The sequence below is a fragment of the Amblyomma maculatum genome, chromosome 10 (assembly GCF_055883805.1).
Source record: "Amblyomma maculatum isolate TAMU_Amacu chromosome 10, ASM5588380v1, whole genome shotgun sequence".
Lineage (NCBI taxonomy): Eukaryota > Metazoa > Arthropoda > Arachnida > Ixodida > Ixodidae > Amblyomma > Amblyomma maculatum.
Genome location: NC_139353.1, coordinates 103,772,865 through 103,844,749, shown reverse-complemented (window position 1 = coordinate 103,844,749; position 71,885 = coordinate 103,772,865). Strand labels below are relative to the sequence as shown.

The 71,885-nt window shown below is 52.2% G+C and overlaps 1 protein-coding gene and 1 long non-coding RNA gene across 2 annotated transcripts; one reads left to right on the top strand and one right to left on the bottom strand.

Annotated features, from left to right (window-relative positions):
- Window positions 1-36,680: 36,680 nt before the first annotated feature.
- LOC146177164 (uncharacterized) lies at window positions 36,681-42,382 on the bottom strand. Its single transcript, XR_014701268.1, has 4 exons — window positions 42,009-42,382; window positions 41,022-41,106; window positions 39,797-39,905; window positions 36,681-37,007 (listed from the first exon to the last, which is right to left on the bottom strand). It is a non-coding gene; the product is annotated as an uncharacterized LOC146177164 (long non-coding RNA).
- Window positions 42,383-45,059: 2,677 nt separating this feature from the next.
- Window positions 45,060-58,392, top strand: LOC146177163 (uncharacterized). Its single transcript, XM_084581475.1, has 7 exons — window positions 45,060-46,283; window positions 47,502-47,752; window positions 48,905-49,018; window positions 51,983-52,711; window positions 53,302-53,598; window positions 57,464-57,892; window positions 58,078-58,392. The coding sequence occupies exons 1-7, from the start codon at window positions 45,245-45,247 to the stop codon at window positions 58,390-58,392; spliced, it is 3,174 nt and encodes a 1,057-aa protein (XP_084437601.1). The 5' UTR covers window positions 45,060-45,244.
- The last annotated feature ends 13,493 nt before the right edge of the window (window positions 58,393-71,885 follow it).

Sequence of the window (71,885 nt, the reverse complement as noted above, 5' to 3'; positions counted from 1 at the left end):
GGCATCATCAACACGCGGGAGCGGGTAAACATCCTTCTTGGTGACAGTATTGAGGCGGAGATAGTCGACACAAAATCGCCAGGTGCCATCTTTCTTTTTCACGAGAATCACAGGGGCGGCCCATGGGCTAGATGATTAATGAATGATTCCTCTTTGCATCATATCACGGACCTGTTCGTCAATTATCTTACGTTCTGAAGGCGAAACACGGTATGGTGTGTGTCTAATCGGATGTGCAGATCCAGTGTCGATCATGTGATGGGTGCGGGAAGGCGGAATCGGCGGTGGCTGATCTCGAGCAAAGTCGAACAAGTCCGCATGTTTCATAAGAACCTCCATCAATATTCGGCGGTCGTTGGTGGGTAGCGATTCATTTATCATGGACTGAAACTGGGAATCAGCATGATCGGGACGTCTAGTTGAACGAGCAACGCCGTCACTGAGCGCAGCGATGTGCATAGAAAGGCTTTCTTCAAAGTCGGCGAGTTTCAAACCACGCGGCAATGCGGCAGGTTCATTGGTATGGTTGACAGTCCAAAGCGTGGCACGGCCCTCGTTCACTCGAACAACGCTGCGGGGCACCAACACACTGTTTTTGGCACCGGAAAGGGAAGCGGGTTCCACCAGAGCGTCGAAGGCATTGGGAACCGCGCCCGAAGACACAACTGGGACGAAAATGGCGGACATAGCCGCAACGACGGTATCCTCGAAGACAGAAAACAGTTGGACAGCCCGCGGTGATTCTTTTATAAGGGCCGATCGAAGGCTGGGGCTTATTGAAATCTCGCCACTGTTGAAGTCGAGAGTTGTGCTACGCTGCTGCAAAAAGTCAATTCCTAGAATAACGTCGTGCGTAGAGCGAGGGAGCACCGTAAATTCAGTTCTAAACTCGTGTCGAGCCATCGCTACATTTACATAACAAATACCAAGCGGAACCAACGATTCTCCGCCTACACCTCGAAATATGACAGTTCTATCCCAACCAAACATAATTTTGCTGCCGAGACGGTTCTTAAAATTTAAGCTCATCACGGAAACTGTAGCACCCGTATCCACTAAGGCCATAACACAAACACCATCCACTAACACTTCCAAGCGGTTCTTCAGCATAACGACGGGTAGAGGAATTGGCAATATCGATGGCCTGGCGAGCGCACCTCCATCGGCCGCACACGCTAGTTTCCCGGTGGCGGAGAAGAACGGCGGGGAGAAGGCGATTGTCGGGAGCGGCGGGCAGGAGGAGTCAGGCTGCGATCAGAAACTGGTGAGTCGTTGCGTGGTGGTACGTAGCGGTAGGAGCCCGAAGGAGGGGGATAGGTCAGGTCACGGACTTCTGGATTCACGGTAGAACGGCGATTCCACCATTGGCGCTGGCAGCGTGGTGCCGGGTTCCGGCGGCGGCAGAATCTCTATATGTGGCCAAGCATACCACAGCGGTAACAGACGGGTGGTTCACGAGCACGGTCCGAAAAATAGTCCTCGGTAACAGGATCGCAGCGATCAGCAAAGTCCAGCCGTTGGAGTTGTTGCGGAGGAGGTGGCGCCCTGTAGTGGGTACGAGCAAAGGGAGCAGGGCCATATGAGTCGTTACGGTGGTCACGGACGGAAGGAGGAGCGGTAGAACCCCAAGAAGAGCGCTGGATGGGAGCTGCCTGCAGGGAGCAGCTATCCCAGGGGGTTGGACTGCGGCTCACATCTTGATGGCGGGAGAGCTCTTCACGGACAATTTGGCGAATCATGTCGGCCAAATGCGGAGGCCCATGTGAATGCTCGTGAGAATCCACGCTTGCAACAGTGGTCACGTTTAGGTAGACGGCCGAATTTCGGGGTTATGCGACGCAGCTTAAAAGTTTCGAACGTACGACTGTGCTTGATAACGGTCGTGGGAGAATCTAAGTTTTCTTTTGTAATTAAAAAGTTATATACGTCCACCGCGATGCCCTTTAAGAGGTGGCACCTCTGTATTCGTCAGACATGCTCGGATTCACCGCTTTGAAGAGTTTTAGAACCTCTTCTATGTACATTGCGCATGTATCACCAGGCCCTTGGGCTCGCTGGAATAAAGTTTGCTCAGCGCATTTCTTTTTGCCGTGGTATCCACGAAACAATTTCAAATCTCCTCTTCAAAACAATCCCAGCTCGTTAGGGACGCTTCATGGTTCTCAAACCATGTCAGGGCTGTGGAGTCCAAGAAAAAAAACATTTGCCAGCATTACAGTGGCATCCAAGCGATTGTACTTGCTCAATCGCTGGTAATTGGTGAGCCATTCGTCCACGTCTTCGCCAGCCTTGCAAGGAAAGGTCCGCGACTCACAGTAATGCTGCCATGCGGGTGCCGTTGGATCTGGCTGCCGTGCATCGCCGTCTTGGATCATTGTAGGTGTCAAAGGGGGGAGCCCAGCGAGTCGTCGGCTCGAACGAGTTAGAGAGGAATCCGTGGTGATCGTTGCACTTCTACCACACTGTCAAGGTTTATTTACAGAGGGTTCTAACCCTTTAGCCTGATGTGCTAACCAACATATGGTGAGCTTCCTCTTCTTCCACTTCTCTTCAGGAGAGCCTCTTTCTGCACTTCCTTGTTCTCTTCTGTTCGCATGCCTGACATTTCCCTCACATACCTCTTGCAGAAAGATATTCCTTTCAAATGGACTCCTGAATGTGATTCTGCGCTTCGCCAGCTCAAGTTTCTTCTTACCTCGCGGCCCATACTGCGTCATTTCAGCCTCACAGCTCCCACTGAACTCCACACTGACACAAGTAGCATCGGCGTGGTTGCTGTGCTCATACAACAGCATGACGGAAACCAACACGTTGTCGCTTACGCAAGTAGCACCCTTAGCAAGTCTGAACGCAACTATACCGTGACGGAGCAAGAGTGCCTTGTCGTCGTTTTTTCCGTGCAGCGGTTTCGCTCGTACCTTTATGGACGTTCCTTTACAGTCATCACCGATCATCATTCGCTTTGCTGGCTGGTGAATCTACGCGACCCCTGCGGTCGGTTGGCCCGCTCGGCATTACGCCTTCAGGAGTTCAACTTTACAGTGTCGTACAAAAGTGGCCGTCAACACGCTAACGCTGACTGCCTCTCGCGACTGCCTCTCGCAACTACCCTCTGCGATGACAACTTTGACGACTATCTTGCCGCCGTTACCATACATTTTTTTCCGGATCTTGCCACTTTCCAGCGAGAACAAGTAAAAGATCAAGACTTGGTATCATTTTTTGAAAAAGCTCGTGATCCGGAATCTGCGAACCCTTTGTGCATTCGCGATGGTTTGCTGTATCGAAACAATTACTCGTCCGGCGGTGCACGCTTTCTGCTAGTCGTTCCGGCTAGCCTCTACTCCTCTGTTCTACACTCTATGCACGATGACGTTACAGCTGGGCACTTGGGGTTTGTCAGGACACTTACACGTATTAAGAAACGTTTCTACTGGGCAAATATGCGTCGAACGACTCAGCGTTACGTGAACGCCTGCGTGCAGTACCAGCGGTTCAAGCTCCCCACGACGTCTCTGCCGGGCCACTTACATCCGGTGACACCACCGACCACACCATATGAGCAAGTGGGTGTTGACCTCATAGGCCCGTTACCCCCTCGTCCAAAGGCAATCGCTGGGTCATCGTGTGCTTTGATCATCTCACGCGTTACTGTGAAACTGCCGTCATCCCTTCCGCCACCGCCCCTGACGTCTCGTTCTTTCTTCTTCACGCTGTCGTCCTCCGTCATGGGCCTCCTCGTGTAATTATCAGCGATCGAGGCCGCTAGTTTACGGCAGATGTTGTGGAACAGCTTCTGCGCTATTTTACTTGAAAGTTGCGTACCTCTACGCCGTACCATCCCCAGACAAATGGCCTCGTTGAAGGTACAAACCGGACACTGACGAACATGCTTGCGATGTATGTTGACTCTCGGCATAAGAACTGGGATGACGTGCTGCCATTCACTACTTACGCCTATAACACTTCGAAGCATGAGACAACTTCTTATAGTCTATTTTTCCTCCTCTACGTCCGTCCGCCTCGACGTTCTCTCGACACCATTTTGCCGTTCTCTCTCGACACCGAGCCTTCTGTTTCGAACACCCTCCGCCGCGCTGAAGAGGCTCGTCGGGTCGCCCGATTACGCACTCTGGCCTCGCAGGACCGCTCTAAGCAGCGCTATACGATCGTCGGCATCAGGATGTCTCCTACCTTCCCGGCGACTTAGTGTGGCTCTGGACACCTCTCCGCAAGCGTGGTTTGTCCCAGAAGCTGTTGTCGCACTACACAGGCCCATTTATTGTGCTGAAACGCATAAATGAGTTGAAGTATGTCGTGTCTCGCCAATGTTGCCAAGGTCGCCCCTCTCAGAAAACACAGGTAGTTCATGTCGCAAGAATGAAGCGCTGCCACTCCTGCTCGGGACTCTGACAGCCCAGGGGCTTCGTCTGCGAAGGGGAAATGTCAGGCATGCGAACAGAAGAGAACAAGGAAGTGCGAAAAGAGGCTCTCCGGAAGAGAAGTAGAAGCAGAGGAAGCTCACCATATGTTGGTTAGCACATCAGGCTAAGGGGCAGAACCACTCTGTAAATAAACCTTAACAATATGAATCACATGACTAGTGATTTCGCCTAAGGGATTAAAAAACTATAGAGGGCACTTTGGACAACCAAAGTGCGACAAGGTGAAAGTTGTTATAACGCGGTGCATTGTAGCCCTCCACTACGGCACCTCTGCCTCCCTCTCTTATTTCACTCCCACTTTCCTCCCTTCCTTTACGGCTTTGTATATGTGTCTGGGGAGAATTATGACAGATAGCCCGCCTTATGTATTCTGTAAATCAATTTCAAACACCGCTGATGCCTTCTGTACTAACGCCTCCTAGACATCTTGGTCTGCTTCTGTTTGCTGTTTGGTGCGGCGTTGAGAAAGAGGGAAATGGCGCCGCACGGACGCTCGGACCGGACGTGGGGCGGGGTCAGCTTCGTTATGCATTAATCACCTGGTGACGTCCTGATCTGTCGTGACTGTACATCGCGTGCCCCTTGTTGAACTCAACCATCAGTTCATTGAAGGCATCAAAGTTCACCGGCTTTCTATAATTCCTCTACAAGAAAGGGAAGCCGCAGTATCTGTCACTAGCGGAATCTCGCTATCATCCTCACGGTAGACAAGAGGAATTATGAAGGGCGTTTGACGGAAGTCCAACACTGGCTGATCATGACAATAATTCCTGTTGATTGCCTTGTGTGTCTTTTTTCATGTTTACATCAGATTATTGTGTTGTGTCGTACGTCAAAGCTAGGCAATAAAAAAATAAATCTGGGGTATGGTGCAGTTACTAAAGCACTGGTCTGGGGATCCAAGGTATGGAGGTTCGATACCCGGTGGAGACAAGGTTTATCAATTTATTCATATCTCACCCTTGAAAGCGTGACACGTTTGCTGACAACTTTCTGCTGGCAACTATCTGTCGACAACGACGAGGCATTAAATTATTTTGTGGCTGTAGGAATAAGGAAAAGAAAATGCACGCGCCTGCTACTAGCTCTGTAGCTGAGCCACCTTGATTGATTGATTGATTTTTAAGAAGGGGAAGACGCGGAAACTGTCCCACTTAGTTTCTGTGGACACCTCAACCGCGCCGTAAGGAAAGGGAGGAAGGTGGGAGTGAGAGTGGAAAGAGAGAAAGAGGAGCCGTAGTGGAGGGCTACGGAGTAATTTCGACCACCTGGGCATCTTTAACGTGCGCTGACATCGCACAGCACACGACGCCTCTTCGTTTCGCCTCCACCGAAACGCAGCCGCCGAGGTCGGGTTCGAATCCGGGTATTCCGGACAGTAGTCGGGCGTCTTACCACTACGCCACCTCTCGTGCGTCGGAACACATTGCGAGCGGCAACGCTTGTAAAAGCACCCCTCCGCCATATATTATATTATTATTATTATTGTTATTATTATTCGCAGCGTGCAGCGACACCTGCAGCTGGCGTCGCGCTTATACAGACAGTACAGAGTAAGAATGATACCCGACGCCTGCATGGGGCCCGATGCCTGCCCCGTCGTTAATTGCATGCGTAGCAACGTCAACGGGATCCTGCAGCCATGGATGAGGATTGTACGAACAGACCTCGGTGGCAGAGAGACCCTGCTTCCGTGCAACCGCTTCTACGTGCCCACGTTAGTGCGCGCAGCCTACGCCGCGGCCGCCGCCGCCTCCGACGACGACGACAAGGAGCCCTCCGACGACGACGACGAGGAGCGCCTACGGACGGCGCTCGATCTAGCCGAGTTCCTGCTCAAGCACCACCGCCACTGCATGCCCCAGGCTGCCGTAATCGTGAACGCGAGGGGATCGCTGTTGCCGGTCACGGACAACGACGAACGAGCGGCACGGCTACCTGCGACCACATGAGACTGCAGCTTACGGGACTGCCGGTCGCCGCCGCCACCGAGCAAGAAGCCCTGAACGCCGCGGTCGGCCACCTGCTCGATTGCGCCGTAGAGTCGGCGATGGTCGACACGGGCGACATGAGTGCATGGTTGGACTTTTTGACGGCTCGTACCAGCACGTACGCCGTCGGGCCCCGGTCGCTGCTCAAGCTATCGCGCTTTGCAACGCAGGTAAGCCCCCCCCCCCCCCTCCCACACCAAAGTATTGACATGTAACACTTTGTCTTGCAGGTTGCACTACCAATGCCTGCGCCGATCCTGGACATGATGTGCGGCTTCTGGCCCAAACTGCACACCCTCGACCTGAGCACTTGGCACAATCTCATCCTCGACGCCGTGTGTAAGCTGGCGGCCGCGGCGCGAGTGTGTTTTCCAAATCTCGAGCGGGTGCTGCTGTCGCTCACCATACCCGAGCCGCCCGACGCCGTCTCTGCGGAAGACGTCGAGTCCCTGTTCAGGCCCAGGCTGTCAGAATGCGTGCTCGAGAGATGGCCGTGTGCCTAGCACGGTGCACTTGGGTGGCGGCAGCGCAATGGACGCGCTGCGATCCGCTGCTGTTTCGCTCCGCTTTGGCAAACAGACTGCACACTCTAGACATGCCAAGTTGCGATCCACAGCGCTGCGTCGCCGACACGCGCCAAGAGGTGGCCCTGCACCTGAGAAATCTTATAGGGGGCGACGACAGTGCGCTGTGCGCATTGCGGCTGGCTCGACAGGTCGTCGACGACGATGCTGCTCCGCCGCCGTTTCCGACAAACAGACTGGTGGCACTGCACTACCAAGAGGAAGATCCCACGGCTTCCCTCGTGCAGGCCTTCATAAAGGTCAAGCGAAACGTTGACGCGTTCAATATTACGGCTCGCGCCGTTGCCAGATACGCCCTGCACGCGACGCGCACAGAGGACGCCGCAGTGGCGGTCATCGACAAGCATTCCAAGCGCGATCGTTATCGACGCAACATGCTGCGCCGTCGACTGCGGCAAGAAAGAAACGTAACGCTAGACGACGATTACGACGACGACGTGTCGCCGAGCCAAGTCTACTCTACTATGAACAATTTCGCCAACTTACCCGTATTTGCATTTGCAATTTCAGTCTACATGGGCTTCGCGTTGCTTGGAACGGCGAGACGGGCCTTGGCCTCCGTATTCGCCGCTCAGCATCGGCAACAGCCACAAAGCGAGAGGTCTCCGTGCTCGCTCCGAAACTAAAGTTTCCGATGTGTGTACATCTTTATTGAACATCCCAATGCAAAGGGGGGGACGGCCCTCGGTCTCGGTGCTCGTGTGAATCCCCACTTAAAGTGTTGCCCACCCAAACTGTCGCTTGAAGCGCCGAAACAACGGGCCTTCGGCCTGCGTGGCTCGCTCAGCATCAATAACCGACAATAAAGAGTGTGAAACAGAACGTAATGTGTGTGTGTACATCTTTATTGAATCCCCACCCCACCCCCGCTAACTGCCTCTTTATGCCGCTGCCTTTTCTTGTCTTCTTCCTTGTGGTCGACAAAGCCCGATGCGACGGCGATGGAGGAGGCACGCTGTATAATAATATAGGCGCTCCCTCGACACAACTTGGGAGGCACCGGTGCGCAAACTATTCGTCCCCCATTTGCTAGATGGAGTGAGAGGGCGGGTGGAGAAGCTCAACACCTGACGCAAGCCGAGTCGGTAAGACCCCCGACCTCGCCAAATGCCAAACTTCCACCAACGTCACACATCAGCTTTGCCTATAGAAGGCGAATACTTTGCTCATAACAACTGTCTCCCTCGACACGCCCTGGGATCAACAGCTGTAGTAGGCATCTCGCCCCAAAGACGAGACGCAAAATGGTTTATGTGGTGTAATGCGTAAACTACTCGTCCCGCATTTGCTAATCCGGGAAAGGCGGGCGGAGAAGCTCAACACCCGGCGGAAGCCGAGCCGGTAAGACCCCCGACCTCGCCAAATGCCAAACTTCCACCAACGGTATCCCATTTCACCTATACGGGGCGAGTACTTTACCACCACGGGGGGTAAATGGACGTTCGCGCGCGGCGCCCAAACGGATCCCTGGCATCTCTCTTCTGAGTGGCACTCCCCATTGTGAGAGCAGAGGCGGGTGGAGAAGCCCAGAGACCGAGTGAAAGCCGAGTCAGCGTGCAAACCCACGCCCCCGACCGCACCAAATCCCAGACTTCCACCAACGTCCAACTCTCTCGTGCACTCTCCGATCGAGCCTCACCGTTCGGGCATCCCAAACCGCAGCGTTCACGTCAATAATAATATAGGCGCTCCCTCGACACGACTTGGGAGGCACCGGTGCGCAAACTATTCGTCCCCCATTTGCTAGACTGAGTGAGAGGGCGGGTGGAGAAGCTCAACACCTGACGCAAGCAGAGTCGGTAAGACCCCCGACCTCGTCAAATGCCAAACTTCCACCAACGTCACACATCAGCTTTGCCTATAGAGGGCGAATACTTTGCTCATAACAACTGTCTCCCTCGACACGCCCTGGGATCAACAGCTGTAGTAGGCATCTCGCCCCAAAGACGAGACGCAAAATGGTTTATGTGGTGTAATGCGTAAACTACTCGTCCCGCATTTGCTAATCCGGGAAAGGCGGGCGGAGAAGCTCAACACCCGGCGGAAGCCGAGCCGGTAAGACCCCCGACCTCGCCAAATGCCAAACTTCCGCCAACGGTATTCCATTTCACCTATACGGGGCGAGTACTTTACCACCACGGGGGGTAAATGGACGCTCGCGCGCGGCGCCCAAACGGATCCCTGGCATCTCTCTTCTGAGTGGCACTCCCCATTGTGAGAGCAGAGGCGGGTGGAGAAGCCCAGAGACCAAGTGAAAGCCGAGTCAGCGTGCAAACCCACGCCCCCGACCGCAACAAATCCCAGACTTCCACCAACGTCCAACTCTCTCGTGCACTCTCCGATCGAGCCTCACCGTTCGGGCATCCCAAACCGCAGCGTTCACGTCAATAATAATATAGGCGCTCCCTCGACACGACTTGGGAGGCACCGGTGCGCAAACTATTCATCCCCCATTTGTTGGCTTGAATCCCTTGAGACACTGTATCCCTTGCAACACTTTATCCCTTGCAGCACTTGAAATGGAGGCAGTCCCTTGTACACTTGGATCCCTTGAGACACTGTATCCCTTGCAGCACTTTATCCCTTGCGGCACTTGAAATGGAGGCAATCCCTTGTACACCTGGATCCCTTGCAACTGTTGGTAAACGCATGCACGTGCCCTCGGAGTAGTGAAACACTTGGAAGGTATAGAGAAAGATGTTCCTGTACTGTGACCGAAGTCGCGTAGCTCGGAACGAAAATGATAAATGTGACAGAAAAGATGTTCCTGTACTGTGACATATGTCGCGTAGCTCGGAACGAAGGAAGGATGGCAAGAGAAGAGACAGACAAGGTAGAACACCAAGGGAGGGCACATGCGCGTGTCTTCTTCTTGCGGCGATGACGAAAGGCCCTATCTTGCGGCCTTTCTGGAAAAGGCAGCGGCAGCAGGTGGGGGATGGGGATGGGGTGCGGGGGGGGGGGGGGGGTGTCGGGCTCTCTCGTACAGCCCGTGCAGTTAAGGGAGGGGGGGGGGAAGATCTCTACGGCACCGACAAGGGGAAGCTGGCAAAGTAACTGTTTACGCAGTAATAGCAGGATGGTACGGAAGGTGTGGGCCAAGCCCTGTTGCATCGCCCGCAATGTGACGACACCCCGTGCCCCGCTTCATTGCGGGATCCTGCCTACCAGCCCCCTTCTTGTCGTGCGTACACACACACACGGTCCGACTTGCGCTCTCTCGTACAGCTCACTGCAGCAGGGGTATGCCATCTCTTACGGCCACCCCTGGCCAATATCTCGTACGGCCCCAACAGCAACTCTCGTTCGACCGGCGATGACACAAAGTATCACAGAAGTGGGATGGTACGGAAGGTGTGGGCCAAGCCCTGTTGTATCTCCCGCAATGTGTGACGACACCCCGTGCCCCGCCTCATTGCGGGATCCCGCCTACCGGTCTCGCGATCGTCACTGGTTGCAGTAGTCGGAGGACGATTGTATTGCAAGGTTCGCTACGGAGGGATACCGAAGCCGGCCGTCTCCGATAACCGTGCCCGCAAACGCCTTGCAATACAATCGTCTTCTTTGCAACATTGCTCAGCACTGCATCTTGACGCAGGTCAACACTTGACTTCTTGACGCATGCCTGTAAACAATGGCGTAACTTGATGGGGTTATTCTCGCCGGTGCGGCTGCGGCACTCTCACTGGCTTTGCAGCCTTTCACTTCACGTGCATCTTCACTGGCTGTGCAGCCTTCACTTGACACGTCGCCCGACCTGCGTTGTCCGCTAACACTGACTTGAATTGCGTTCATCTTGACTGGCCTTTCACCTGGGTTGCCCGCTAAGCACTTCACTTTCATTGCAGACATCTTCACAGGCCTTGCAGCATTTCACTTGACACGTGCAGCTTGACTCCTTTCACTTCACTTGCATTGCAGGCTTTGCAGCCTTTCACTTGACACCTGGCTTGTTCGATAATTCACGTCTATCGCAGACACCTGTGTTGTCCGCTAAGCACTTCACTTGCATTGCATACATTTTCACCGGCTTTGCAGCCTTTCACTTGAGACGTGGTCCACCAGATTTGTCGGCTAACACTTCACTTGCATTGCAGGCTTTGCAGCCTTTCACTTGACACGTGGTCCACCAGATTTGTCCGCTAACACTTCCCGTGCATTGCAGGCTTTGCAGCCTTTCACTTGACACGTGGTCCACCAGATTTGTCCGCTAACACTTCACTTGCATTGCAGGCTTTGCAGACTTTCACTTGAGACGTGGCCCACCAGATTTGTACGCTAACAATTCACTTGAATTGCGTGCATCTTCACTGGCTTTGCAGCCTTCACTTGACACCTGGGTTGTCCGCTGAGCACTTCACTTGTATCGCAGACACCTGGGTTGTCCACTAATTCACTTGCATTGCACGCATCTTTCACTGCCTTTGCAGCCAACACCTTACACATGGCTTGTCCGCTAAGGGCACCTTCCGCGCAAAATTACCGCATGCAAGGGTTGTTAGCTACCAGGCCGGCCTCCCGATAACCGTACAACGCCGCGCAATATGGCAACCTTGCACTGATCCATCACACTGCACGCTTTTTGTATTCTTGCTCCCGGAACGCTGTATGTGCGAAGTCGTTGCCACCGAGGAAAGGAGGAAGCGTGACCGTTGGGATTCCGTTTTCAAATCTCACGCCCGCTGTTGACGTCGGCCGCTTGTGCAGAGGAAATTCCGAGTGATTGCGCCGGTTCTGTAGAAGGGGGCTGTTCACCTGACACCGAAAACATCACTGGTTACACTGGGGCGACGCGAAAGACGTGCACGGAGCGACGAGCGACGTGACCTGACCGCGTGGAAACTACCGGACGACTGACGAGAGGGCGGTGAGCGGCGAGCGTGTAGTTATTGTTACCTTTCACCTGCCCTAAATCTCCTCTCCCGTCCCTTGCGCGCTACAGGTTATCGCGCGCGCTTGCCTCCTCTCTTGTCCCTTACCAGTTATCGTTTTGGCGGGGCGCCTTCTCGCCCCCCGTCCGTCTCGCGGCGGCGCGCATCGGGTATCGGCGCCCATTCTCATTCTAGAACTTTCCATCGCGCCGGGCGGGAAAACAACTTTTGTTTGGGGTTGTTGCTGGCGCGTCGTTTTGCGCAAGCGCCTTCGCACGCTACACTCTTTTATTAATAATCTGGGTAGCGCTTTGGAATACGACAAATGCCGTTGTGCGCCGCGTTGTTGCAAATGGGTAACATGTTTACGCGCCGTAAGCGGAGGGCCTCGGAAATGAGCGACGACGAGGAGAACGGCGGGACGCCGCTCATGGACGATCCCGAGACCCCGGCTAGCAAACGGTGGAGCGATCCTCCGTCGCCTCGCGCCGTCCCCGTAACTGACGACGACTGCACGCCTCCCGAGAGCGAGACGTTGATGCTGTTGGAATCTCCACAGGAGGAGATATTAATTTGCAACTATACCGATGACAGCAATGGGAACAGCAGCAGCAGCGATAGCAGCGGTACCGAGAACGCTGGCCCGAACTATGGGCGCGAGAGCGAAGAGAACGACTTGTCATACTTTTACAAATTATTGGAGAGCGCAGAGGCTGACATTGAATACGAAGCTGTTTCCGGGGAGGCGGAACTCACGCCGGCGACGTTTCGTGTCCGATAGATTTGGCAAAGTCGATGACTCCGGTGGATCCATAGTACGAGGGGGCGGGAACTTTTCGACGAGCTCGAATTCCGGAGGTTGGACAATGCATTGTTGAGGCAAGCGCGCGCTCTTATAAGGTTGCGCAGTGGGCGTGTCGGTGCAGCTGCCACATGCGGAGGAGGGGTCGCCGCTGCGTAGTCTTGCAATGTTGAAGACACAGGTTTCTAGGGGGAGGGTGAAAGACGTTTGCCTATATAAAAAGGAGTTCAAGCCCCGTGTCGCCACTCGCTGCGCCGCGTGCGCCCGGACCACTGCTCCGCTGACGGCCACCCCGCCTCCGGCATCTCCGGGCGGTACCGCCCGGTCTCGTCGTTCGCTGGTTCCTCGGTATCCGTACTCGTTAGCTAGGTTCGTACTCGTTCGCTAGGTTCGTACTCGTTCGCTAGGTTCGTACTCGTTCGCTAGGTTCGTACTCATTCGCTAGGTCCGTACTCGTTAGCTAGGTCCGTACTCGTTAGCTAGGTTCGTACTCGTTCGCTAGGTCCATACTCGTCTCTTTCACCTACCAGCTGGCTTACCGACGGCGTTCCTACGGGTGGTCATCGCATACGGGCATCATATATGGTGAGTGTTATCATTGTTACCTCTACCCCAGCACCCACCCTGCATGCATTTTCACCTCATCCTACCTGCTCACTTCCTTAACCTCTATTCCTTGCACATTGCACTTCTCCTGTGTGTTGTCCTGCGCGCGCTCCCACCTCTCTTCTATCTCTTCTTTCGTTCCGAGCTACGCGACGTATGTCACAGTACAGGAACATCTTTCTCTCTGTCTCCCCTACCCCTACCCCCCTTTCGTTTCGAGCTACGCGACGAATGTCACAGTACAGGAACATCTTTCTCTACTATCTTTTCTCTATCCCCCCTTTGCATGCTGCGCTGCTTTGCATGTTGCTTGCTTGCATGTGTGTGTTTGTCCCTGCGCGCGCTCCCACCTCTCTTCTATCTCTTCTTTCGTTCCGAGCTACGCGACGTATGTCACAGTACAGGAACATCTTTCTCTCTGTCTCCCCTACCCCTACCCCCCTTTCGTTTCGAGCTACGCGACGAATGTCACAGTACAGGAACATCTTTCTCTACTATCTTTTCTCTATCCCCCCTTTGCATGCTGCGCTGCTTTGCATGTTGCTTGCTTGCATGTGTGTGACTGTGTTTGTCCCTGCGCGCGCTCCCACCTCTCTTCTATCTCTTCTTTCGTTCCGAGCTACGCGACGTATGTCACAGTACAGGAACATCTTTCTCTCTGTCTCCCCTACCCCTAACCCCCTTTCGTTCCGAGCTACGCGACGAATGTCACAGTACAGGAACATCTTTCTCTCTGTCTCCCCTACACCTACCCCCCTTTCGTTCCGAGCTACGCGACGAATGTCACAGTACAGGAACATCTTTCTCTACTATCTTTTCTCTATCCCCCTTTGCATGCTGTCCTGCTTTGCATGTTGCTTGCTTGCATGTGTGTGTCTGTGTTTGTCCCTGCGCGCGCTCCCACCTCTCTTCTATCTCTTCTTTCCTTTCGAGCTACGCGACGTATAGGAACATCTTGCTCTACTATCTTTTCTCTATCCCCCTTTGCATGCTGCCCTGCTTTGCATGTTGCTTGCTTGCATGTGTGTGACTGTGTTTGTCCCTGCGCGCGCTCCCACCTCTCATCTATCTCTTCTTTCGTTCCGAGCTACGCGACGTATGTCACAGTACAGGAACATCTTTCTCTCTGTCTCCCCTACACCTACCCCCCTTTCGTTCCGAGCTACGCGACGAATGTCACAGTACAGGAACATCTTTCTCTACTATCTTTTCTCTATCCCCCCTTTGCATGCTGTCCTGCTTTGCATGTTGCTTGCTTGCATGTGTGTGTCTGTGTTTGTCCCTGCGCGCGCTCCCACCTCTCTTCTATCTCTTCTTTCCTTTCGAGCTACGCGACGTATAGGAACATCTTGCTCTACTATCTTTTCTCTATCCCCCTTTGCATGCTGCCCTGCTTTGCATGTTGCTTGCTTGCATGTGTGTGACTGTGTTTGTCCCTGCGCGCGCTCCCACCTCTCATCTATCTCTTCTTTCGTTCCGAGCTACGCGACGTATGTCACAGTACAGGAACATCTTTCTCTCTGTCTCCCCTACCCCTACCCCCCTTTCGTTCCGAGCTACGCGACGAATGTCACAGTACAGGAACATCTTTCTCTACTATCTTTTCTCTATCCCCCCTTTGCATGCTGCCCTGCTTTGCATGTTGCTTGCTTGCATGTGTGTGTCTGTGTTTGTCCCTGCGCGCGCTCCCACCTCTCTTCTATCTCTTCTTTCCTTTCGAGCTACGCGACGTATAGGAACATCTTGCTCTACTATCTTTTCTCTATCCCCCCTTTGCATGCTGCCCTGCTTTGCATGTTGCTAGCTTGCATGTGTGTGACTGTGTTTGTCCCTGCGCGCGCTCCCACCTCTCTTCTATCTCTTCTTTCGTTCCGAGCTACGCGACGTATGTCACAGTACAGGAACATCTTTCTCTCTGTCTCCCCTACCCCTACCCCCCTTTCGTTCCGAGCTACGCGACGAATGTCACAGTACAGGAACATCTTTCTCTACTATCTTTTCTCTATCCCCCCTTTGCATGCTGCCGTGCTTTGCATGTTGCTTGCTTGCATATGTGTGACTGTGTTTGTCCCTGCGCGCGCTCCCACCTCTCTTCTATCTCTTCTTTCGTTCCGAGCTACGCGACGTATGTCACAGTACAGGAACATCTTTCTCTCTGTCTCCCCTACCCCTACCCCCCTTTCGTTCCGAGCTACGCGACGAATGTCACAGTACAGGAACATCTTTCTCTACTATCTTTTCTCTATCCCCCCTTTGCATGCTGCCCTGCTTTGCATGTTGCTTGCTTGCATGTGTGTGTCTGTGTTTGTCCCTGCGCGCGCTCCCACCTCTCTTCTATCTCTTCTTTCCTTTCGAGCTACGCGACGTATAGGAACATCTTGCTCTACTATCTTTTCTCTATCCCCCCTTTGCATGCTGCCCTGCTTTGCATGTTGCTTGCTTGCATGTGTGTGACTGTGTTTGTCCCTGCGCGCGCTCCCACCTCTCTTCTATCGCTTCTTTCGTTCCGAGCTACGCGACGTATGTCACAGTACAGGAACATCTTTCTCTCTGTCTCCCCTACCCCTACCCCCCTTTCGTTCCGAGCTACGCGACGAATGTCACAGTACAGGAACATCTTTCTCTACTATCTTTTCTCTATCCCCCCTTTGCATGCTGCCCTGCTTTGCATGTTGCTTGCTTGCATGTGTGTGTGTGTGTTTGTCCCTGCGCGCGCTCCCACCTCTCTTCTATCTCTTCTTTCCTTTCGAGCTACGCGACGTATAGGAACATCTTGCTCTACTATCTTTTCTCTATCCCCCCTTTGCATGCTGCCCTGCTTTGCATGTTGCTTGCTTGCATGTGTGTGACTGTGTTTGTCCCTGCGCGCGCTCCCACCTCTCTTCTATCTCTTCTTTCGTTCCGAGCTACGCGACGTATGTCACAGTACAGGAACATCTTTCTCTCTGTCTCCCCTACCCCTACCCCCCTTTCGTTCCGAGCTACGCGACGAATGTCACAGTACAGGAACATCTTTCTCTACTCTCTTTTCTCTATCCCCCCTTTGCATGCTGTCCTGCTTTGCATGTTGCTTGCTTGCATGTGTGTGTCTGTGTTTGTCCCTGCGCGCGCTCCCACCTCTCTTCTATCTCTTCTTTCCTTTCGAGCTACGCGACGTATAGGAACATCTTGCTCTACTATCTTTTCTCTATCCCCCCTTTGCATGCTGCCCTGCTTTGCATGTTGCTTGCTTGCATGTGTGTGACTGTGTTTGTCCCTGCGCGCGCTCCCACCTCTCTTCTATCTCTTCTTTCGTTCCGAGCTACGCGACGTATGTCACAGTACAGGAACATCTTTCTCTCTGTCTCCCCTACCCCTACCCCCCTTTCGTTCCGAGCTACGCGACGAAAGTCACAGTACAGGAACATCTTTCTCTACTATCTTTTCTCTATCCCCCCTTTGCATGCTGTCCTGCTTTGCATGTTGCTTGCTTGCATGTGTGTGTCTGTGTTTGTCCCTGCGCGCGCTCCCACCTCTCTTCTATCTCTTCTTTCCTTTCGAGCTACGCGACGTATAGGAACATCTTGCTCTACTATCTTTTCTCTATCCCCCCTTTGCATGCTGCCCTGCTTTGCATGTTGCTTGCTTGCATGTGTGTGTCTGTGTTTGTCCCTGCGCGCGCTTCCACCTCTCTTCTATCTCTTCTTTCCTTTCGAGCTACGCGACGTATAGGAACATCTTGCTCTACTATCTTTTCTCTATCCCCCCTTTGCATGCTGCCCTGCTTTGCATGTTGCTTGCTTGCATGTGTGTGACTGTGTTTGTCCCTGCGCGCGCTCCCACCTCTCTTCTATCTCTTCTTTCGTTCCGAGCTACGCGACGTATGTCACAGTACAGGAACATCTTTCTGTCTCCCCTACCCCTACCCCCCTTTCGTTCCGAGCTACGCGACGAATGTCACAGTACAGGAACATCTTTCTCTACTATCTTTTCCCTATCCCCCCTTTGCATGCTGTCCTGCTTTGCATGTTGCTTGCTTGCATGTGTGTGTCTGTGTTTGTCCCTGCGCGCGCTCCCACCTCTCTTCTATCTCTTCTTTCCTTTCGAGCTACGCGACGTATAGGAACATCTTGCTCTACTATCTTTTCTCTATCCCCCCTTTGCATGCTGCCCTGCTTTGCATGTTGCTTGCTTGCATGTGTGTGACTGTGTTTGTCCCTGCGCGCGCTCCCACCTCTCTTCTATCTCTTCTTTCGTTCCGAGCTACGCGACGTATGTCACAGTACAGGAACATCTTTCTCTCTGTCTCCCCTACCCCTACCCCCCTTTCGTTCCGAGCTACGCGACGAATGTCACGGTACAGGAACATCTTTCTCTACTATCTTTTCTCTATCCACCCTTTGCATGCTGCCCTGCTTTGCATGTTGCTTGCTTGCATGTGTGTGTCTGTGTTTGTCCCTGCGCGCGCTCCCACCTCTCTTCTATCTCTTCTTTCCTTTCGAGCTACGCGACGTATAGAAACATCTTGCTCTACTATCTTTTCTCTATCCCCCCTTTGCATGCTGCGCTGCGCTGCTTGCATTCTGTCCTACTTGCATCGTCATCATCTCATGCCTACCATCGGTCATGCTGCGATAGAGGTAACTCATCTAGTACACTGTGTATGCTGGTCGTGTGCCATGGCTGCCTCGGGACGCCCGTCGGTAAGTATTAGGTTCGGCGTCGTCGCTAAGATTGTTATGATCGCGCGCGCGAACGCATTGGGTTGCTCACGAGAGATGTCGGTGACCAGCCTCCCCGGTGCTAGTTAAGATGCGAAATGCATTTCTCGTCGTACATGAAACAGCCAGATTCCTCACACGTTCAGTTGTGTCAGCCTTGGTGGGTGAAAGAGTAGAGATCCTTATGGTTAGGATATATAGAGATGTTGGAAACACCCCCTTAGCTGTAACGCTTAGAAGTCGGGCGAGCTCGCTCGCAATACGTGGTGCTATGTAAGGTTCGCAGTCCCCTATTAGCAGATGCCTAGATGATTTGTTTCCCCGTGGTTGATAGCTGTAATTGTAATTGCGCACGTGTACACTTGCACCGTGTACACTAATGGGTAGCGGGATGGATAGTTGCTTGGTTGAACCTGAAGTGTGTGATGGCCCTGTTGTGGGACAGTCCACACGACTGGCAGTCTGGTTGGTTGATGTACGACGAGTCTTGCAGTGCGGATCTCATCTCGGACCACAAAGACATCCAGATAGCGCGTGCGGTAGTTAGGCATAGATTGAGGATTATGCGCGGGGAAACGTTTGTGCCAGCAGCAAGTCGCCGGCGTTGCCTAGAGTAGGTTACCGTAAGGGCGTACGGGAAATCGCCCAGAAAATAGAAATGTGCGAGGCCACGCATTAACGATAGGGATCCGCCGCTTTGGCCCGGCGCACTGGCACAAGCGTGTTAGGAGGTCCGCAGCGGTATAGGACGCGTTATTATAGCTTGCAATAGTGGACCGTCCTCAGGTGTGGGTTGGGCTTTTAGGAATACGCTGTAGCATGTGGTGTCTCCAGCCACGGGGAATAATTGAAGGGGGTGGTGTAGCTGCCGCAGAATTCGCATTGCTCGGCGTGCTATTGGGGGAACCATCTCAATTCACGGTGGAACGACGTCCATCCATTGGCAAATTATGGGCAGTCTTTCCCAGCACGTAAAGTCGGGCAGTGCGGATTGTTAGAGACCTCGCGAGTCGTTTGTGGTCATCGAGGCGACAAACGTCCCGACCGCTCCGGTCGTGCTCGTGTGAAGGGATCTGCGCCCCTTTCACTCTGGCACCTAGGGAGCAGAAAATGGATTGGCATTTAATTCGGCACACGTGCGCCTTGCACGCCACAAAATTATTCCAAAGGTAAAGTGAACGTGCGGTGGGACTGTGGTTGTGGACGTTCACTTTACACCCCCTTAAGGATGTTTCAATAAAGAGATTGAAAATTGAACACCTGGTGTCGTTTCTGGACGAGATGCCAAAACTTGACGCGCTAAACAATAGCGGCAGCATGTCAGCCTCCGGGGACGTTAGAGCGCCAGACGCTCATTTGTGACAATGATTCCTCCAGACGAAGTGCTGCGGCGTTGTTCGGCCGAGCGCCGAATCACGTTTGGCAGCGAATGGAGCTCGCACTTGGCAGACGCACTCTCAATGTGTGGCTTCTATCACACGGGCAACGGCGGCGGCGTGCGCTGTTCGTTCTGTAATTTGACTCTTGCCGAATGACTGGACGGGATGAACCCCGTTCGCGAACACGCACTGCGCCGCCCGTATTGTCCCGTGGTTACCGGGAGCGTGAGCGGCATGGAAAACGCCATGTGTAAACGTTGGCGTCACATTGCTAGCAAGAGGGCATTTGTGGATCCCGAGATGCGGCGCCGAAGCTTTGGCTCCGTACAATTGTGGAGGGCCTCGTGGGGCGATCGCACCGTCAAGCTGGAGCGCATGGTGTCGGCGGGATTCTATTACTACGGCTTCCGCAACCACGTGCGTTGCTACAGGTGTGACTTGGACCTAAACGACTAGCGTTCCGAAGAGGACCCGCTCGAGCGGCACGCCCGGCGAAGACGCGGATGCTCGCACGTGCAATCGCACCCGCGCTGGCCGGCACTGCGAGAGGCGCTATATTACAAGCAAAGGGAAGACGACGACGACGAAGAGAACGGAGGCACCCCGCTGCTCGACAACAGCTGGGAGCTGGAGCCTCGCGTATCGGGCGCCTGCGAATCGTTGCCCTTGTCCCTGTTGTGTAAAATTTGCATGGATGCCGCGATGGACATGTTATTTCTGCCGTGCGCGCACTTGGTTGCCTGTAGTTACTGCGCGTCTAAATTGGGCAGGCGATGTCCGGTGTGCAGGGGAAAAGTGCAGAGTTGCCTGCGCGTATACATTCGTAATGCTGGGAATAAAGAGAGTGACCAGGAAGGGGAATTGCATTACTCTTTATTGAATCTCATAGTGGTGTGGTTGGCTAATCGTCCGACAAGATCGTTCGATTCCTGGAAGGAGCGGAGATGACGGCTTCCTCGTCTTCATCTTCTTCGCTGTCGCTTGGCACGGAGGACTCAGGTAAGGCGATGCTGCGCTGCTTCTTTGCGGCCGCGGAAGTACCGCTCTTGGCTCGCTTGGCAGTAGCTGCGCCAGAAGAATGCCGTTTGGGCTGGTCGCCAAGCAGGACGGGCGAATGGGCATACACGGTGAAAGCGCGGGCAGTTCTGAAAGTTCCGCGTACGGCCGGGCACGCTGGATCGACGAAAGCGCCGTTGCGATAGCATCTCGCGACATAGAGCAGAAGTTGCCTAAGCTCGTCGACAATCTCGACCGAGACCCTGGGGCCTATTCCGGGAACCTCGTGCATGTGCCTGGTGTCGGGCATGTCCATGCTTCCGTCGGGGCGCAGCGCGGCTGCCACCTGCTGAACAAAGGCTTGCTGCCACTGGCGCACGATTCTTGCAGTGGGCACGGCATTGTGGGCGGTAATGTAGATGACGGCGTTCCAGACAACGTGTTGGAAGAGCGCTTTGACGAAAGGGTTGTAGAGGTAGCCAGAACAGAGGGAAATCGTGTTCGTAAACAGATCGCGCTCGAACGCGCCCTCGACGTCGCTCTCGGCAACCGCCGCAACATGAGCCGCCGCCGCAACCAGATGCGTGAAAGCCGGCTGTTTGGAAACCGGAACGATGGGCGAAAGGGCGAGTTCTGGCTTGGGCGTTATGTCTGGGTACTCGTTCAGCGGCATCGAGTTGCGCGGCTGCTGTTTACGATGATGAGTCTGTTGTGTCTGCCGCTGCTGCAGTGGCGGTTTGCACTCGGGTGACATTCCCTGCAGACGCGACATGTTGTGGCTGGTAGCAAACGGCAACGATGGCTCCCCGAGTTAAAAAAACGCCCGCTTAGGGTAAGGTAAAGCGGTATTAGGCAAACAATAGCTGGCTAATGGCGCTGGAAATGGACACCTCGGCGGCCGCCGCCTCTCACTGGGCCGTCCGTTGCGACGACTCGGTCGTGCACCTGGACGCAATAGTAGATTTCATTCAAGGCCAGAGCACACTGAGCGAGGCCGAGGCAGCCTTTGCGACGCAAAACGTGTCCATGTCTACGGGCAAGGCGCCCAAAGAGCTGCCCGGTCGCAATTGGTGGTACTCACTAGCGTCGGTGAATTTCGATGCCATCATTTACGGGTGGGAGCGCAAGGGCTGGCAAGAGGTGCAGCGACGGTTGGCCGCCCAATATCCCGAAGACTGGGTGCCGCGCGCCATGCGAATCGTGATCACCACGATGGCCCCCCCGCGAACTGTGCACGCGCCTTCTCGCGCCCGGGGAGTCGGCCACCGACAAGGAAACGGAGGCCTTCAAGGCGTTGGCCGACGCGGCTCATCAGGCAGCGCCCGAGTCGCTGTTTTACGTGGTGGACAAAGCAAATGCCTGGACGGCGAACGCCAAGAAAGTGGCGTACGCGTATCTCGTGGACGCAGACGAGCCCACGAACGTGCTCTGCTCGGTGGATTGGCTGATCGCGCGCTCGGGTAACAACCCCGTCTCGTTGTCCTCGCCGTTCGCGGTGCACGCGACGCACCTGCAGCACGGGCCGGCCAACTGGTACGAGAACAACGTGGCCGAATTTTGCGCGCGCGCGCTAGCGCCGTACCACAAGAGTTTGGACGGCAACAACACGGACCCTCTGCCCGTCGGAGGCAACAATCCGAGACCTCCGCCCCTGGCGTTTTCCGAGCAGTTGCGCCTCGAACTTTTTCGGGGCGCGCTGCAGCGGGGGCTCGAACTCAACATGGAGCCAACGGAATGCGTGGCGTTTGGCGAAGCGGTGCTCGACCTGCTCGAGGCCGCGGCGCTGTACGCCTCGGCAGCCGCTCGCGCGTCGATAATCGAGTGCGCTAGCGGTGCCGCCAAACAACACGCGGAACAGGCAATGCCGGCGATCCCTTCGCCGATGGGCCGCTTCCGCGGGACCGCCGACAATTGGATGGCGGGGATCGAGGAGCTGATACCGTTCGAGGGATTGGGCGCCGTAACGGATCGAGAGGCTGCTCGGTTCCTGGCCGAACGCACGTCGCACCTGTCTGCGCTGCGCTACGTGACCACGAGCGTGGACCTGGTGACCGAGGTTCTGCTCTGGGCGATTGGCGCCGAGGGCGCGTGGTGCGTGTTGGAGGCGAAACACAGGGAAGCGCGCGGCGCCCCCGAGATATCGGTGCCCACCCTGACGGCCGTGGCGCCAGGGTGCGACGTTTGGCTGTTTGTGCAGCGCTTTGCGCCTTACTCGACCACCAAGGACAACACGAGTAAGAACATTATCGAGCCCTGGACGCATACCGTGGCCGCGGCCCAGCAGAGCTCGCCCAAGCGCGTTATGGAATTGCCGACCGCGGTCTTGGACGACGTCAAGAAGTACGTTTCGAACGACGAGTTGACGGCGTTTCAGGGCTGCCGCGACGTGTACGATAAGCTGGTGGAAGAGCTTCGGGCGCTGTGCTTGGACGACCACTTTAAGAAAGAATTCCAAGTGAGCACGGCCACTCACGTGAACGTTGCGGAGCTGAAGGTGGGGGCCGCCGCACAATTGGTCGTCGGAACTCTCGGCTACAAGAGTCGCGGCAACGCGATAGCCGCGATCCCGCCGACGCCCGGGCCGACGCCGGTGACCACGCTCTCGGAAATGATGAGTCCGGACGCGGGCGCTACGCTGGCGTGGCTGTACGTGTCCGCGACGACACCGCCGAATAAGGTGGCGTGCACGTGGCACTTTCGCGCGTCTTGTTTGGGGGGCGTGGTGCTCAAGAAATTGCTGGGCGCTCACTTGCAACAGGCCGCAACGCAGCCCGCGGCGCCCCCGACGGGCGTGTGGGACGACGCGCACGAGTGGATGGACGTGGCGCTGCAGCACCTGGCGGATTCGATGGACAACGCGCTGCTCGTGCTGCTGACGGGCAACGTGCAGCCGAACGTGCCGCACGGGCTCGAACAATCGAAGCACCCGGCGGCGCCGTTTCTGCGCGACACCCTATACGCGCGATTGCCCGGACCCATCGTCGAGACCCTGCTAAACGCCCGACTAACGGTGGTATCGCACGTGAGCGACCGCTCGCATTCCGACCCGCGCGGAACCGTGGCGGCCAACTGGAACACGATGGTTACCACGCTGGCAAACGGGCCGGCCGCCTACGACGTGACTTCCGACACGAACAGCGAGTTCAGGCATTCGGCCGCGGCATCGGGGATGGATCGCGTGCGCAACACAATTAGCGGCGGCGTCGGGGCGGGCTCCAGATGGGAGCAGGCCCGCGCGCGCTACCACGCCGAAAGCGACTCGCTGATTCTGCTCATTCGACAAGAGAAGCCGCCCGCGTACGTGGTTGTGCGCGACTACGCGCCGGGACAGGGCACGGCCGCGGTGTGCTACCTGGACCGCCACCCCAACGACTACGCAATGCTGGAGCGCGCGTTCAATCGCTGGGAGAAGGACTGGAACGGCGCGGCCGCATCCGCGTGTCTTCGCTGGAACCTGCGGCAGTCGAACCGGGGAAACGCGGCAAAGGAAATGCGCGACCAGTTTGCAGATTCCATGGGCATAACGCAGGAAGACCGGCAGCTGTTGGCCATGTACGAGAATGCCGACGGCATGCCGGGCGGGCAGGCGCAAGCGCAGCGGGTGCTTCAATTCCTCGCGGACGCGGTGGTGCTCATCAACAAGAACGTGTGGAACGACAACGGCCCCGAGCTCGTGGCCGTGACAGACCCGATGTGCGAGGGCTCGGCCATAGAGTACAATTTCGGCTCGGGGGGAAGCGACGAGGGCGCCGAAGAAGACGTTGTGCGTCGCGCCGGCGACATCGTGTTCACGGGCCGCGAGGGCAAGCCGCAGGAGTGCGACGAAAACGAGCAGGTCCGGCGCTGGCTGCAGTCGCGCGATCTTTTCGAAGGAGGCAACCGCAACGACGATACGGCGATGCGTTACTGCACGCTCTACTCGTTCGGCTTCAGCGACGGCAACCGGCACCGGCGCCGCACGCGCAATCCCAACGCACCGCCGGCGCCGCGCAATTTCGCCGAGGTTGCGCGGGCGCTGAACGTCAACGAGATCGAAGTCGGGCTGCGCTACGAGCTGCTAACGCGAGCGTTCACTTGCCTCTGGGAGAACGAACACGAGAAAGCTGCGGGCGCCCGAATTCTGAACATGCAGGCGATGATGGCCGGGCTTGTGTCCAACAACGCGGCTTCGACGGAAACGCGAGACAAGTGTGGCGAGCTCTTGTTTGGCGCCGAATGGTGGCGGCGGTGGAACGACCGGCGCGAGCAGAGGCATCGGCACCAGAGCGCGGTGGAAGTGGAAGACGAAGAAGAAGAACGGGGCAAAAGAGGTGGCGCGCGCAAGCGGCCGCGCGACGACTGTGACGGCGGCGACGACGACGACGATGAAGAACGCGCGGTGGCCGAACTCGAGGCCTCGCTGAGCGACCACGAACCCATGACTGCCAGCGAGACGACCGTGTGCAAAGTCAACTCGCTATGGAAGTACATGTGGGGTCTCGGCATAAAAGACGATGAATAAATATCAATAAATATAAATAAATAAATTTCGGTGTATAAAATAAAAAATAAATCTTTGTACCGTAAAAAGTGAAAAAAAAAAAAACAACAACGGTGTGTGTGAACCGCAATTGAGCCATTGTTTTAACGGAGGAGTCTCGCAGTTTTGCATCGAATGCTAACAAGTTCCGCTGAACGCGCACAGGGACTCGTAAAGTTTCAAGAGGCGGCATCAAAGTTTACTGGTGATATTATTGCCCGGCAGGCTATAAGGAAACCAATAAAAGCAAATGCGCACGCATGTTTAACTTATTATTCCTGTCTTTTGAAGTTTCCTGAGCAGCAGAGGACACAAATCTGTTGAGTTCACCGGTTTATGTGTGCACCGAGCGCGGCTTCATGAGTACGCGGTTACGCTAGAAAGAGTGCCACGCGTCGTCTGCTAGCGCTGCTCCTGGACCCCTCGAGAGGGCGCTGGTTTTCCCTCTGAATTTAATCCTAGCGCCAGCGGAAATAATCTGAGCGCCGACTGATATAATCTAAGCGCCATGTAATTTATTTCGAATGCCAAGCATTTAATCATAACGCCAGCATATTTAATCCAAGCGCCAACTCGAATAATGTCAGCGCCAACCAATTTACTCCGGGTGCCAACGCAATTAATACAAGCGCCAGCGAATTTAATCCGGGTGCCAACCAATTTAATCCACATGTGGAAAATGAATGTGGTGGAGGGCTCCAAAGCACGAAACATGAATTCCAGAAATAAATAAAAATTGAGATCACATTCCAGACCATGCGACGAGTAAGCGTCACATCTGCATGCACTATTTCGCTTTGTTCTTATATTTTTGCAAAAACCAAGAACCACGTGCAGCTGAAAAAATATGCAGTTTATGACACGTCTCTTGCAGTCTTAGCTTAGACGCATGACAAGTGAATAAATATACCTGTCATCTTCTAATTGTTTGGTTAGGCAATGCTTATCATGGGTTGCCATATGCACTGAATCTGCATGCTGATGGCAAGTGCGGCCTTCACACAACAGCCAGCTTTTTTAAAAATTGCAACCGGTGCAACTCCGACCACCCGCGTCCGCTTCGGCGGCCGCCACAGACGTGGGGGCAATCTCGGCTTCTCACGCGCTCTACAACAACTGCTCAACGACGCCAACTATATCATCGGCGCTCAGGACGAGGCCCGCAGGCTGCTGACGGCGGCGCAGGGAACCCCACCAGGCAGAACCCCCAATGTCAACACGGAGGGGCAGCACGCAGACGCTGCCACTTCTACGCCGCTCGCCCAAGAGCCGCCATCACCACAGCGCACCGGCGCAACCGCCCTTCAGTCCGCCAGCCAGCACCACGCGGAAACGGCCGCACTGCCGCCGCAGACACCACCAACGGTCTTCACCACCATAGCGATCGAGGCGGGGGAGATGAGTTCAGTCCTCTTCCACAGGGACTTTAAGGAAAATAAAGGAGATAAATGAAATGAAATGTGCCTGTGTAAATGTTCAGTATGTTATAGAGTCCTTTTTCTGAATAGGCAGTACTGCTGTTTTATATTTTGTTGCAAGTTTCTGCAATTAATAATTTACTAAAGTGCCATGTTTGTAAAACTGAAGTTGAGGGACATGCACATTTTAAAGCTATGTTGATGAGCTTAGTAACTGTTGACATTATTTGTGCTTCCTGTTCTTGAGTAGCCAAATCGGCTGTGTGCAATGTATGATTGTTGCAAGTTTCTGCATAAAACGATTGTCTTGAAGTAAATGTCTTACATCTGTGAAACTAGCTGCTGTATGTTAAGCTAATGAGTATACTGGAATCAAGCTTGCTGTTAGGCTAATTGAATAAATTCTTGACAAATAAAATAGCGCTAAAAAACAAATGAGGGTTATTTGTAATCCACATGCATATATATAAATCATTCTAATTGCCAGAATAACCACTTTCAGTGCCATTTTCAGGTCAAAGCAGCTTATAGCATCTAAATGAGCACTGGTACAGAGCTGATGAATATTACATTTAAGGTCTCATTCAGAGCAAACGGCTTGAAAAGTGGGAAAAAGCTGTGTTGTCCAGTGCAGCCTTTTAGGTATTCGTACTCCTCTGCACCGCACTGCCGTGTGGCAACGAGTAATGTTCAATTTCTCAGTCTTGTGACCTTAAGCTACCATAACCTTTGTGGTACGACGATACCATTGCACATGGTTTAGCCTTTCACAAGATAAATTTATTGAACAGCAAGCATCGATAGCTAGTGGCCATCAATGCGGCAGAATATTTCAGTAGCTTGGAATGCTGCCTGAAAGTTTCTGAAACATTACAGTAGCTTTGCAGCAATATTGCACTAATGTTGTTATGGGAATGTTGCCTGTGTGCAAATAAAAAGTTGTACCAATATTAAGCAAAGGTTGCAGCCATGTTGCATTAATATCGTCTTCAGAGGTGGCCTAAACATTGACTAAAGGTTGTAACATTGGTGCAATGTTGCTTCAATGTTGTCTTATGCATGTTGCATCAACGTGGCAAAAAGAGGACAGCAGCCACGTTAAGGCAATGTTGAAAGCAAACATTGCGGCTATATTGAGGCAACAAAGTGTGTTACTAGGGCGGCCTGGGTTCCTACGGGTACGGCCGCTAGACGAGTACGGCTGGCGCGTTGTGTACGGCCCGGGGTTCTACGAGCACGGCTATTTACGATGGCCGCGTGTATACGACCTGGGTTCCTACGGGTACGGCCATTCTCCGTTGTTACAATGTGTGTTACGCCGCAAAAAACCATACTGTACACTGCGGAGCGCTCGTCCATTCAGGTATGGGGACCGTTCGGAAATTACGGCTGGCGCGCTGTGTACGGCTCGGGGTTCCTACGAGTACGGCCACTTTGGATTCTCCATTGTTACAATGTGTGTTACGGCGCAAAAAAACCATACTGTACACTGCGCGAGCGCTCGTCCATTCAGGCATGGGACCGTTCGGAATTCGAGTACGGCTATTTACGCTTGCGCACTGTGTACGGCCTGGAGTAGTACGGCCGCTAGACGAGTACGGCTATTTACGATGACCGCGTGTATACGGCCTGGGGTTCCTACGAATACGGCCACTCGATACTCTTAGTTACGCCGCAAAAAAATCAGATTGTACAATGCGCGAGCGCGCATCCATTCAGACACGGGGACCGTTCAGAAATTTATTGTACGAGCGCGCTCATCCATTCACGGGCAGAAATTATTTATTGTACGAGCGCTCGTCCATTCCGCGCTAGACTTTCTCTTGTCAGGTGCTAGCGAATTGGGTCATGCAACGCGCAACGGAGTAGAAGCTAGCTGGAGTAGGACAGTGGCATCTACTAGCGTGCGCTCTCAACAACAGAAAGAAATGCGACGAGATGCGCGTGCTGCCGCTCGCGAGAGGAGCAGGCTCTAAGAGTGGTATGCGGCGCGCACCTGCAGCGCCGGTGCGGGGAAAGCCCTGAACTAACTTGCCATGTGCACGGCCGGTCTCGAGGGAGAGCGCGTTTCTCTCTTCTCTTACGGCCTCTCCAATGGGGTCTGTTTCCACCGCCCGCAGCGCCTCGGTGGGGTCGCCACCGCCCCACTGCTGCTCCTCCGCTACAGCCGTTCACGCGCAAGGGAAACGCGCGTTCGCTCTTCGCTCCGCCCGCATCGGTTGCACCGGCAGGTCCTGATATTTCACCCCATATGGCTTATAGGAAGAAGCCGTAATTAGCGTCTGATTTATCGTGTATGAGCAATAAAATTGTCAATAATGCGCGTGCGCGCGAGAGCGCGCGCTCCTTCGTCAGTGCTGTCGCGCATGGTCGAATGAAGTTTCGGGTGCACTTACATCAACACTTTTTGCCCCTAAATTTTTCACAAAACTATATGTACCATTTTATGCACTGTGCCTTTGAAAGCTGTAAGCATGTAGAGCGCGACCTGACGCTAGTGCATGGCAAACTGTTCGGTGGATTCTGTCAACCGCTGCCGTTTTCGTTTAGAGCAAAAGAGGCCCTGACGAAAATTCATAGCACGTCTCAGATTCAGAGTAAGGAACAAAAATTTACGCATACAGTTAAAATTTCAGTTGTCTAGTGAAGTGGGCTGTTCTAGCTTCGTTTAAAAAAAATCAGTAGGTTGAAAGACAGCAGATGTATACGTAGTCTCGCGACTGACGCACACGTAGACAGTCGTAGTCAGTTTAATACAGTGATAAAAAACATTTAATCAAGGAAATGGGCACAAACAGATATGCATAATTGAAAAGAGCGGCAAGCAAATAAAAAAAAAATGTCCTTCAAAGTTAACACATTGCACTCATTCATCAAAACAGTACATGCAGCTAGAAAATTAAAGTCTCAAAATCTTTCTGGACGGTTTGTGCACATAAGGAGCTGGCCTTTCGTTCCTGTCTGTCACTTTCTTAGCATAATTGACAAGAAGGATTCTGAGAAATTTCTCACATATTAAAGAAGCGGACCTTATAGCATGGCTATTGTCAATGCCTTCCGGGCAACTCAGCAAAGGTGAGTTCTCAAGTTCTGGCTGGATTAAGATTTGAAGGACTTCAAGGACATTTGTGTGTGGTAGGTGCACGACAGCTTTTTCAAAAAAAGACACAACCTTGTCCAAGAGGGCTACAAACTCTGCTTTTGGATAATGTAGTCCGCTAGAATCTTGTCCTCGCAGAATAGTGTACATGGGGCTGCTTCTTTCGCTGGTTTCAAGAAGGATAGCACAAGCGTCACACCCGAAGTCACTGATTAACTTCACAATGTATCCAGCGACGTAAGCTAAACCAGAATACGTGACAGTGGGTAATGGGATGACAGGAGATACCATCACTTCTTTCAATTCCTCAGTTACTGATTGCGGCAGAGCTGAAATGATTTCGTCGGTGTCGACACTAGATGCCTTGATTTGGCTCCCAGATGAAACTTCCATCTTGACAATGTGGTCAAGTGCCGCTGTTACGGCTCTCGCATCTAGCATGTCGTTCCTTCCGCACATTTGCCTTAGTTTTCCGAAGAGAGCCTCAATATTATGCCATGATAGGATCTGCCCCACTATATGCGCAGAAGCAGATCCTATCATGGCATAATATTTGAAAAAATTTTATTCGCGATTCGTTATTACGGACAACTCATTTTAAGGACAACCCGAGAACAAAACTGTCCATATTAATGAGGCACTACTGTAATTAATTTTTTTGTTCTCCTCCATTTCGGGCCAGCTATCGCTCAAAATATTACAGTAGTGTTCAATTTCAGTTTTGGTCAAATGTTATTTCGGTGTTCCTAACGTTCTTTTTTTTTTAACGCCTAATAGAGCTATAAATAAACGTTAGCATAACCTTTTTATAAATATTTTAACAACATATATCTAATATATGTGCAGCATTATACTAGCGTTCTTGAAAATGATAAAACAACCCTGCACGAGCATGTAGCCTACTTACCATTGGTGACGGTACACAGCTACGCAATACAGCGCGACATACAACTCCTATAGTCACCTCTGAATAAATAGCACAGAGAAAAGTTTTTATATCCATTATTGAGGAGTGTCCCTTGAGTAACAGTGCCGAATGTGTAATAAGCAAAGCATTCTACCAAAATAATGGGACAGCGATTGCTCTCTAAGGCAGGCATTACTGCACAGATAGTTACAAGAAATTATTAGTTCAAAAACATACTAGAAAAAGAAAGAAAATATTGCTAGGAATTAGTGCTTGAAATAGATTTCCTGTTCTTTTTTTTTTCATGAAATAGTTATGATATCATGCAAACATTTCATTAAACCAACGTTTATTTGCAAAATTAAAATAATGTTTATAATACAACATAAAACATTTGCTGGTCTATAAATTATAGCAAAATTGATAACAAAACTTAAAGGCGTTTTATGTCATGTAAGCATTGTGCAACTTACATTACATTTTTATAAAATTATTTTCATCTTCGGTGCTACATCAATGGTTTCTCATCTAGTGCTGAAAGACGGTTTTGCTATTGTCGCTGTTATGTTTGCCTTGAAGAAGCTTCGACGTGATCACTGCTCATTCATTTTTTTTTATTCATCTTCTTGTACAGGCTTGGGAAAAAATTCAGATTAAAATGAACAAAAGTAGATACCATGCCGCAATACATGTCATATATGCTTGTCGAACGTTTGCTGAGTGACAGTGTTTTTTTAATATAAAGACTCCATTCACGTGTGTAGCACGTTGACAGGATGCCGCTGCAGCATCTACCTTCTGTAATCTTTCATTTAGGGGCTGCACTCACCACGAAACCCGCGGGCGACAGCGCGAAATCAGGCAAAAGCTACCCGCCGCCACTGAAGCAGATGCGGAGCGAACGGTGAGCAGGTCGCGCCCCTTGCGGCGGCGGAGAGCGTGACTCAAGGAGAAAAATTCCCATTGTTCACGCGGCGATTGAGAAGGCCGTAAGAAAGAGCGCGCGCCCTCTCCTTCGAGACCGGCCATGCCATGTGCAACAGTTGGAGGAGCGCTCGGTGGCGGCAGCTAGGGACGGCGCCGGCTACTAGCGTGCGCTCTCAACAACAGAAAGAAATGCGACGAGATGCGTGTGCTGCCGCTCGCGAGAGGAGCAGGCACTAAGAGTGGTATGCGGGGCTAAGGCTCCTCTATTTTTTAAAGGTAGCGACAGGTCTTGATCCAGCCGCCCCTCCCTCCGATAGGCCGGTTGGCTGCACGTGACCTCTTCTCCGCCAAGCTCCGCCCAAAGGGTCCAGCGGTGCTCGCTGCGCCGCTGAAATGCATGGCGGCCTGCGCTTGTCAGCGTGATATTGGCCGATAAGTTAAGCCAAAAGTACTTCACATGCCTCTATCGCATCATTAGGAGTCTATATGCAGTACTTAGTGTTTAACCGGACGCAAGAATTACATCTCTGAACTCAAATCTTGAAGCGTGCGCGTGACATGCGGCTGCGTCAGGCTGCTGTGCTTTCAGCTGCCGGTACAGTGCGGAAGACGCAAAAAAGTCATTTTCCATTCTTCGCGGTGACGATAATAGCAACAGAAGGAAGCTATCGCCTCAAGAAATCGGGCGTAAGATTTTCATGGCCACGGAAAACACCCGACTATGCGAAGTGATTTCTGTCTGCTTAAAAAGCCGTTCGCGTACGTGGGATGGCCTTTGTTGGGGCATGTGCTATTTCACGAGCAAAATATCAAGAACGCTATGACTATGTAGTCATTACTTGTACTGTGGATGTCTAGTGAAAAGTCACTGCCGTTTCGAGCCTCCTTACTTTCCCGAACAGATCAGGACTGCAATATTACGCGTGAAATCAATGCTGTCAAAATGCTCAGAATGAAAAGCCAATGCTTGATAATGCTTATTACGAAAATTTATTCCGTACAATTGATCAGTTAATTGATATAAATGAAAAATGAAACATTGGAAAAAGAGGAGATTGCGAATGTGTCAAAGTGATCGAAATGGAAATTCAAATTTTTCCTATGCTAAATATCGGTGTATAAAATAAAAACTAAAACTTTGTACCATAAAAAAGTGAAAAAAAAACAACAACCGTGTGTGTGAAACGCAATTGAGCCATTGTTTTAACGGAGGAGTCTCGCAGTTTTGCATCGAATGCTAACAAGTTCCGCTGAACGCGCACAGGGACTCGTCAAGTTTCAAGAGGCGGCATCAAAGTTTACTGGTGATATTATTGCCTGGCAGGCTATAAGGAAACTAATAAAAGCAAATAAATAATAGAAAAGTCAGAAAACATTATCCGTGAGCTTTGTATCACATCATACCCGATTTGTTTTGTATTTGTTGGAAGATATACATGCGTTGGTAATGCACAGCTGCAAAAAAGCTGACTTTTTCTCCAAAATAAAGCTATTGGAATACTGTAAACGAAATAAACTCGAGCCAAAAAAAGAGTTTGTACAACGGAGTATACCCGAACAGTTACAAACGCAATGACTCCCTTATTTCATCAGAGCTCTGTGCGCAACGATGTTTTCAAAAGTTGCAGAACACTCGCAGTCTACTTATTTTTTAGTAAGGAAACGAGCCCAATAATTTACTGAAATATCGTTTCTACTTCAAGTGTGCTATTAATTTCAAAGCATAATTAATGAACAGTTTCCTAGCTGCTGTACTGAGTCGAAAATGGTTCAGAAGAATGAGGTTGCTCATTTAACGCACGCGTTTTTTTTTTACATTTATGCTGCGCACGCATGATTAAGTTATTATTCCTGTCTTTTGAAGTTTCCTGAGCAGCAGAGGACACAAATCTGTTGAGTTCACCGGTTTATGTGTGCACCGAGCGCGGCTTCATGAGTACGCGGTATACGCTAGAAAGAGTGTCACGCGTCGTCTGCTAGCGCTGCTCCTGGACCCCTCGAGAGGGCGCTGGTTTTCCCTCTGAATTTAATCCTAGCGCCAGCGGAAATAATCTGAGCGTCGACTCATATAATCTAAGCGCCATGTAATTTAATTCGAATGCCAAGCATTTAATCATAACGCCAGCATATTTAATCCAAGCGCCAACTCGAATAATGTCAGCGCCAACCAAATTATCCGGGTGCCAACGCAATTAATACAAGCGCCAGCGAATTTAATCCGGCTACCAACCAATTTATTCCACATGTGGAAAATGAATGTGGTGGAAGGCTCCAAAGTACGAAACATGAATTCCAGAAATAAATAAAAAATGAGATCACATTCCAGACCATGGGACGTGTAAGCGAAGCGTCAGCTTATGGGATGACTTTCGTCAATATCATGACCTGGATTACGCAACCGAGAAGACGTTCATTTCCTCGCTCCGTTCGTGGTCCCATCTCTTGGATTACGCAACCGACAAGACATTCATTTGCTTCCTCCGTTCGTGGTCCCATCCCATCCCATTCCTCCCCGCTTCCTCTAATATAATCTTTTCATAACTCTCTTCATCTCTTCAATTCACCTATTTATTCATTTACTATTACTATCTTTTCCCTCTTTCTATAACTCCTGTTTTTTTTTTCTTCTTTCCTTTTCCTTTTTTTTATTATTATTACTATTATTATTATTGTATTTCACTGTGTACCATGGCCTTCCGCGTTCGTTTTCCGTTATCCCTTCGCGTTTGGCCTATTCGACACAGGCCCCGCTAGGCTCGCTCCATTTATAGAATGGATGAGCAAGTGTTCGATATTGCAGGCATCCGTGCCCGCATCAGCAGCCACAGACGAGCAAGAAGTGTGGGCTGCTCACGCGCCCTTCAGCAGCTTCTCAGCAAAGCGTCCAGCATCTGCAAGGAGCATGAGGAGGCTAAACGTATGCTCAGTGCCACCCAGAGGCCAACTGGCATGGAGGGAGCTATGGATCTCCGCACCTCCCAGGAGAGCTTCACATCTGCACAAGAACAAACAGGTGATGAACCTTTTGACTCCTCCATTCGGGAGGCTGATGTGTCGTTCGTATATTCATCTATTGAGCTACCGTCAGGGTACGCGTCCTCCCCCGCTGAGGGCTCAGATCCTCCACCCGTTATGAAGCCACAGGGCGCCGCTCAGTCAGGTACTCCACCCGTTATGAAGTCACAGGGAGCCGCTCAGAATAGTCCCACCAACTCAATCGCAGAGAAGGTGGCACAAACTGAGTCCGCCAGCCACGACGCTTCTGCTCTTAGCGCAGCGCCTGCAGTAGAGGCTAACCTAACCGCTAGGGAGCAACAACTCACCATTGTAGATGCCTTTAGCGGTGAAGAATATGCTCGACAGGCGCAACGGGGCAATCCTCGTCTCCAAGGGAACTCCGTTACAAACGAGGGTCAACCGGGCCATGAAGAAAGAGGCCAGCTTCCGCCCTGTTCACAAGGAAGCAAAAGCGGGCCGAAGGAGCGCAATGTGATGCAGAGCGTTAATCCCCCTTCGCAGCGCCGTCGACCGCGTTTTCGCCCCTTTGTACCACCCAGGGAGCCGTCTCCGAATCGCCGCCCCAAAAACAGGACCGCGCAGATTGAGACAGTACTATATCGGCCAGTGGGCAGAAAGGCCAACTTCTTGGCTCTCACACAAGAACGCATTGCAGCGCATTTTTGTAAAATGCAAGACGTTAAACAAGTCAGAGTGAACTTCCGTCGCAACATTGTCGCGGTGGACGTGAGAACACCTGACCTCAGCCCTTTTCTCGCGGTGAGCAGCATTTGCGAGCTGGCGGTCCGCGCCAAAGCAGCGAAAACAAACACCTGCTCAGGTCTACTTTTCGGTGTCGATCAAGACCTCATGTGTCGATGAGATTGCAGCCTCAGTTGAGAGCGCCGTACCTGTAGTGGGATGCCAGCGCAGTGGCAATGCAGTCGTTATTCACTTTGAGGGCACGCAGCCGCCTGAACAAGTGGCTCTATTTAAGCTCCGCCGTGCGGTCCGCGCTAGACGGCCACGCCCCACACAGTGCCTCAAGTGCGGATTGCTGGGGCACGCAACAGCTGTTTGTCGGAATGACAAGCGCTGCTTCCGTTGCGGAGATATAGAGCACGCCATGGCGGATTGCACAGCAGAGAAACCGCGCTGCGTCAACTGCAACGGCACTCATGCCGCAACAGAACCTCGCTGCCCTCGCTGGCAGTTAGAAAGGAAGGTAGCCACTCTCCTGGTTACATCAGATAAGCCGCTCACGCGCCGTCAGGCAGTGCAGATCGCTAAGGGTACGGGGAACGAAGCAGAACCCGCCCAAACAGAGAGCGTCGCACGCGCTCGTACTAAGCAAAGTACCGCACGCGGGACTTCCGCGCAAACGATTGCCCCTGCAGCAAATAAACCTCGCGCCGAGACAAATGCGGGAAAACCACAGCCTTATAAGGCAGCTCTGACGGGCAACACCGCAACTGCGTCCGAAGCGCAGAAAGATATCGTGATCGCTGCCCTCTCAGCAGCGGTGCAAGCCCTACTGGAGCACCTCCCCGTAAACTCGGCAGCGCGTCAGCTCTGCCAGGCGGCTCTGGCTGCGCAACAGTCTCTCAGCCACAATGGCTAACCAGCTAAGAGTCAGGCCGCGGATATTTCAATGGAACTGCCGTTCCCTCCGCCGCCGGCAGGCAGAATTAGCTCACATCCTCCCGCTTCGCACATATGATGTTCTCGCGCTACAAGAAACATTTGTGCGAGCGGAGGATTTTGCGCTTCCTGGCTTCGTCGGGTACAGCAGCGCAACCCAGTGCAAACTGGATTCGTGTCAGGATTCGCCCTGCCTCGACAACTCCCACCCGCCCGGCGCACCGCGCGCGGCTATTTACGTTCGATCTGCTCTTCCGCACGCGGTTATCTCGCTACACACTCTAAAAAAAAAAGGTGTGATCTTAGTCTTTTTGGGGGGTAGACTGCTTGTCGCTGAGCTAACACCTTTTTGGGGTAAGGTTACGCTGTGTCTTGGAAGACTAAGTATTTATACCATTGCATGTAGTGTAACATTACGCTTCTGGTAGCATAAACTTGCACCTTCACAAGCAGTGTAACTGTATTCTACCTAGGCATAACGTTGCACCTTTCATAAAGGCCTATGTTTTAGTCTGTCGATGGCATAAGCATACCCTTGCATCAAAGGTGCAAGTTTGCACCTTGACAACGTAAGCTTATCCTGTATGTACAGGTGCAATGTTACCATTTTAGAGTATAAATTTATATTACGACAAAGAACGCAAAGTTTTGCACCTTTATGGTGTAAGCTTATACCACCAGGAGAAGGATAACGTTGCCCTCCAAGCAGTTTAAAGTAATGCCATATTACATAGGGTATCTAAGCATCATCTTGTGGTATATATATGCTATCCACACAAGAGTACTATTACCAATCTGCATCGTAAACTTGGTCACTGGAAGCAGGAATAAAGCTAACCAATACATTTCAAGATTTTCTGGAAGGAAAGATTATGTTGAAACATTGCAATATCTTTGTGTCGTCTGGAGTGTGACAGTGAGCAATGTTTCAGGTGAGGTAGGCTGTGTCATGTTGTATTCAAGCCGTAAGTTATGTTGCAGAGTGAACAAAAAGAATTTACAGAACAATCGGTTAAGATAACATACCATGGTGTTTATTTTACCTCATTATACACCGAAGTTGCAGCAAGGGACTGGATAATCTTCTCCGCACAGTCAGGGCAGGGATGTACCACGTATTTGACCTGCATAGAAAAGAGAACTTGTAATCAGTTACTCACGAAGAAAGTCTCACAAAACATGCTTATGGAGTAATTAATTCACATATAAAAATAACACTGCACAAAGGGCAAGTAAAAAGGAAGACAGATGGAAATAGTGCACCAGTACAGGCTTCCAAGTGTTTATATAATGAGAATTGTGAAATCCCACAATATATAGATCAATGAAAATTCTCCAAATCTGAGCTTTACCTGTGCCACTAACACACACATAGAGAACTAGCACATTGCAATCTCAGAAAAAATTGACAATATGCTTAATAAGACACAATATACAATGAGACATATTCTTGTTAGGAGCAGGGTCAAGCCATAGGCATCACTGATGTTGGACTACCCAGAGGGTTATTTAAAGAAATATGAATGAAAACATATTGATAAAATAGAAGCTAGCCTAATAAAGGCAAAAGATGTGATTTAAAAAACCCCTCCCTCTACTCGTTCATATGTGCAGTTCTCCTTTTTTTTTATCATTAGCTTTTTATGTTAAACTTCGTTTTATCACCTTCACTTTCACCTTTGTTGTTTGCTGGTTTCCACTCCAACACCCAAACATTATAGTTTGCTTTCACACCTGACCATACCAGTGGTCTTGTTTCTAGTCACTATGGTCTCACCCTCCTAGAAAACACTGTCTCTGGTCCTTCATGACATTATCTTATGTTGCCTATAGTGTTAATGTTTTCCTGAGACTGCACTGTCTTTAGTCATCTGATCATCCATCACAAGTGACAACTGCAAATCTCTTCTTCTTCTTTTTTTTTGGGGGGGGGGGAGGAGGGATGGGGGGAGGTTCTTTTGTTCTTGCATTCGTTGTCATTTCTCATGAATATAACGAATGAAGCTTGTTCCTGCAGAGCTTGCTCCTGCAGGGGTATGTCTAAGGCCATTCTATTGTTTCTGCCTTTAGTGCAGTTTACATTCCTGGAAAAAGGCATGAATATACCACAGAGGCTATGCCTTATAAAATGCGGGATACCACTTCTGAAAGATGGAACATTTCATGCTAAAAGAGCAATGATAGCAAGGCACATCCAAAGCACCTTCTGCACATGTGCATTACTGCAGTGATGTCACAGATGCAGAATTATGTAAAGCATGACAATAAAATGCAACTTTTACATAAGTTCATTGCTAGTTTCACACCACACATCAGCTTATGCCGATGCCAAAAACTTCTCGAGACTGCCATTTCACTTCAAAACTACATTATCTTGCTCAGGAGGCAAAAAACAATACACTTCAATACCCCTATAATTCCTTGAACAAACCACAAAGCTTGAGATTCTATGTATTGCTGTTTCATGTATTGCTCGCAGCACATGCAGCAGGAATAAAACTTCTCATAAACTGCAATTTGCCAGAACTGTCAACTGCTTATCTCTTTAGATGCCTAACTAATGAAATTGTAAATGCTGACCAATATTATACAAGAATGATTATTAAATGTGTTTACAACAAATTTCTCGAAGATTATGTTCTTTACCTTTACAGATTGCAAATCATAAACTATGAAGAGACACCCGTGCAGTCTCTGCCCGGTGGGTTGTGCAGCAATGTGGACTTTGGGTACCTGGTACAGCTTCAGGATTAGACTTAATTATCTATTCTTTTTGTTTATAAGAGGCAATATGAAAACTGCAAAATTGAAGGCTATTAATGAGTGAGCCTAGGCCTAAAACCCTCCTAATCATCTATGTGGTCTAACATAATGAGCATCAAAAATATTCCTTTAAAAGCTTTGTAAGTTGGTTTTTCCACATTACATAACTAAAAAAAAGGGTGTTGCTGACATTTCTTATTCAGATAATATAGACATATTTTGTGTTTTTGATGATGCAGAAGAAGCTAACATGATTCTGGCAACAATACCAAGTGCAGCAACATTTTTTACATGCAATGTGGGAAAGCAAGACAATAGTTTTCAAATACGCCTTTCCTTGTTCAGTATTTTGAACTACATTGCTCTTTCAGAAAATTTAAGAACTGGGCTCACCTATAATATTGGGGACCCTCATTTCTGGTATATAATACTGTCCCCTAAAATTAAAATGCAAAAGTTAAGTCAATTTTGGTTGATTAGCCATTCAACCATTATCCTCTACCACAGACATGTCCACTGTGCTGCACAATCCAGTTCTAATTGTACTGCAAATTTCATTTCATTCATTCTCCCTTTATAGGCCCATAGACATGACATAAGGGGTGGGGGCATATATATATATATATATATATATATATATATGTTAAATGGTAGTGGTGGAACACAAGGAAAATACGCTGAGTACAAATGGCACAAAACAATATAAAGAACACAAAAGAAACAATAAAGCTGAAAGTGCTAAAATACCGTCCATTACATATCACCTGCAGTACTTCATTTTTAGTTTCATTCTATTGTGGACATACCTAGCAACATAAGAGCATGTGAGTTGTTGAAAATTACACCCATCAGAGAACATAACCTTACTGCTGAGAACCAAGTGCAAACAATTTAAATATTAGGTTTTGACGAAAAAAAGAAAAGAGGCATACATTAACAGCTCACTCAATAAAAAGAAGTCAACATGTTCAGATCGATTACATACTGAAAAAATTCCTCCCTTGCTAACTTGCTCAATAGCACTGAATGGTTCCAAAATCAATGTAATGCCAGGGCTATTGCTCCTCAGCATCGAAAAATATGCTCTTTGATAGACATAAAGCAACAATGAACAGACCACAATGCCACAGCTATGTCGAAAAATACATACCACACAAATCTTGCCGTAAGTAGTCGTCCAGCGCTGAAGAAAGCAGGTTGATCTTTAGAAGCAGGAGTAACAGCACTTCTACACCGTATTCCTCCTACTGGCAGGTACGCTGCAGCAAAGGTATCATTCATAACATTAGCATGATACTTGTAACTAGTACATACATAACTATAGTACAAAAAATAATGGCACCACACATGCCACAACAATGACTCAAATATTTTGACAATGAGCTTAAGAGCTACAACTCCTGTTCCTAGATATATCTGTAACAATATCTGCCACCTCTTTACAGTCGAAATAACTGCTTAAATAAACTAGAATAGCAGATTTATGACAAACTGCTAGCACAATGACAATACACATTAACTTCAATGAGGGAATGTCTCAGTACCAGTGAATTGTAGTAATGAGTATAACACAATGTCTGACAACAGAAACTACAGAAGGAAAAGAATGTGTTGTTATTGGTCAGGCATAGCCTCCTTTCTATGGGTCAGGAGGCTGAAAAGTTCAGAATGGAAATAGCTGAGTAGAAACTATAGCAAATCCCCAAATGAAAAATATTAGTGATATAAAAATTTTCCTTAGCTCGCTAACGAAAATTAGCACATTTAATCAAAATAGCTGTTTGGGCCAGTTGGTTCATACTTACACCCTAAAAGACCAGCGAAAAAAAAAAGAAAACAGGTACAAAGGAACACAAAACGTATTTCAGTGCCCGTCCTGTCATTTTTTGTTCCTTTGTCCCCGTAATTATTATTTTTTTTGCGCTGGTCTTTTTATGTACCGATTACAAAAAGAAAGTCAGTCTTAAAGCAGAGAAGGGGTGACACATGGTTTGCTTCAATGCTGAAGACATCTGATCACCAGCTAACCCAGATTTTTCACTTGTTAAGTGATTTGATCGAGTCCAATATTTATTATCAGTTTTTAACATAAGTGATCAGCAAGTTAAATAACACCATTTACTCGCACACGCCCTCAAACACAATGAAACTCAATTGATAAGTCACTGTCTGGGCGTGCACCATATTGCACGGCATGAGCGAAAATGGCAACACGCAAGGAGACACACACATGGCACGCGACATAAATATTCTCCGACGAGAATCCCAAGCAGTATACATTGAGGCAGATGTCAGTGATCAGCAATATGTGCCACAAAAGTGCGCGTGTCAATTTAAACGCCCCTTTCTGGACGGAAACAATGCTTTGGACTTACCAGCACGGATAGCAGAGACCAGTTTCAAATTCTTTGAAGAAACGACAGTCTACGTTCTTGCGCAGACGAGACGAAGGACTTGAGCCTGCAGCGAAAAAAAAAAAAAGCGTGAGAAATGTCTTTCCTGCACATTGCGTCACTGCGACAGTATACATGTACAGTACTCACGGATTGAAATAGGACACTCGGAGCGCGTGGCCATCGCTGCATGCAAGGCAGTGTGGTAAACAACAGGCCGGCTTATTGGCGACCGGAAGGAGCAGTTCTGCTTTTTAGATGTTCTCCCCCTCGCGCTATACCACAATGCAGCACCTTGGTTCCATGAGCATCCACGGGCGGCGCTATATGCAGCGACGGCCACGCACTCCGAGTGTCTTATTTCAATCCGTGAGTACTGTACACGAATCGGCTCGGTCCCACCTCTGGTCTCGACGCCATCAGCTCAAAACTGCGGGGTTAAATCGGCGTTCTGAAAGCGTGACTTTAGGATATCAAGCGCGCTGCCTTCGAACGTACAAGTTGCTGGCAAAAGAACCGTAAACTTAACCCATCACCCTGCATGCTCTCCCGCATTTATGGCAACGTTCCCGTAAAGCAGCAACAACAGACGATCAAAATCGATTGTGGGCAGCGAGCAAAAATAATGCGGCATGCAAACACGTCAATGCGTATCACCGGGACTGCATTAGCGCTCGTCGACGCATACTTTCGACCGCGGGATATGCTTGTGAGCGTCGTAGACGACTAAAAATGCACCATTAACATCCCGCAAAAAGGTCGTGACCATCTAAAAATTTTGGGATGCGCCGCTCCTCCAGTCTGAACTAAGGGAGTGGTATGCTCAGGTTGGGATCCAAGACGTCGTGCTCAGAGGCCGTTTCACAGACAAACAAGCAGCGTCGCGGACGTAAGCAATAACAAAATATGTTCAGGCCAAGTTAAATAGCAGAGAAAAACACGTAAAACGAAATGTAAAACGTCACTTACATGCGCGGCTGAAATTTGGCGCCAAGGATCCGTTGGAACGCCACCACCGCGACGACCAGCCATCCGCCGTTTCATTCCGAAGTTCACACTTTCACGAAGTCGTTTCATAGTGAGGCATCGATGAGCGCACTCGATGAAATAATCGCTGAGAGCAACCGAACTTTTCTAAAAACACAGATGAGTACCAACGACAAAGAGCACGAACGCTGACTCGTGCGGCAATCGCCGTCGTCGTCTTCTCGGACTAGCAGAGTCGCAGGGAACGCAGGCAGGCTCAAGCAACTACGAACACGTGACGCTGCGTTGAGAATAAAAGCAACAAAACTAAAAAGCAACTGCTTCGCTTCTCGTCTCACCACCACTCCCCCCTCACCTCCCCTTTCTCCCTGTTTTGCAGCGTACACACTTGTCTGTCCACCCTTGTTCTGAGTTCGGCCTTGCTCTCTCCACGGTCAAGCTCGCGTAGGAGTCAAAAGACGGGACGGGTGTCGGGGGGGGGGGGGTGAAGGGGGGAGGCACCGCTTTTTGTAAGAAGATAAGATGCTCCCAACTTTCGACGATTCCCCACCTCCTCCGGGGAAAAACGAGGGGTCCTTTTGTGGTAGCTCTTGAAAGGACATCGGACGGGAAGTAGGAACACAGCCGCACCCAGCTTGAAACCGGTTACCATCATAAAAAAAAAAAAGAAGAAACAAGCGGCAAACTTTTTTTTGCTTGAGCTGCAGGGACGAAATGGTGTAAAGTCATGCGAGAGAGACTAACGTCTTCCGTGCGGGTGATTGCGCAGGGTATATTTAAGCCATGCGGTTTCAGATAGCATAAATCCCGAAGTTACCCTCCTTTTACACTCTTTTTTTTTAGAGTGCACAACATCGGTACGGATCGCATAGAGTGTGTAGCGGTCAAGGTCCGCCTCGCTGGTACCGACACTTCTGTGGCATCAGTGTATGTTCGCCCCCTCTCCCAATGGGATGTACGCTTTTTAAACCGCCTCTCCGCATGCTTATCATCTGATAAAATTATCTGCGGGGACTTCAATGCCCATCACTCTGAATGGGGCTGCAACAACTGCACAAAGCAAGGCCGCGATCTGCTAGATGCAATTCGGGCGGGGGGTCTCACGATACTTAACGACGGCAGCCCCACCCGTGTTAGTCCGAGCACCACTCCCACTGCCATAGACCTAACTCTGGCATCACCGCGCTGCTCCTACAGCTGGAAAGCCAGTCCGGACACACAGGGCTCCGACCATTTGGGGATCGAGATAATTCCAAAGGATGCTCCCCCGCCAAGCAGAAAAGTCTATGCGGTTGTGCGGTGGTCACGATTCCGCGAACTTTCATCTAGGGAATGCGGAGACACTGACTTCTTCTCGCATATAGCCGAGTGCGCGCGGGCATGCTACCAAAATGTGCTCCGTTGCGTTTGGGGCCCCGGTCCCGGACATCAAACTCCTCAATGTACGTGCCGCCAGGCGCAGAGCACAACGCAGGGCCAGACGGACTGGCAAGGCAGAACATTGGACGATATATAACCGCTTAGACGCGGTTTGTCGCCGCCATGCGAAACGGCTACGCCGACGTAGCTGGGCTCGGCTCTGCAAATCACTTGACAACAATATCTCGCCAGCCAAAGGGTGGCGCATACTGAATGCGCTTCTTCGGCCTAGGACCCCCCACCACCCTGTCCTTGCTATAGCTGTTTCTAGGGGCATCACCAATGCCGATTTGGCTGAGGTCCTAGCTGACAGCTTTCTAGGCGCTAGGAGTGGGCAGTCAACGACGACACCGTCGCCACCAGTGCTCACTATTGTCCCAGCCCATCTCGCACCCGGTGTTCTAGCACTATGCACAGAGCAATTCTCAATGCGGGAACTCGAGGCCTGTATCGCGGGGAAGAAAACTAGAAGTGCGCCGGGTCCCGACGGCGTCACGTATCAAATGCTAAAAAACCTGGACACCAATGAACGGTACCGTTTGCTCAGCAGCTATAATGCCATATTTAGGGACGGCAACCTTCCTGAAATGTGGCTAACAGCAACTGTCATACCGATTCATAAGAAAGGGAAGCCGACGAATAATTTAAAGGCATATAGACCTGTCTCGCTCACATGTGCACCTTGCAAAGTCATGGAAGCAATGGCGCTCAAAAGACTGCAATGGATCGCAGACGCAACCCAAGCCCTCGCACCGGAGCAGAGCGGATTCCGAAATTCCCGCTCTACTATCGACGCCATCGCAGATGTTGCGGCTTTTTTGGAGCAGGCGAAACATAATAAGGAGGCCGCTTACCTCTTATTATTGGATGTACAGAGTGCCTTCGACTGCCTGTCACATGAGTCCATACTCGCGGCAGTGCGTTCAATGGGCGTGACGGGCAATCTGTACAACTTTGTAAAGGCTTTTCTTTCTGGGCGCACATTTCGTGTCAAGGCCGGCGGACATTTCAGCGCTCCCCGTCCGATCACTGCTGGTGTGCCGCAAGGCAGCGTACTCAGCCCGTTTTTATTTAATTTAGTCATGGCTAAACTCCCCTCACTTATACCGAGTATTTGCACATCTCCAGTTCGCGCATGTTTATACGCCGACGATATTGCACTTTTTTGCCGCGGCCCCACGCTCCAAGGGCGAACCGTTCGAGCAAATTTGCAACATGCTCTCAATATAACACAAGACTTCCTTAAATCTGTCGGGCTGGCACTATCTGTCAACAAAACGGTAGCTCTGGTCTTCCAACCACGCTCTGCAGCAAGAAGCCTTATTCCCCCCCTCCAGCTAAACGGAGAGGCTATTTCATGGAAGAAAACAGCCAAATACCTTGGCCTGACATTCGACTACCTACTAAATTGGCAACCAGCGGTTAAACAACTTAGGAAGGAGGCCGGGCAAGTTCTCGCGGCAGCCTCTAAACTCATGGCCAAAGGCGACGGCTGCTCCCCTCTGCTGGCTCTTCGCTTCTATGAGGGCATCGCCGTAGCCAAGTTTCTTTACGCTCTCCCGTACTTAGACATTCGCCCACGACTATGGGATTCCATAGACGGCGACCACCGCAGCGCTATCAGGCGTTTTTTGCGGCTCCCCAGCTATTCCCAAGTCGCGGCAACCTATGCTGAGGCAGCGGCGTGGCCAGTTTCTTTGCGAGCGGAACGCGCGGCACTGAACGCAATCGAACGCATTAGAAGGGCGCCTGGAACAGGGCCCCTTATAGCGCGCCTCAAAGCGGCGCCAGAGTCCAAGATGGGGCGCGTGCTTAACCTCTTCGACGCACACATTGCTGAGCCTCCTCCCCGAGCTCCCATGCCCACACCACCGCATCGCTACTGCTCCCTGAATGTCAGGCTCAGCATTCCGGGCATTAAGAGCAAGCGCAGCACCCCTGTCTGCGCTTTAAGGCAGGAAACCGCGGCAATAATCTACGAGGAATTCAGCGGTAAAACGCTTCTATACACCGACGGTTCCGTCTCGCGCGACGGCGCTTCTGCAACAGCGGCGTGCATTGTCCCAGCTCTAAACTTGAGCAGGCAGTGCAAAATCCCCTATCGCGCGTCCTCCACAATTGCAGAGCTAGCGGCCCTGCATTTGGCGGCGGATATTATCCTCGAAAGACAGGATATTAGCGACGCTGCCATCCTAACCGATTCTCGCGCTGCTCTTATGCAGCTGAAGAATGACAGGCCACTGCCAGCAACTCGCTCACTGGAGGCGAAAATCCGCGCAGCGGAAGCCTACGGCAAAAGCGTCTGCCTGCAATGGCTCCCCTCCCACGTTGGGATTGCAGGCAACGAAGCAGCAGACGAACTGGCCAAACGGGCGCATAACAGCAATGCCCCCGATTCTAACGCGATCACACGCTTTGATGTGGCGCGTCTAAGCATATTCTACAGGGCCAAACAGAAGCACCCTGATAGCCGCGTCGCCTCAGGCAATGCGCCACGGGTCCTGCATCACGCGGATTACGACGCCACTGAGCGATCGAGCATCCTCAAGATGCGAATTGGATGTGTTTGGACGGCAGAGCGCCTGAGCAGACTACGGGGAATCGGCTCCGCTCTATGTCAGGATTGCGGAGCAGTGGAAACACTCTCGCATCTGCTATGTGATTGTCCCGCACTGGACGCACACAGGCGTACTCTTCAGGATGCCCTCGGCAAACTCGGGATGCCGTCGGCTTCCTCAAACGATATTTTATTCCCTAAGGCATCGCGAGAAAAAACGCGACGCGTACACGGCTATGTCCTCAAATTCGCCGAGGACGCGCGCATTCTTGCGCGGCTGTAAAGCCATGTTTACCTTTTTTTTTTTTTTAAATCTATCCTACTGTTTTTTTTTGTTTTTTTTTGTATTTTCTACTTTGTCTTACTATTCTCTGTCCTACTCATCTATTTCCAACTGAAATGCACACCTTGTGCCTCTACCACGCGTCCCAACGCGTGCTCTAAGCCCGCTTTACGCCGGCTCCAGCATTCTGGCGACCTCCCTCGCCCCTCGGGGATTGGCGCTCTCAACGAGCCAATCAGCTCTTGCGCTCCCCATAGGTCCGCGCGCCGGTCATTCGGCCGTCGGCTCTTCCGCAAAAAAAAAAAAAAAAAAAAAAATTATAATGCGTCGCAGAAATAGGCAGCTAAAAGCAACGCAAAATGCTGATTAAAGATGTCGGATTCGCCGCATGCGTTCTGTAAGTATTCCTTTAATCTTCGCGCGCGCTTCGCGCGCGCTCGCTGTTCGTCGCTCGCCTCTGAAGGGAGCGGCCGCACGCTCCGTTGCCTCCCGACCAGGCGCGCTTTCGGAACCTTCAGCGAGAGCGGACCTCCGTCGCTCGCTCCCTTCGATTTCGTGCGCTCCCGTGGTCGCCGCATTTCGCCTCCAGCTCTCGGCGCGTTCGGACGCGTGCGCGGCTCGCTCCGACGAGTACGCGCGCGCTCATCGCGCCGCTCGTTCCCCGGCCGTGCTCCTCGGCGCCGCGCTGCCTCGGAAGCCTCCCCTGTGCTTGTGACGCGTTGCGCGTGTGCTGTGTGAGTGCCGCGGGGCCCCTGTGTGCTCCCTCTGTGGATTTTCACCTGGATTAATTACCGAGAATTCCACCACTCGGATTTTCACCGTGGTCCACTGAGGGAGCGCATCGCCGCCGCCGGCCCCTTCGGGGTTGTGCCGGGCTTCCGGCTGCATGGTCCCGCCTTGCAGCTGGGACCAACTCTTTGTCCTACCGTCGCTTTCAAGGTGAGCTTAAGCGCACTAATTTGCGGTTTCGGCCGCTTTTTTCGCTTGTAGTTTTTTCAGGTTTTTGTTGCTATGGAGCAACATGCCGCTCGCCGCGGCGGTCCCCAACCGGTCCGCCGCCGTACTCGCAGCCTCGGCCGAGATCCGGCATCCTTTCGTGCCGACATCGAGTGCCATGTCCGGGGACAACTTGAAGACTTCTACGACAGTCTTCGGTTGCTGACAACCCCCTCCATTGAGGAGTCCCGTCGCAACCTTGTCCCCCCTCCTGCCTCAGGGCCTCCACCGCCCCAGGTCTCTTCATCTCCGACCGGTAGCCGCAGCCCATCCCCCCCTGTGACCCGGTTGAGAGCGGCGCAATTCCTGAAGGATCCTGCCGACAACCCACCTCCCAAGCCTCAGCGCAAAGGAAAGGCCAAGCGCCAACAGCGCAAAGTCACCGACGATGCTGCTGCGACAGCCGAGTCGTCCGACTCGTGCCGATCACCTGTTTTGCTCCCTACCGGACAGCCAGAGGCGTCTCTCCAGGCACTCGAGGCTGTCATATCTGGTGAGAGCAACACTTCATCTACTTCCTTTCCAGCTGGAAAAGAAGACCTTGCCTCCCAGCTCAAGGCACTGGACGAGGTACTCGCAACTGCGAGCCGCCTCCGCAAGCCTCGTTCCTCCGGACCCTCGCAAGAGCTCACTTCCCAAGGTGAAGTAACTCTGCATAACTCCTTTGCAGCCTTAGGCGAGGATCTTGAACATCAAGATTCTGACAAGACCGCTGCCCTACCATCCTCCGGTTCGCCTCCGGAGGTTCCCTGGTTTACCTCCTCTGATTTAACTCAGGACCAGGCTAACTCCACCACGGCACAACAGCCTTCCCGCTCCAACCATCCGGCTCCTGATCGCGATCGGGATACCGGTGGTTGGACTACGGTCACACGCCGAATCAACCGCCCCAAGGTGACTCGTGTGGCCACGGTGCTGTTCACCCCTCGAGAGAAGAACACTTCTTTCAGGGCAACCATCAAGGAACACATGAGTGCCTATCGGTATGGCCAGCCAGGGGTCATCGAGGTCCGGCTCAACCGGAAACGAAACATCGTGGCTGCTGATGTGTCATCCCAGGAAGCCCGCGATCACCTCCTGACCCTCAAGTCCCTCCTCGATATTCCCGTTCGCTCGTTCGAGGCTTCCCGCATGGACTTCCATGTGGGCACTATCTTCGGCGTCGATCGCGAGGTCCGGGAACAGGACATTGCCGAGGGCATTGAGGCTGATGTTGAGATACTCGGCGTCCGTCGTCGAGGCCACCCTGTTTCCGTCCGCTTCGCTGCCCCTCCACCTAACCATGTCTACATCAATGGGATGAAGTTTGCTGTTCGACCACTGAAAGCTCGTCCCCTCCAGTGCACCCGCTGCGGAGCCTTTAATCATGTCTCCGCCGCTTGCACCAGGCCTGATCGCTGCTCCATCTGCGGCGGATCACACCACACTCGGAAGTGCACTTCTAGCACTCCCAAGTGTTTTCATTGCGGAGGTCGGCACCGGGCTGCTGATCCCTCGTGTCCCAAGTGGCGACACCAACAGCAGCTAACCACGGCTCTCCGCAAGACAACAACACCTGAAGATCGGCGGCAAGTGCTCAACGAGCTCCGCCCTCTTCAGCCCACTGGGTCTGGGTCTACCCAGTTCGAATCCTACTCAAAGGCCCTCCAGTCACGGAGTCCCAAGCACCCCAGCGTACCAGCTAGGGAGCCCCCTCAGCAACCTGTGGCGGTGGATATCCAAGCCACACCCACTTTGGTAACCGAAGCGCTACGACTTGCTGTCCAAGCGCTCATGACCCAGCTCCCACCCAACTCTGGCGCTCGCCGATTGGGAGAAGCTGCTGCTCTCATTACTGGGAGCCCTACCACTCGCCATCATGGCCAGACGTAGGAACAGACGCAACCCTGTTCCCAGGAGACCGCGTGTCTTGCAGTGGAATACCAACTCCCTGCGAGTACGACACGCGGACCTCAAAGATTTAATCCTCCAGAAATCTCTGGAATTTTATGTCTTTGCTTTACAGGAGACCCGAGTCCCAGCGGAGAACCTCCGACTACCAGGATTCACCGGGTACTCTGGCCGCTCATGCTGTTCCAACCAGGACTGCAATGATGCCCCCTGCCTGGATCCTTCGCATCCACAACACAGGCCCCGCACAGCCATCTATGTGAGGAGTGACATACCCCACACACTGATGGATGTTGCCCAACCTGACCTAGGACAACTGGAGATCTGTGCCGTGCGCGTCCGTATGGGTGACACGGACACTACAGTTGCTTCAGTATATGTCCCTCCAGGAGTTCCTTGGGACCCCTCCTGCCTCATTGCCCTTCATTCCCGTCTAGGTAAGGATGTCCTTATCTGCGGGGATTTCAACTCCCACCACAGGGCATGGGGCAACCAGTCCAGCACCACCCGAGGCAAAAAGCTCTTGGACACCATCAATGCGGCTGGCCTTCGTTTCCTACAGCCTACCTCCCCAACCTTCATTCGGCCAGGGCGATCTTCTTTCATCGACCTGGCTCTCATCTCTGATGCCTGCCACTATTCGTGGGCCAGAGCACCTGACTCTTTGGGCTCGGATCATTTTCCCATCTTCCTTAACCCCTCTGTGAGGGGTAGGAGGAGGGAAAAGCTTTACCCCATTACCAAATGGGCCGAGTTCAGAGAACGAGTGAAAGACATCCCACTTGCAGGTGACTTCCTGGATTTTCTTGGACGTTGTGCCAAGAACTCCACAATCACCTGCGCAGTACCACTACATGCACCAGTCCCGGACCTACGTCTACTCGGACTTAGGGCCTCCAGACGAAGGGCTGAGCGAGTGGCCGAGCGCACCCACCATCCCGAACATTGGAAGGCCTTCCGCAGGATTGATGCTTGCTGCCGTCGTCAGGCCAATCGTCGTTCCCGGGAAAGCTGGGCCAGCATTTGCCGGTCCATACAGTCAGCCAGACAGTGCTCTGCTGCCTGGCGCATCCTCAAATCCCTTTTGCAGGTTGCCTCCAATCGACAACCTGTCCTGGGAGCAGCCATCGCAAGAGGCATTTCCTTTCAAGACTTGGCAGAGCAACTTGCCGACTTCCTTTCCAAGTCAGCCACGCCCCCCCCCCATCCGCTGGACTTCCAGTGGCGAATCCCCCTTCGCCCCTTCGGGCTACCCCTTCACCACCAGCAGCTTTGGCACAGACCATCTCTGCCCTCTGCAATGAACCCATTGCCCCTCATGAGCTTCAACGTGCCCTCAACCGCTCGAAGAAGAAATCAGCTCCTGGCGCTGACGGACTTACACTCCAGATGCTCCGTAATCTGGATGCCCCGGAGAAGAAGCGCCTCCTCGCAGTCTTCAACGACACATGGGACAGCAGCATACTACCGGACAACTGGAGAAATGCCATCGTTGTTCCCATCCTTAAGCCCCGTAAGCCGGCTAAACAACTATCCTCCTACCGTCCTGTATCTCTTACATCTGCAGCCTGCAAGACCATGGAGTTCATTGCCCTGGAACGACTCACATGGATCGCCAGAGCAACCAACTTCCTTCCAGAGATGCAGACAGGATTTCGGAAGCACCGCTGCACTGCAGACTCTATAGCAGATGTGGTCTCCACCCTTGAGGAAGCCAAATATGCGGGCGATATTGTCTTCCTGGTCCTTCTGGATGTCCAGTCCGCTTTTGACAACCTGCCCCATACCATCATTGAGCAGGCTCTGGATGCCCTTGGAGTGACTGGGAAACTGCGTAGCTTTGTCTCGGCGTTTCTCTCCAATCGCACCTTCCAAGTTCGAGTTGGGCAAACACTTAGCTCTCCTCGTCCTGTTACATCTGGGGTTCCCCAAGGATCAGTCCTCAGTCCTTGGCTGTTCAACCTCGTCCTAGCTGGCCTGCCGAAGTTCGTTCAGCAGATCAGAATCCACAAAGTTTCCTGCTCCATCTATGCAGATGACATAGCCCTCTGGATCCGAGCTCCAAAGAGACGTATTGTCTCCGCTAGGAAGGCTATGCAACAGGCACTGGACGGCGTCCAGTACTTCCTATCATCTAAAGGATTGACCCTCTCGGCTACTAAGTCTGAGGCCCTCGTCTACCATCCCAGAGGAGCACGGAGTTCCCGCCGTCTTGCAACTTTGCATACCGAAGGAACCCCTCTTCCATGGAAACGCCAGGTGAGATACCTAGGTCTCACAATTGACGACCGTCTCACCTGGATCCCAGCTGACAAAGCCCTCATTCCCCATCTCGATCGTGTGGGAAGAGCAGTCCAGCGTCTCCTTGCTAATGGCAATGGTTGCTCCTCCACTTGGGCAATCAAGCTCTTCGAGGCAGCGGCGACTTCGGTCATCCTATATGCCCTTCCCTTCGTTTCCCTTCGGTCGACTCGAGTCATTCGTCTCGACACGATTCGAAGGCGTTGGATTAGAAGATTCCTCGGAGTCCCTCAATCCTCACAGATTCCCGCTACCCTTGTGGAAGCTGGTATCTACCCTCTGGATCTTCTCCTCGCCCAGAGGGGACTGACCCACATTGATCGTCTCAGCCATGCTCCAGATGGTGCCTCACTCCTAGCACGGCTGCACAGAAAATCCCATTCTCGTATGGGTAAGCTGTATACAGTGTACAGAGAAATCATCGGTCCTGTCCCAGGTTTCTCAGTCCTACCCCCTCCACCCAATCGACCCCCAATTCCTGTCTTTTTGGATACGGATGGTCACACCAAACGTCACACCCCTGTAGCTGCCTTCCAGCAGACAACTGCAGCCCTCCTTGAGGAGTGTAGAGAATCTACACTCCTCTTTACGGATGGCTCGGTTCGACCCGCTACCTTCCAAGCAGCTGCTGCTATGACAGCACCGCAGCTAGACCAGTCTAGGTCCTGCCGCCTGTCATTCCCTGCCAGTTCAACAGCTGCTGAGCTGGCCGGTCTACACCTAGCCGCACAGTTCATCGCTTCCAGTGTCCCTCCTGGACCTGTGAATGTTCTGTGCGACTCCAGATCTGCTCTGCAGCTCCTGACTATCTACCACGGCACCAACCTCTCGGTGAACATTCTCCGAGCCCGTCTCCTAGCCCTTCAGGACTCGGGGTATCAACTGGCCCTACATTGGGTTCCAGGACATACTGGAGTCCAGGGCAATGAAGAGGCGGATGCCTTGGCCAAAGCGGCGCATGACAACGGCGCCCCAGTCACTGAGGCTGTCACACCTTTTGACTTTTCAAGACCCCTCTTGAGAAGGTCGATAAGGTCTTTCCATCCTGACCGTCGTATTGCCGCTGGTGAACATCTCCAACGGCTCTCTGACAAACTTTCACGGAAGGACAAATCCCTCCTCCTACGACTTCGAATAGGCTGCACGTGGACTCCGTCCCGCATGTATGCCTGTGGCCGAGCTCCCAGCCCAGCCTGTCCCTCTTGCGGCAATACTGGCACACTGGGACACTTGCTCCTCGTGTGTCCAGCCTCCGCTGGCCATCGCCAGAAACTTCTGAATGGCTATCGGAATCTTGGTCTCCCTGCTGATACCGAAGGGCAATTGCTCTTCCCATCTCGGAACCAACTTTCTGCTCACTGGCTCCTCCTGATTTATCTGGAGGAGTCTGGCCTCAGCTCTGTTCTGTAGGCCTGCATGGGCCCATAGTGCTTTGTGCGGAAATGGCGGCGACATAGGCGGCGTCAGCAACCTTCCCCTCCCCAACCTTCCCCTAAACCCAACTTCCCCTTCCCCCTGGTCACCAAGAGTGATGCCACAAAGATGGCCAACATAAGACGTGACCAGTACCCCCTCCCCAAAAATAAACCATAGTCACCACCACCACCACCACCGTCAGTCGCCTTTCAGCTCTCGGTGGGGGCGGGTGTGTGCGGCGCTCGCTCCGGCGAGCTCGTGCGCGCCCGCTCTCACCGAGCGCTCGCTCGCCTTCGCCTCCCTCCGGCGCTGGCTCGCCCTGCTCGCCCCGTCGCAACTTCCGTCCTCCGGTGCTCTGGTTGTTACCGGCGCACCTCCCTGGTCCTTTGGATCATCCCTGCTGGTTCTTCCAGCCCTCCAGCCGAAGCGGAGCCCGGACCCGTCTCCCAGCCCAACCCCCGACCCTTGGGCGTGCGAGTGCGTCCCGTGCTGCGGGCGTTGCCAGGTCTGTCCCTGCCAGCACACCCTCCTCCCTTGAGGAGTTATCGGTGCGGCCCCCTTTGACCTTGGTCTTCGCCTGTGGCGCACCGACGTCGCCCTCGCCCGAGGCGAGCCCCAGTGCTGGAACGGACTCGTGGTTCTTCGCCAAGGCTCCCTGCTGCTCCTTCGGGGGCACAGTCCTGCTGGCCCATGCCAGTTTCCCGCTGACCGCAAGGTTCGCGGGCCTCGGCGCATCCAGCGTCACCTGCCGCTTCTGCGGCCCTCCCTGCTGCTTCGGCAGCAATCCCGGGATCTTCCTGCTCTCGGGCCTCGACGCGCCGCCCTTCCCGGCGGTCCTTCCAGCGTCACCCGCCGCGCCTCAGCCTTGGCTGAGGTACCACTGCGGTCCCTTCCGCTGCCTCAAGGATTTCCCAAGAGACAGTGTCCCGTGTGCCTCTCGCGCACGGGCCTAGGAGTGCCATCTCCCGAGATGCCCCTACCCGCCGCGCCGCTGCCAAGGCAGCGGTTTGCCAGCGGTCCTCCCAACTGCCACCCGGACTTTCCGACGTGACAGCGCACTGCAGACCCTCTGCAGTCACCCCGGCGTCCTGATCTGTTACAGGAAAAGGACGCTTGCCGAGCAGCATGCTGCTCGCACCAAAGCCGAACCTGCACTGTGTGGTGACTTACCTGTGGTGGCTGTGCTTCTTCTGTGTGCTACCCGTTGGGCGCCCAGGATAGCCCTCTGTGTTCTGCGGACCTCGTCGCAGTGCTGCCGTTCTTCGGCCCCCGACTCTGCGGACTTCCTCGCGCGTCCTCCCCCCTCCCCTCCCTACCCTCCCCTATCCCATTCCCCTGGGCACCAAGAGTGCCGCCGCTAGCTCAGGCTGGCATACGTCGTGCCCAGTACCCCATCCCCCATCATCATAGTATCCACCACCACCACTTCGTGCGTGCGCTCCTGGCGCGGCTCTGCTCTTTTCCTTGTCTTTGCCCTCTTAGCCACGACCACCCCTTCTTTTTCTTTAATACCCATTCCCCGCATGGTGCAACGGCGGTGATTCCCTCAATAGAGGAGACAGTTGAAAGCACCACGTTACCCCCCTTTCTCCCATTCCAAACTAGAACATCAATCCTCCTCCTCCTCCAAACGCACTTTCTCGGCAGTGAAATACTGAATTGTCCCAGAGCTGTGGCTTACTGGCTCTATATTCCAAGAGGACAATTTATCCCACAAATGTGCGCACTGATGATTACAGAATATATACAGAATTAAAATGTCTTCGATGAAACACACAATTATTTTATCACACAATAAAAAAACGTTTTAATCAACCGTATCTAATTTAGCTACATGTAATTTCATCAGCCAAACATTACACAGCCAATGCCAAAAAGTTCTAAAGCAGAGGACAAGTTTTCCGCCTCCGTTTACTCGGTGCCGAATTGTCGTCTGTTTTTGCGCTATGTTAGGAGAATGGATGAAAGCACAGACACGTGAATTCACTATTAGAAATAGGTGTACTTTCTTTTGCAAGAAATATAAATGTTTTCTCAAAAGCATAAAACAAAAACCGCTAGAAACGCAGAAGACAAGATATTTCAAAGCAGGCGGCAATCTTCGCGCCTCTGTTGTGTGTGCCGCGTTGTTGTCTACATTTGCACGACGGAGTAGAGCCGCACGGTGGTGGTGCATGCTCGTATACTATAGGCAGGTCATTAATTTCGCATGAACTTTAAAGGGACACTAAAGACAGCCAAAGATGGTATGAAAATCTAATAAACTACATTTGGTGACACTTTCGCCGCATATCCGGCAGCAAAAAATCGAATAATTGCTGAGATATTGCGATAAGAAGTTGAGGTTTTTTCTTGTTCCCGCCGGTCGAATTCAAACTGTGGCCTCCAACTACGTAGTTGGAGTTGAGTGACGCACACTATGACGTAAGCAGAGACTCTGTGATAGCTAGCGAGCCGGCGCGGCCCGCGGCGTCGCATCCCTCAAGGGCCAACTTGGCAACGGCGAAATAAATAAAACGATGAAGGCAGAAATTTACCGAGCGATGGGCCCATAAAGGAAGAAAAAAACAGCGCTTGTAATGCACAATACTTTACATGTTTCTCAAGCTTTTGCGCTCCTTCTTGCACTGTGTATAAACAAACCGAGCCCTCGGTCATCGCAACGCTTCCTAACAAGTTTACATACAAATAAGATTTAGTTACCAGCAAAATATATCCTCGCTGCTGCGCTTGTCAGTTTTGGAGCTTCGTCGCACTTTTTTCCTTCAAGGTTTGTGCTACAGCTCCGTGTTCAGCGAAAATTACGCCCACGGTAGCAGAACATGACCGAAGGGCCGGCGCCACAACATTTGCCAGCGCTGTGAAATTCCACATGTTAAAATGATTCCAGTGCACAATATAGTGCGCATAGGCATCCAGAACATTAGAGAGCAGGCAGCATGCGCCGATGAGCAAGAAGTTGTAATCTTTAGACCGGCAGCAGTAACACTTTATTGTAAATGGGGTCATGACATAAAAACTAGAAATATTTCCAAGGTTCTTGTGGCGCAGCGTAGCTGAGCGGTTAGCGCCGAACGTTACGGAGCAAGCAGTGGCGAGTTCGAGTCTTGCCGCTTGTTTTTTTTTACAAATAGATTTTTTTTAACCTTTTGTAATGTATTTCTGGTGCTTCGTTATTTTTAGTTTTTACTTTTTACCCGAGGCCCTTTTTTTTCGCCGGGCGACGAGCGCAATATATCGACGCTCTCCTTGGTATGAGCGGTAAGTATGCCCCTTTTGTTTACGACGTCTGAAAATTGCACGTTGAAGGTCTTGTTGACGCAGTATATGTTGGTCAGATGTGCCATGATTTAGTGAACAATTGAGTGATAATGCGTTTTTCCTTCGGTACTTAGCATATGTATGCTTTTCGTGGCGTACGTAGCTGCAGTCAAGCGGTCAGGTCGCAGTCGAAGCGGCAACGGCGGCGATATGTTGGCGCAGAAGTGTGAACGAAGGAGTGTGTCGGCGGTAGCGGATTTCGCTCGCTCGTGTCTCCGAATGCTCAAATGGGAACCATCGAGGCGCATCTGCTGCCCCAAGCTCGTAATTCAGGCGCTGCAGGTTCAAACAAACTATCCGAGTGCGCACGAAATGCCTGAGCCGAAACATAACCAAAACTGAAGTGGGCGCCTGTGGCGCCTCCAAGTATATTTTTGTATTTGCCTTGCAACGTTTACGTCGTCTTTTCACCGTCGTTTACGTATGATAAAAGCGTATTATCATCTTTGAGAAAAAACGTACTACCGCATTCAAACATGCAACGTAATTCGCATTTGTCAGCCTCCGGGATCCCTAGCGCGTCACGTGATTTGTAGTTGCGAGCCTCGGCCGTTTGGCTGTGGTGGCGATACCTGTATTTCTGTTATTCTTCTTTACTACCTTATAACAGCTCTGTTTTCAGTAAGAGTAGTCTTTTTGTAATCAGGAACTGGCATTATATCGATGTAAACCCACTTCCTTTCTCTCTTTAGTGTCCCTTTAACGCGCAATATTTTCTTCCATGGAAGCTGACGAGCACTGTCCTGACATCCTAATCGGGCACCAAAAACGGGGACCACCGTTCGAGCCTCCAGGGGCACCAAGAAGAAAGAATAGCAAAGTCTCCGAGCATGACAGGGCCAGAATTCTCGAAGTGTCGAGGCGTGGAGGAGATGTGAAAAATTTGGCAGACGCGCAGGGCGTCAATTTAAAGACGGCGAGATCCATTGCAGCGAGCGATAGAGATGCGTTGAAGAAAGGCGGAACATAGAATAAATTCGGAAATACGGTAGTAACGGCTCTAAAGAATATTGTATATAACAACCCTGCTTTCACGCTAAAGCAAATAAAGCAAGCAATGGAAGAAGAATTGCCGGGAATCGCCATCAGCACACCACCAACGGTCTTCACCACCATAGCGATCGAGGCGGGGGAGATGAGTTCAATCCTCTTCCTGACCCCCCCCCCCCCCCCCCCCCTAACCCCATAACACCAAAGCTCCGCCCGAATAACAAGACAGAAGCAGAATCCACGGCCCAACAATGTCCCCCGCAGGCCAGCATCACGCCGTCGGCGACAGAAGGGTCTTTATCCGACCAGCCAGCAACTCCTAAAGCGCCGCCATCGCTGGATGACGCCGCTCAAGCAGTCCATACAAAGGAGCATGGCAACAACCCAGCTCCAGACGCCCAGGCAAGAGCAGGCACGTCCACCATGAACGCCCCACCCTTCCACACCCACCAAGGCACGAGCGAAGAGGCAAAGCGGATTCAAAACTCGCGCCTGAGCACGGACGCCGCCCCTGCTCAACAGAGTCGCCATCATGCACCCGAAAAAGACACATATGCGGCGCCGCTTCCCCGCGACGACGTCGAGGTCTCCTTTCCCCCTCTTCCAAAAGAAAAAGGCAACAACACAGCTCCAGAAGCCCAGGAAAGAGCAGGAACCACCAACAACAAAGCCACACCCCCGACAGCCAGAGAGGCACGAACGACAACCCAAAGGGAAAGCGGGTTCAAAATGCAAGCCTGAGAGCGGACCCCGCCCCTCCTCGTCAAAGCGGACATTATGCATCCAAAAAAAGCGCCCATGCAAATTCCGGGGACAAGGCCCCGCCCTCCAGCGACGCGGAGGCCTCCTTTTCCCCCCTCTCCTCTCCCACCGTGCAGCAACAGGCCGACCGGCCTCCTCCTCCCCCGGAGCAGCGGCTGCAGCGCCACCAGCGGCCGCATTCCATCGCGTCGTCTGCTACTGCTGCAAAACATCTCCTTGCACCGCCGGCTCGCTTCGCGGCGCCGAAACATCACCGGTCGCAACAGGCTGGCCCCAAAACGATCCTTATCCACCCGGTGGATCGACGGGCCAACTTTGTCCAGACGTCAAGGGATGCGATCGCCGCCGAGCTCTCCAAACAACCAGGAGTGGCGCACGTTCGCGTCAACATCAGGCGCAATGTGGCGGCGCTGTCGCGCACGGTCGAATGAAGTTTCGGGTGCACTTACATCAACACCTTTTGCCCCTAAATTTTCCAAAAAACTATATGTACCATTTTATGCAGCGTGCCTTTGAAAGCTGTAAGCAGGTATAGCGCGACCTGACGCTAGTGCATGGCAAACTGTTCAGTGGATATTCTGTCAACCGCTGACGTTTTCGTTTAGAGCAAAAGAGGCACTGACGAAAATTCATAGTGTTTTAAATCATGATTTAACACCGCTAGCAGAAAAGAAGGATTAGTGCAAAACACATTTGGTTCGGGCGGGAAAACTTAAAGGCAGAGAAACATTACCTCATATCACCGCTTTTTCAACTTTTCATTTCACGGCCACTACCACGGAAAGAGAGAGCGCGCCCCTGCATTTAGTCTGGCCGCCACACGGTAGAGTGAATAAAACTTCTGTACCGTGGAGCTTACAACCGAGGTCAGAAATAGCTACTGGCCTCTCACTATGGTCACCTTAGCAGCTGTACTTAACTTGCCTTGGCGGCAATCCTAGCGGCGTAAGTTGCCAACAACCAATAGGCACGTACAAGCACAGACGTAGCCGATTTGAAATGCAGCTTTATTTTCTGGGAGACATTGGTCTATGTGTAACTCGGCACTTTTTACAAATCTTCATGCAAAGCTGCCCGTATAAAAGTTATGGCGGTCGAAAGCAGCACACTCTACCCTTTGTATTTGCTGCATATATCGGGCAGCGTCGAGCAACAAACTGCGCCGAGGGTCCTTTTCAGCCATTCCGGGAGGGGTGGTTAGCACCAGGCCCCTCCGCTCGCTGAGGAAAGCTATGACTTCCGACTTGAACTTCGAAAACACTACCTATATTATAGGGTTGAAAAACGGGCTGTAAAGAGGCAGCCGCTTGATCGAGTGCATCTGACTAGCCGAGCTTGCTTCCGCACGACTGTGAGCTGGAGTGTTGTCGAAAATAAAAACCGCTTAAGAACCAGATTCACTTTCAACATGGGCTGATATGTTGCTCAAAATGTCATTGAACACGACCAAGTGAACCTTGTCGACGGCCGTCCAATGTATGACACCATTTGCTGACATGCAGGCGATGAAGAGTAAGGTTTGCTCCTTTGGTGCCAGTGGTCGTCTTCCCCGCAGGCTGTCCCATAACTGCACGGCCGAAGCTCCTTGAACACCGTATGTTATAGTTAGTCTCATCAACGTAAACCCTGCACAAGCAAGGTTCTTCACACTGCAGCCATTGCGCGTATGTTTTGCGGCTGCGTTTCACGTCGTCTCTATTGCAGTCTTGGCCTCTGAGTCACCAATTTCTAGGAGTATTCGTGCGAATCCAGTAGACGATCAACGCTACTTGTGTTGATGGCGATTCTCTTCAATCCTTCTTACACCGCTTGATTTATTTGCTTTAGCGTGAAAGCAGGGTTGTTATCCACAATATTCTTTAGAGCCGTTACTACCTCATTTCTTCGATGTTCCGCCTTTCTTCAGCGCTTCTTTATCACTCGCTGCAATGCAACTCGCAGTCTTTAAATTGATGCCCGCGTGTCTGCCAATTTTTTCACATTTCCTCCACGCCTAGACACTTAGAGAATTCTGGCCCTGTCATGCTCGGAAACTTTGCTGCTCTTTCTTCTTGGTGCACCTGGAGGCTTGAACGGTCCCCGTTTCCGGTGCCCGACTAGGATGTCAGAGCACTGCTCATCGGCTTCCATGGAAGAAAATAATGCGCGTTAAAGTTCATGCGAAATGAATGCAAGCATGTAGACTGCCATGTGCTTACAGTATACGAGTACGCACCATCACCGTCCAGCTCTAATCCATCGTGCAAATGCAGACGACAATGCGGCACACACAGAGGCGCCAAGATTGCCGCCTGCTATGAAATCTCTTGTTTTCTGCAAGATTTTTTTTATGCTCTTGAGAAAACATTTCTATTTGTTGCAAAAGAAAGTACACCTATTTCTAATAGTGAATTCACGTGTTTGTGATTTCGTCCGTGCTCCTAACGTGGCGCAAAAACAGACGAAAATTCAGTACCGAATAAACGAAGGCGCAAAACTTGCCGTTAGCTTGGGAAATTTTTGGCATTGGCTTTGTGATGTTTGGATGATAAAATTACATATAGCTGAATTAGGCATGGTTAATTAAATTTTTTTAATTGGGTGATAAAATATATGTGTCTTTTATCGAAGACATTTTAATTCTATATATATTCTGTAATCAGCCACGCCCGCATTTGTGGGCTTATTTGTCAGTAAGCCACACAATGCCCTCAGACTACTTTCTTTTTTTTCTCTTCCTCCTCTTCTTCTTTTTTTTATTTTTGTATGTTTAGTATCATCAATTCTTCCTTTATATATTGCATAAGGTCCCATGCACCTTCTGCAAAGGCCCTTCCTTCCCAGCCTATCTCTTGCATTTTAAATAATGGCCTCAGACTACGTTTTTATTATTATTACTATCTTATCTCCTCCTATATTATCCCACAAGGCTCTTTGCCCCTTCTGCAAGGCCCCACTCCTCCCCCCGCGCGCATCCAATTGCTCCCATAAGCCTCTATGACATTCCAAATCTCCCTATCAGCTTTTCCTTTTTTTCTCTTTCTTTGTTTTCTTTTCCCCTCTCTTTAAACCTCACAATTATCTCTACGCGCGGCACGTCCCCGCTTCAAAATCCACCACTCCTTGTTGCACGAATGTTTACCCTTCAATGTTTGGCATTTTTTCTCCAGGGGTCTTCGACATCGACTACCCATATATATATATATAAATTATTTATTTATTTCAAAAAGTTACATACAAATACGAGCCTGCCCAAGCCAACAATGGGCTTGTGGGGCAGCGCTCGGCATAATGGAGCAAACCCAGGGGCGGCACAGTAAGTCAATTGCACAAGACTCAAACTAAAAACTAAAGAAAGGCAGTAAGCGGTCGCGTGGACGTAATGTTCTGGCGGGGACATACACGAGGCAACTCATTGTTCCATATATGGGAAAGGATTACTGTTTCTTTGAATAACAGCCTGAACGAGGGCATGTGCGAGGATGAAAAAAGACCGGGATTGTTAGTAATGTGAACACCATACATCACCGCCCGAATTATGGATTTTAGTAAAGAATCAACTTTATTGCGCCAAAACACTGAACAGAAATAAAAAGAACAAATTTCATATCTCAGCACACTGTACCGCAATGCATGTGCTATTGTTTTCCTTACGTAAATTGGGCATAGTGCTTTAATAGAATACAGCAGGCAGGCTATTTTGCGCAGCCTTTCACAAACGTTAGCCAAGTGAGTGTTCCAGGACATGTTAGAATCGAAATGAATACCGAGGTAATTGACACTTGAGAGGTATGGAATAGGAGAGCAAGAACAATTGTTACACAGAGGAGAATGAAGAAACACTGGAGTGATGACAGGAATAGATTTCAGCGGATCGTGAAAACATACTAATTTAGGTTTAGTTTGGTTAATCGAAATTAAGCTATTACGGTACCAACTGATAACATTTGTAGTGTCAGTTTGTAATTCAGCCACGGCTTGATGGTAATTAGTATGACGAGATACGAAAAGCGTGTCATCTGCATATTGAAACACCCGACAGTGAAAAATTGCTTGACTAAGGTCATTACCGGGCAAGTTGAATAAAAGGGGAGCTAAAATCGACCCCCGGGGTACTCCAGCGCTCAAGTGCCTAGGTTTGCTTTAATAATTTCCGAAAACTACTACTTGGATTCGACCGTGCAAATAATTCTCAAGGAAAGTTAGGAAAGGCCCTCGGAAGCCATAGCTATGAAGTTTACGAAGTAAAATTTTATGGTTTGCGGAGTCAAAAGCTTTTGATACATCTAGAAATAATGCACAAGTGAACGCACTAATTTCAAGAGTACTGTTAGGTTATCGGTCAATTCATCTAATGCTAATCTAGTGCCACGCCCACAAGTAAATCCGTACTGCTTAGGCGACATTATGTTGTGCGCATCAATAACGCTCTGCATTACGTGAAAAATATGCTTTTCAAGTATAAGAGCAATGCACGAAAGTATCGAAATTGGCCTTTCGCTCCCGCTTCCTCTCCACTCTTTCATTCAACCTTCCCCTATACTCGGCCCCGTTGCGGTGTATCCCTGCACGTACAGGAGACAGTTATAGGGCCGTGTAATCCCCCCTTCTCTTCCCCCCCCCCTCAACAAGAATCTCATTATTATTATTATTGGAGGAGCGCGCGGTGGCGGCAGCTAGAGACGGCGCGGGCTACTAGCGTGCGCTCCGAACTACAGAAAGAAATGTGACGAGACGCAAGTGCTGCCGCTCGCGGGAGGAACAGGCTCTAAGATTGGCATGCGGCTCATAGCTGCAGCGCCAGTGCGGGGAACTCCCTCAACTAACGTTGCTATGTGAGCGGCATGCAGGACGCAGCGCCAGTGCGGGGAACTCCCTCAACTAACGTTGCTATGTGAGCGGCATGCAGGACGCAGCGCCAGTGCGGGGAAAGCCCCCAACTACCTGTGCTATGTGAGCGGTGTGCGGAACGGAGCGCCACAGCGGGGAAAGCCCTGGCGCTGTGACGTTGGCGCTGGGAATAAATGTCAGCGACAGGCGGAAAGAAACACCTTGGATACGAGCGCCGTGGAACAGACGCGCTCCGGCCAAAACACAATGACATCCTCCGTGCAATATGCCACTGACGTGTTTACGCGACACAGCCGATATATGTCTGTAATGGGGGGCGACGCTCGGCCTTTGCATTGCCGTATTAACGGCGACACGGCAGTTGTAGGCAGACACTACAAATGGGGCAGCGTGCGCATGCCCCCTTTTACGCGCATGTTCATTAATGCTGCGCCCTACTCGACGCCGCAGATCGTGGGCTTCACGTTCCTGGACGTGCCCAACATGATAGAGTCTCCCTGGTTGGGGGCGGCGTTTCGTTTGGACGTTGCGCCGGGCGATGCGCGCACCCCGAAATTGAAGGTGGCTCACGAAGAACATTGGAAGCACGCCGAGCGCAAATACGCGGCGTGGCGTTGGCGCATTCTCGACGACGAAAATCGCAGGGAGGTTACGTTAGCCAACCGAGTTGCAGCCGAAAGCGTGGATGGAGTTCGTATGATTTCCTACAGGCCAGAGAACGCCCGCGTTGGCTTTACGACCGTGCGGCCTCCCGAGGGGCTTCCGCGACGACTGCGCCCGGTTAGCTCAGAGGAATCCATATTGCTCGGCCTACGAGTGGCGGCGAACCCGTGGGGGTTGACGTGGGTTCCGTGCGACGGAGCGCTGCATGCGGTGCCGCTTTTTGGGCCTCTGGCGGCGGTGGCCGAGCGCCGTTTCGTCGAACTGGGTGGAGACAACGGTCGGCGTAGACTCACGCCCGGCTACGCAGTGTGTCGCCGTCAATTCGTCTTTAGCCCCGAAGACGCGCCGCATCCGACGCACCTGATCGTGCCGGGCCCACTACGCACCAATTATCCCCTGACGGGGGTGGTGTCATTTGATCTGTGGGGCACGATGAAACACGGGCTGGTGCAGATGGGCGAGTACGCGCGGGAATTTCTCCCCGAGTATTGGGCAGCTACTGCGTTGCCCGGCGGCAGCTGGACCGAAGCGCCCAACGAGCACCTGCTCCCCGATTACGACGTGAACGCTTGGCTAGGCGACTCGATTTTCCCATACGATCCAACGCAGCCGCTCCCCACGGGATACCGCACGCAAATGCATTTGTTGGCCAACCCCAATCTGGCCCGCTTCGTGTACTGGCTGCAAACGAGCAGGCCGGCATTGTGCACGCAGTCCATCAAGGGTCTGTTCCCGGATTGCGATGTTCCTGTTTGCGGTGTGCGCGAAGCGGACCTGCGCTCCACAATACTGGTTGTCGCGTCGCGTTTCGAAAAGGACAACGCCAAGGCGGCCGCCTGGTCCAAGCGTATGACCGACGAATTACCCGGGCCAAAGCGCGTCGCGTTACTTTCGGGGGTGGGTGTGCCGCGCGTAGCTGGCGATACCGTCAATCCCCTCGTGGGTGTGCACAATCACGAATGGAAAGAATGGATCGATCGTGACAATGTGCCCGAGTTCAGGCCGCCTCCGTTGCGCTTTGTGCGCCACGCAGAACTCGAGTCGCGCGCCGAAGAAGAAGCCTGGCGCGTGGTCGAGATTTGCCGGGTGCGAGCCCGAACTGTGCCTCCTTCCGGCGACAGCGGAGCCAAGGCCTGGTTGCGGCGCATACTCGACGAGAATGCGCCGTTCTGGAAAATGTACGAAGCGCTGTTCTACGCATTCGGATCCGAGGAACTGTACGACGCGAGCCCGTACGAAACAGTGGCTCGCTATTTGCGGCGGGAAGAAGCCGTGGCGTTCAACGCCGTCGTCGACCCCCCCGTGAAGTCTCATGCGTCGTCCCTCTTGTCCATGTCGACGACATGCGGAGTCGGTGCGATGGACGTGGCCATGCAGCTCGCGCATCAATGCGGTCGCTTCGGCGCGCCGCTCATTTCCAATAAAAATCACGGCTTATGACTTCTCCGTGCGTCCCTTGATTCATTGTGAGTCCGCGCACGCCCAATGGCGGACACCGAGACAGTGTTGGGCTCTCTACTGGGAGCTGGCCAGCCTATAATTGTGATTCCGGGGGCGGCGGCAAAGCCTTCCGCCACCACTCCCACTGCTTCAACAAAGCCAAGCCAGGCTACTCACGCCGCCACGCAGACACCCTTAGATCAAACGACTGCCTCGGCACAGACAACGTCGGGTCAGCTCAAACAAGATCAGGAGTGGTCTCGTAAAGTGGCCCTCGCGCCGCGAACCTCGTGCGATGTAGCGGCCGTCACTCGGCTACGCTTGCCGCCGCTTTTCTCGGGGGAACCCGACCGATCCGAGACCGAAAATCTGTACGGCCAATGGCGCGGTTCGGCGCACGACTACTTACCCACGGCCTTCTCCAAGACCTCGGGGATTCTCCCCACGCCCGATCATCTCTTGCCGCTGGACATGCTCGTGTCCCGCAACGCACTCGGTAAATGCGAGCGGCACGCGCACGTCATTATCAAAGCGTACCAGCAGGTGCCTCGATTTTCCAGTACGTATCCGTGGGAGCGTGCCGACGACGAGGCCCGTCGAAAGCAATTGGAGAAAGCGTGGGAGAAACGAGAAGACGAAAATCCGCTTCCTTTACTGGACGCGATCGCGAGCGCCACGGGAGACTCCTCGCGCGCGTGTTACGCCCTGCTCCAATGCGCCCGCGAACGAGACGCTGCGCACGCCGAGAAACGCCTTATTTCGGATCCCTTGGTGGACCGCATACGCTACGTGCTGGACCAGCTCAATACCGCGCTACCCATCGCAGTCGCGCCAGCCGTGTTCCTTGCGCTGTGCGAGCTGTGCTACGCGTATCGACACGAGCCGCACGTGGATTCCGACTTTGTGCTACAGAAGCTTCGCCGTGGAGATTTGACGGGCTACGGCGATGGTCGGGTCCGTATGCTACACAGACTTGTGGCCGCCATCGAGCTAGCGGCCAACGTGGTCCTTCTTTCGTTCGCGTGGAACGAGACCGTGTTCCGAACGACGCCAACCGCCAACATCGTGGCTATTATGTACATGCTCATCGTCACCGAGGGCAAGTTCGAGGCGCTGCACCCAATCTACAGCGTGTACGCATTTACGAGCGGTGACGTTGCTCAGTGGCACGTGGCTTCGACCGGCGGTGCCTCGGTCCAACTGCGCAACGTTGCGCTGTCCGCCCAGCCGTACGGCCGTTACGTGCCCCGCGTGTTCCGGGTGCTAGACGCATACCCTTCGTATTCGTGGGACTCGGCGTATCTGCCTCCGCTCGTGTCGCTCGCACTGGACCGCGTTGCCTTTCGAGCGCGCGGTACCCCCCATTTCCTCATGGACGTGGCTCTGCGCAACGCCTGGGAAGAGGTGCGCTACACCCCCGACTACGTACTCATTAACGAGCGCAATCCGCTGTTCATTGCCTGGGAGGCTCTCGTCGAAGCACTGAAAGCCGTCGCCAAGCACGACAAGTCGATGGTAGAGGGACCGCTGATGGATCCGACGGAGGCCGGCGATGCCGTGCGCCAATACGTGCGGTCCATGTCCCTCGTCAACAAGCACATCGTACCGCAAACTCGACTCTATCGCGGACACGCTCACTTAAAGCGAGCTTGGCGTTGCGCCTCCGATCCCGCCTACAAGGCTACGCAATTTGCGTTGGGCCAGATTATACAGGGAGTCGCCGATGGGCGCGGATCCGACAACGCCGAAACGTTGTTGCACCGCGTGCGCGCACTTACAGACGGAGCATGGGCACGCGTCAACAGCAACGGTGACATGCTTTACGATTACATCAATTGGATACGGCACTCATACCCGTCCGTGTGCGTGGCCGGACGCAATCCTCTGCGCGAGGCTCTCGACGACGGGATATTGATGGGTCGCGCCGAGATATTGCCCCGCTACTTTTGCCCGCCACACGACATCATGCTCGTGGCCAACATGGACATTAGAAGCCTGGCCTCCAACAACCAGGCACTGTACGATAGGCTGGCGGACTTCAAGCGAAAGGTGTGCGTGGAATATTTGCGTGGGCTCGGCGTGTACATGTTTCTGTTGCGCGACGTCAAACATCCACTGACCGAGCAGTGGGGTGAACGGCACAATGCATACAACGTGCTTTTGCGGGACCTAGACACAGTAGACGTGGGAGCCACGGTCGAACGGCAGCGCACGGCAGAACTCAGACGAGCGCAGCAAGCTTGTTTACGGCGAAAACGGGAGGGCGAGTATGCGTCGCAGGGCAGAGGCGACAACGCTAGGTCCAGGCGCCGTAACGCCAACGACAGTGATGTAGCCGACGACGATGATCCCCGGGGCGCACTTCCTACGCGATTTCCACAGGACTTTCCTCATAACAGAGGACATAGACCGGGGAGGCGTAGGCGCTGCGTTAATGTCGCCCAGGGTGGGCAATGTTACGTTTCGTGCGACGAAGACGACGATGAGAGCGATGATGATGAGAACAGTCGTACACGAAAAGTGCATCGCACCCCGTCACGAAACGGGAAAAGGCAGACACAGCAGCCTATGGATACGATCTGCAACCCGGAGTCATCGTTTTCCCTGATGCACCCGAGCGCCTTTGGGTCCAACGTTGAGCAAGCATCACACATGTTTCCCCCGTCCAACGCTGCGCAGTTTCCGAACGCCCCGTCCAACGCTGCGCAAGCATCACACATGTTTCCCCCGTCCAACGCTGCGCAGTTTCCGAGCGCGGGGTCGAACTTTGTACAGACATTGCAAGCCCCGTTTCAAATGGCACCGCACGCCCCGTTTCAAACACCGCTGTTTCAAATGGCACCGCAAGCAACGCACGCCCTGATGCCCCCACCGCAAAGTATGGACACTACCCCGCAGTACATGCCCCCGCCAGAAACTCCTCTACAACAACCGTATCAAATTCCACAATTTCCCCCGCCACAGATTCCTCCTTCGCAAATCCCCCTACCACAGATGCCTCGTCCGGAAGTGCCCCCGCCACGGATGCCCCCTTCGCAAGTCTCCCCGCCACAGATGCCTCTGCCCTCGTCACAAATGGCCCCTCTAAATTTTGCACAACCATATTCAGTTGTACAGCCACAGCTCCAACCACCCCACGCACAACCGGTGCTTGCACCTTATGTAGCACCGGTTCCGTCTAACCAACCCTACCTGCCCTATATGCCGCCAGGCACTATGTCGGCACCGTCCGCACTGGATGGCTATCGTTGCCATGTTACTTGTAATCGCAGTTGGCCTACGCACGAAACCATCAATATTCCTCTGTGTGCCGATGTTTCTTTTCGTACCCCATACGGACAAGTGCAATTTCCGTCACACAACGGAGACACGGTGCGTCACCCTACATACTTTACCATAACGCACTCTGCACAACCTGGATACACGCAGCAACATTCTATGCAAACTGGATACACGCAGCAACCCCCTACGCGAACTGGATACACGCAGCAACCCCCCATGCGAACTGGATACACGCAGCAACATCCTATGCAACCTGGATACACAAAGCAACTCTATGCACAACCTGGGTACACACAGCAATACCCTACGCAACCTGGATACTCCGCTAACACGATGCATCAGTATCACCCTACACAGCCGCCTGACACGGCACAGCACTCTGGCGAGCCCGCTGCAGAGTTGAGTACCAACAGCGAGGAATCGAGACTCCACCTGCAGACTCGATGAGTGCGACTACGCGGCCAAGTGTGGTGCAACAGGGCTCGGCGGCCTATCCTTCTGAGAGGCATCTTCACGATACAACAACGGGGCCGTTTTCAGAACCCCCAGTCGTGGGTTCCGCGGGTCCAGGACAGTTTCCAGAACCTGCTCCCGCAGGTCCGCCAGGGCCGTTTTCACAATCCTCTGCCGTGGGTCCCACAGCTCCAATTGCCGGCCCAGGAGAATCGTCTACGTTTCCAGAATCCCCTCCCGTGGACACCGAGTCAGCAAGGCAATTTGCGAGTGCGCAACAACAACACCCTCCCATGGACACCAAGTCAGCAAGGCGAATTGCAGGTGCAGGGCAAACCACCGAGAATGTCCAGGTTGCTGAACCCGAGTTAACTTCTGAAGATAGCGAGATGCTGATGACAAAGCACGGATATACATTGGACATGAGAGAACACCCAGAGACGATGAGTATGCGCGATGAATCTCTTCGCAGAGGAATACTGCAATACTATGGCGATATGATGTACGATACCCTAGGCAAATGGTACTAGATACATCATTATATGACGTCTTCCACACACCTTATGAGGAGCAACCTGCACTCCCTCCTTCTGAGGAGCAACCTGCACTCCCTCCTTCTGAGGAGCAACCTGCACTCCCTCCTTCTGAGGAGCAACCTGCACTCCCTCCTTCTGAGGTTCGTCAGGCACTTCCCAGCCCTGCTGACCGCCCTCAACTTCCTAGCTCTGCTGTCTACCCTCAAATTGAAGGCGCACCAGTTGTTGCATCTGCCCCGGCCCTAATGGCGCCTCCTCTTACGACGGAAACTTCTCCCTTGGCGATATCGTCTGCGAGTGAAATCCTGGCGCTACCGCCTCCAGATCCTCTTGTAGGACAACCACCACATCCCCCAATGCAACCGCCTCTAGGCATTCTTGTAACACAGCCACGACAAATCCTAGTGGAACCGGCTCCAGGTCATATCGTGACATCCACACCACACGAAGCCATGGATATCGATCTTGGACTAGGATATAAGAGCACCATGGAAATAGCTCCGTATCAACCAACTACGTCGGCAACAGTTGAGCTTTCTAGTGATATAACAAATCTCTTTTTGCAATCTGTCAATTTGCGCGTGTTGGAAGAGCAACAGCGACGACTGTTGGAGGCATTAAAGTAACAGCAGCAGCAACAGCGCGAATTATTGCGGCAGGAACAGAAGCACCGCCAACAGTGGGCACAGCAGCAATCTTTGGTTCTACAGCAACAGGCAGAGTCACTGGAAGTGTCGCAGCAACATCAGCCGGCGTGGTTACAGCGGTTGGCGCAGGATTCATTGTGGGAAGAAGAGCGAAGCAGAGCATTAGGAGTCCTAAATCAGATGCGTATAATCGTGAACAATACGTCCACTGTACCCACAGCGGGAATTGTCATATATCTTACAAGAATGCTTAAATTAGACAAAGACGTGATTGAGAGTGTGAAAGAGGCAATGTTTGCTGTGCAATTATCTGAACACATTGCAGCATGGAAGAAAGCGGGTATGGACCCCTGGGTAATGGTGTCCTGTTATATACAATAGCCGTGTCGTTGATGGCATACAGTGTGATCATGTCAAAGCAAGACGACGAGTTGGTGCTCAAAGCAATTAATAGATTTCTTTCCATCCTACCGCGCTTTGCCGCCCAAGAAGAAATTGCAGCTATCACGTGGCCAGATGAAATTCATGCGCAGGAACTTCTCACGTGGCCAGAACAAGAAAGGCAAGTTCTAGCGCTGCCAGGGCAAAGACAAGAGGCTGCACAACAGCTTATGGACACTGCCACAACTGAACCGCGCCTGACTATTCCACCAGGCATCCAGTTAAGTACATCGACAATGGATGTATTGCGGTCACTGCATTTCAAGACAACCCAAGCATTAGATTCAAATATGTTATCTAGTATAAGAAGAACGATAGACAGAATCCGTAACATTTTCTCTGCATCGGAACAGCTCATGGAAGAGACATACAAACAAGACGTCCTGACTATATTACTGGCAATCGAAGAAAAGTGTGCCGAACTAATGGCATACCATCAACAGCGTAGCGGTGTCATTAATGCGAAGAAAGTTCAGGCTGCTGTGAATTATATTCAGCATAATGCAGAGTCTTTAGAGAACCGGATGAATGCGTATTTACAGACGCGGCGGGAGACGCTTGGAAGCGACGAGGAACATTTTCCTAGTCGTGATCGTTCAATATCCAGTGTGGATGTTACACCCGGGCCCATAATACAGTCAGCCTCTTCTTCCGACATCACTGCCATGGATAATGACGACAACAGCTCTTTGGAGGATCTCGAACAAGCGCGGGCCATTACAAATCCCGTACAAGGAGCGACCGCAGACTCTCAAGCTTTATCCCTGGTACCACGGAGAGTCCAAGCTATTGAACAAGCGCACGCCTTAGCCCCCGAACAGGCCTTCGAACAAGCACGGCTAGAAGAACAGCTCGAACAAGAACGAGAACGACTCGAACAAGAAAGGCTCGAACAAGAACGGCTAGAACAAGCACCGGAACTCCAGGCCCCCGAACAGACACACTCTCTAGCCCTCAAACAAGTGCATGACGTACAAGAACAGAGAGTCATCACAGATCCCTTAGCCGCCCTCGTACCACTAGGAGTCCAAGTGCAAGCACAGGAGGACATTCAAGCTTTAGTTCCCGTATCACAAGAACAGAAGGATTCAGACATTTTCTATTCGCAACCTTATCCACAGTAACCAGAAGGCCTTTCGTCGCAACCGCTAGTAGAAGGTCCTGTACTACAACCACCGTCAGAAAGTGCCTCATTGGAGTTTGAAAGCCTTCCACTCCAAACACCATTACAAAGTGCGACGGTAAGGCCGCCCCCGCTTTCACAACCAGAGGGCCCTCAGCCATCGCTGTTGCCACCAGAATATCTCACAGGCTCGGAAGAAGGCTTTGCACATGCGAACTCGGCACAAGTGGTAGGGGCCTCTACATCTCAGGTCATTATGCACTCGCCGCAGCAAGGCGAGAGCTTTACAGCTCGATCGTCTAGAAGTAGGAGTAAGCACTGGTCTATGGGTTCAGGTCGGCAAACTCGGTCTGAGAGCGAGGGTCCGTTACGGGGCATAAAAGGCCAAAAAGCTGGCAGAAAGGGTAAGACGAAGAAAGAAAGCGCAAAGACATCATTAGTCAAGTTATCAGAGGTTGAAGGAAAAAGAAAGTCTAGCAGGAAGTTCTTTACTGAGGCACACGGCGGTG

What these genes read in the sequence shown, in the direction of transcription:
- LOC146177163 (XM_084581475.1), top strand. Translation starts at nt 45,245, where the DNA reads ATGGGGCGCGTGCTTAACCTCTTCGACGCACACATTGCTGAGCCTCCT. An exon ending in CACTGGGACACTTGCTCCTC is followed by an intron (nt 52,712 to 53,301) that starts GTGTGTCCAGCC and finishes TGGTTCTTCCAG; the next exon opens with CCCTCCAGCCGAAGCGGAGC. An exon ending in CACCCCCGACAGCCAGAGAG is followed by an intron (nt 57,893 to 58,077) that starts GCACGAACGACA and finishes CCCACCGTGCAG; the next exon opens with CAACAGGCCGACCGGCCTCC.